The 51,932-nt window shown below is 41.2% G+C and overlaps 2 protein-coding genes across 2 annotated transcripts; both read left to right on the forward strand.

Moving 5' to 3' along the window:
* Positions 1-208: 208 nt before the first annotated feature.
* Positions 209-21,843, forward strand: SLC5A3 (solute carrier family 5 member 3). Its single transcript, XM_084843672.1, has 2 exons — positions 209-350; positions 9,321-21,843. Exon 2 carries the CDS (start codon positions 9,620-9,622, stop codon positions 11,759-11,761), a length of 2,142 nt encoding a protein of 713 aa, XP_084699798.1. The 5' UTR covers positions 209-350; positions 9,321-9,619; the 3' UTR covers positions 11,762-21,843.
* Positions 209-38,894, forward strand: MRPS6 (mitochondrial ribosomal protein S6). Its single transcript, XM_084843674.1, has 3 exons — positions 209-350; positions 26,456-26,595; positions 38,622-38,894. Exons 1-3 carry the CDS (start codon positions 306-308, stop codon positions 38,800-38,802), a joined length of 366 nt encoding a protein of 121 aa, XP_084699800.1. The 5' UTR covers positions 209-305; the 3' UTR covers positions 38,803-38,894.
* The last annotated feature ends 13,038 nt before the right edge of the window (positions 38,895-51,932 follow it).

Consider the following 51,932-nt stretch of genomic DNA (forward strand, 5'->3'; position numbering starts at 1 on the left):
TCCCGGCGTCATTTGGGCTAGTGTGTGTGTGTGTGTGTGTGTGTGTGTGTGCGCGCGCGCGCCCACTTCATTCAGCCCGGGCAGCGCCAGAAAGCTAGCGAGAGGAGGAACGGGACGCGGCGCCTGACGCGAGCAAAGGGGCGTGGGCATCGCCGTGTGCGCGCCGCCACCGACCTCTTTTAAAAGGCGCCGCACGCCCGCCGCCGCTGGTGCAGCCTGGGACCAGGAGCGGGCCTGGCGCTCGTTGCCACGCACGCCTCCCTTCGCCTCACGGGGCCCCCCGAGCCGCTCCTCTTCCTCCAAAGATGCCTCGTTATGAGCTGGCTTTGATCCTCAAAGCCATGCGGAGGGTGAGTGCGTGTGTGTCTGGAGGGGAAATAACCCTTGCCCTGTGCCCGTGCCCTTTCCTGAGCCCTTGCCTCCCCTCCACAGGCCAGCTATCTGTCCCCCCCCACCTTCCTGTTCCCATTTTCAGCCGCTCTGAGCTTCCCGCGCCAGCCCCACTTCCAATTTCTAGCCATGCTTCTCCGCCTCCTGCCTCTTCCCGTCCGGGCCGGCCTTTCTTCCCCTCCGCGGCAGCTTGTGGCGCCGGAAGAACGTGCTCGCTCTTGCCCTTCGCTCTGTTCCTTCCCCCTTTCCGGGCTTTGCTTGCCCGGTAGCTTCGGGGAAAGGGGGGAAAGGAAATGGCTTCCGAAATTAAAAACGGAGGGCCGGCACTCTTGCCGGCTTAAGCTACCTTTTTTCTCCTCCGCAAGCACTTAAAGCGCACGTGGACTTTCTCTTGCAAAAAACAAACCCCAGCACGCTATTAAAAGACTCGTTCTTCCTCGCTTAGAAAAGGTTGACTGACGCTTTGCCCCTTTAATTGAATCGCTTGGGCAGGCGGGTGTCCAGTAGACATGACCAGTCAAGAGTCTAGCGGGAGACTCACGCCCTTCGGCACCCTTGGCCAGGTCTCCTTGCGCCTGCTGGCAGCTCCATCGCACCAGCTCACTTTCTCGCTTGTCTTGGGAGAGACGGTGATTTGTAAGAGGAACTGGGATACTTACTGGCGGATCACCTTTTCGATACTAACCGCCCCCCCCCCCCCCCGGCTTTGATTTCCGGTATATACAGAAGACGCATGAATGACTTTCGTGTATATCTGGGGATCAACTGTTTAGGACTGAATTTTTGAAGAGCTGCCTATTGCAGGGAACTTGTAACAAAACATATTTTCCACCGTTGTTTACATTCACTGAGCTCCCCCGGTGGTAAGGGAAAGGTGGTGTAGAAGGTCTGCTGGGTTTCTTTCTTATTAGTGAGTATAAATGTGGTGTATTGAAACTTGGATCTGGCTGTAAAAGGCGCAGGGGAGGGCCCATAGCTCAGTGATAGAGAGCACCTGTTTTCATACAGAAGGTTCCAGGTTCAATCCCCTGCAACTCCAGGTATGGCTGGAAAAGTTTGCTGCCTGAAACCATAAGGAGCCAGCCACTGTAAGTGGTACTGAGGTGAATGAATCCTTATGTTAATGTTAAGTGTGAAATGCATATATATTTAAATCTAGAATAGTATAGTCTGTACATGATCTTATGGGTGGTTTTTTTTTTTTTTTTTTTGAACACCTTTCATTCCTGGATGTAAAAGGCTGTTGATGGCCACTAGACCTGAGAGCTATGTGCTACCTCCAGTACCAGAGACAGCGAGCCTGTGTATACCAGTTGCTGGGGAACATGGGTGGGAGGATGCTGTTGCGCTCGTGTCCTGCTTGTGGGTTCCTGGTCGACAGCTGGTTGGTCACTGTGTGAACAGAATGCTGGACTAGATGGACCCTTGGTCTGAGCCGGCATGGCTTTTATTATCCTTATGTGACAGAATTACCTGGCAGTGTAATCCTATGCATGTCTACTTGAGTCCCATTGGGTGAGACTTACTCCCACATACATTTGAATAGGATTCTAAGTGGAATGTATGGACCTGTATTTTGCTTATTTTTGCTTAGTAAAGTTTAACTATACACATTAGAAGATGTAGTCTGTGTGTTCTGTGCACACACTTTTGAACATGTATAGTAGCTTTGAGTTAGGTTGTGTTTTGTGAGGTTATTTTCAAGCGGGGGCTGCATATATTCTTAATTTTTGCACTTACTGGATTGTTGTCTCCCACCTGTTCTATATATACCTATGTGTTTTGATTCATTTTATATTTGACTTCTCTCCCTTAATTTTAATACAGAATTTTCACAGATTCCTGACTTATCACCATAAAGTACAAGACAAATAAGCACCTATTTTTCAGGCATGACTTCAAATACTGTGGGTTTCAGGAATCTCTGACTTTCTGAGGGTTACAATACTGCGAACTACAGAGATGCTGAGTTGCTGACTGACTCTTGCTTCTTTCGGGGCTGTTAACCTTAGGTGTTAAAGTAAACATTTAAAATACATTTCAGCAAATGTGAGGACAGAAACTGTCAAAAAAGCATCAGTCAGTCTCCTGTGCAGCACCACATGGGAATTTTTCAATCAGAGTTCATGGTTAGCATTAGGATTCCCCAACTGGAGATTTTCAAAAGTATATTCTAACAACTTCACAGTTGTATGCCTGGGGTTTTGAGCTAGTATAAGGAAACAGGCCTCTCTTCCATAGAGGTCTATTGCACAAAAGAATATGGCTTGGGGAGTGGACTGGTTCTATCCACTTGCCTCCATACATAATATGTGGACTTCAAATCGGTTTGACGATTTGTTAGTCACTTTGGGGTAACTTCCAAGTGTTGGGTTAACTCTGAATTCCAGGTCTAAACAGGATTTTTTTTAATGTTTGCTATGTGAACTTCAGAAAGAAGTAGAAAATGTGGTTTGGCCTTTTAAAGTACAAATGACAGAATGAAATTGTGTTTTTGTATGACCTGCGTTTAAACTTGGAAATCCCAGTTTAAAGCACAGGTATTCTGCTCATGGATTGGAACCTGCAACTAGGTTCTGCTCCAACCTAAGATGGAAATTGCGCCAGCAGCACAACTTTTTCTATTTCTTTATGGGTTTTGGAAAGTGCAATCCTATAGGGATAATTGGCCGCCTCCAAACTTGGAGGTGACCAGCTATCCAATGCAGGGCGGGTAGAGTGCAGAGGAGATCTTCTCCATGCTCCAGCTGCTTTGCATTAACGGCTAGAGAGCTGATTTCAGCCATCTAGCCAGAGCGGGCTGGAGTGGTGGGAGAGGCCAGGACAGTGCATAGGAAGCATCGGAACAACACTTCCGCCCGCCCCTCCCCACCCCCAGGAGCATCCTCTTACCCCCTGCTCTGTGCTGCTCTTATGAGCGTGGAGCTAGGGACAAACCATGCCTCTTATAGGGCGGGGAGGCAGTTCTCTGGGAACCGACCTTGGAGCACTGGTTCCAAGGTCAGTTCCCAAAAAGCGAATAATCCTATGGCCATGTCTAGCGGCCATAGGATTGCACCCTAGAGAGGACAAAAAAGAAGTGGGAGAAGAGTTCTAAGTGGATCCCACAGTTCAGACTGTGAATATGATGGATCCCAAACTGAAGAGACTGAAGCCTACTGGTGTAAAGTATTAATTTTGATTGCTTCTCAATCTAGCTAGCAATAAATGTAATAAACCTGTGTTGCAAATCTAAAATGTTCACAGTATTTGCCAGTTTTGTGGAGTATATTAAAGATCAGGAAATGTAGCTTTGATTCTAACATAAGCCGTAGAGGGTAGCTTGCCCTAAGATCAGAAACTTAGTTGGCAATTATGAATGTATTTGGAAGTTGTAAGTATGCCCTTTGATTTCATTGGAAGTCACTTAAAGTAAAATTTCAGTTTTCAGTCTGCTAGGCTTGAGGTGGTCTTCCTTGCTGTTCTGTTTACTCACCAGGAGAGGGTGATAAGAGCTAAAACTGCCATCCACCCAGAGTACAACAGGGCTCTTCATTTGACCCCATTCATAGTAATCTGGTTCAGTGCTGCTCAGCTTCTTAACCCTTAAACTTGGTGAGCAGTGGAAAAATGTATGTCTAGAATTAAATTGACTTGGATGTGTAATATAAAATTAACTAAAGAAACATGATCTCAAATTATTTTGGGAGTTTGGGAACTATTTTACTATTTAATCAATATTCTTTTTCAATATATGATAGCACAATATAGCAGCTGCCTTATATTTAAATAATCTGAAGAATTGTTGGTTTCTCATTTGGTGGAAGGATGCCTCTAGAGATGCAGTTTACAGTGTGTGAGGCAGGCAGGGTTCATTAAAGAGGTATTTGTTGTTAATACTGGAGGTGCAAAAACAGGCAGAAGCCCCCCTAAATATACGAAGGAAAGAAGCACGAATGAGTAGAAGAACAGTCATTCACTAAACATTTCACTTGATCTCTTAGCACTATGAGTTCATGCTGCAATTTCTTCATTCACCATGTCTAGGAAATGTGGACATTTCTTTACTTATTATGTCCATTTTTTAATAGACAATATACTTCTTAAAGTAAAACATTTTCTTAATTAGATTTGGAGAGGCTAGAGTAGACTTTTCTTTATATTTTAGGGATGCCTGGTATTGTCTGTTGCTTGCATTGAAACTTTCCATTAGTTGTTTGCTTTAAAAATGGACAACTGTCCTTGAGTATTATCTTTTCTGTATAGGTGCCTTAAAGTTGGACTGTCTCAGGCATGTGATAAGCCATGCCTGTTTACCTGTGTCAAAGAAGAGTTGCCTCCAGGGGAGCAGGTGAATGGCCAGCTACATTTCATCTAACCATGTGGTAGTAACTCTTTAAGACAACAATAAGACTTAGGGGCCCAAACTACATGTGATTGGCAGCAGACTGTGTCTTAAATTTGGGTCTCTTCCATTTAGCATAGAGCAGGAAAAGGGGAAAGTAAATGGGGGCAGGATGGGCAGGGGTTGGTTTCAGCAGTTCCCACTCACATACCCCAGTGGCTGTTGCAACCATCATCTGCTTTAAATGTGTGTATTTAAAGACACAGGTGGGATGCATTGTGTTTACTTGGGGTCTCCGAACTGTGTACAGCTGACAAAAATCTTGCTGACTTTCAGGGATGCAGCAGCAGAGACCATTCAAATTGCCATTACCAGGTTTAAACAGCTTAGACAGGCTTCTGAGTGGGATAGATAGCTGTTGGTGGAGCTAAATCAAGTGAACAGATTGAGCAGAGGGCAACTGCTATGTTAATCATGGCTGCATGAGACAGTTATGAACCTCACTAAACTAACAATCTTACAGTACCTTATAGATGAACATATTTATTAAGGCATACGCTTTCATGGACCCATTCCACTGGGTCCATGACAGTTTATGTGATAATAGATTGATTAGTCTATAAATTCCCACAATACTTTGTTTTTGCTGCAACAGACTAACTTGGTTACCTCTCTGGACATTCTCACTAAAATAGGTGATGGGTTGTGAGACCTGATACGGTCAAGTGAAGACTTCTGAGTGAATCGCTATTGGTTTTTTAAAACTGTGGACAGTAGAAAAATAAAGCAAGAAAAGTTCTGGTAGACCGTGATAATATGGGTGTAGGAAAAGGATGGAACACATGATGCTGACATGTCATATATATTCCTAGCTTTAAGATTTCATTTAGGCTGAAAAATAAAAGAATTTGCCTTTTATCCAAAGTTTTACTCTGAAAACTTGTTAATACAATTTAATGCTCTGCTTTTTAATCTTTAGTTCTTAGTTTCTTCATTAAACTATTTTTAGATTATTTAAATGTTTACTGAGTTGTTTGTAAATTGCCTTTCTTATTTTATAGAAAGTTGGTGAGCAGAAATCTTGGACACAAAGAAAATAAAGAGGTCTCAAAGGATCTGATATTGCTGATCAGTCGCTGTGTGGTGTGCTTGCATTTCATTCTAGCTAGTTCTGTAATGGTAGCAATGAAAAATGACTAATTTGCTAGTAGCAGTAATGCTGAAGAGTTATACTTTCTGTTGCTATGGGAAAACATTTGGTAACAACAATTCGCTGCTGGTATTAGGGCTGCATAAAGCTGTGAATTACCTGTCTAGAAAAATTTACTAAAGTAACCCTGTGGTGTAGATGACCCCTTCTTTTGGCTTGTAGAGAGATTTGGTCTCTATACATGAAAACTGGTCATATGTATGTCGCTGTAATGTAACAGTGGCAGCATGTAGGTCATATTGAGTAGTCTACTCAGACCAATTTCTGAGTGGACTACATAGTGCCTGTTGATTGCTGGGACTTTAGTAAAGAATCCTGAACTAGGTTGGTCTTAGACTGATAGAGCAAGGCATACATGTTCTTAAACAGTCCTGAGTATATTCTCTTTAACACAGACGAGCTGTGCTTCTTTGCTGTGTACATTTTTAATCATCTAATGAAAATATGTAACCTGTCCCCAAGATCAGCCTCTGTACCAGAGGGTAGGAAAGTGACCAATGTAACACCAGTTTTTAAGAAGGGACCGGGGGGGGTATGCCTCAATATCATTTGCTGGGGAATGTGAGCAGGAACGTGCTGTTTCATTCATGTCCTCCTTGTGGGCTTCCCGCAGCAGCTGGTTGGCCACTGTGTGAACAGAATGTTGGACTAGATAGATCCAGCATGGCTCTTACTATGTTTTTAAAAGCACACTGGTGCCCGCAAGAATTGTAGTAAAAAAAAATAAGTAGACTGCATGAGCCTGAAACTAGCCTGCCCCTCTGCTGTGACCCGTGTTTGCCTGTCCCTGCCTTAAAGTGCAGAACAGGTTATCTTATTGTTGTGACCTGAATTGGTTTGCTTACAAGTAATGCAATATCATGCTGGATGTAAAAAAATTAAGGACCGGTGTAAAGGTTCAAAATGATCTTGACTTGATGAGTTAGTCGTGAGTAAAATAATATTTGACAACAAACAAATAGAATGTGTTATCACATAGAAGAACCAAATGCACAAATTCAGATGCAGGGTGAGTATTCAGCTAGTATTGTTAGGAACCAGTTCAATATTTTAGTAGATAATAACCTGATTATGAGTCCAAGTATGGTGTGCCACTTTAGGTGTACCATATTGTATCCAAGGCTAATGAAGTAACAGCATTTTTATTTAGCAATATAATACATCACCTTTGAGTAAGTTTGTTGAATGTTGGTGCAAAAAGGGGTTTGAGTTGAGCTGAAAAGGGTTTGAAAAAGATCTCTCTGTGTAACAGGTTACTTGGTGTCATCTCATTATTTGTGCTTTATGAATGTATACCTTCACTTTCTATTCAGCTCTTGCAATAATTTCACCCAGATTCAGATTTAATTGTTGTCAGAGCATTAGGTATGTAGATAAAACAATAGGTGATCTTATAGCCACTCTCCAAAGATGTCATTTAGTTTCTGGTTTTGTTGTATTGGTTTATTTAAAATATTTCTTGGCTGCCTTTCAGGGCAGAATCCTCCCAAGGCGGTATATAATAATAAAACACATAACCTAATTAGAATTGCTGCCTTAGTATATAGTAGAATTGCACTCACTGAAAGGGTGATGGAATGTCTTCCTCTAAGCTGTTCATATTCGCTTCATGAACGTTATGCTATGTCTTCTGTACACCACTTGGGAACATAATAAGCCATACTGAACTTGACACATTAAGCCTGAGTTCCCATCTGCTTTTTTAAAGCATGTTTTATTCTGTCCTCACTACTGCATTTTCCTTGTTTCCTGTGCATGTGCCTGCATTCCGTTTTCCTCTTAACTTCCTATTCTCTGTGCATTCATTGTTCTTGAAATGTGTCAATGAGCTACCTTTTTTGTGAATGTCTGCCTTTTTCCCATTGGTAGTATGATTTCCTGTTACTAGAAAGATAGTGGTCCTCTCAGCTTTAAGGAAGTAAAGGAGAATTACAAAGAGGAAAGAAAGATGAAAGCTATATTATTTAGGAATACTCTAGGTTAATACAGAGTCCCATTCTCCCCAAACATACAAAGTTATAATCCATAAGGGAAAGAGTTAGATGGGTTCCTGGGGGATTGCAGGGGCAGGAGAAGGCAAGAGTTGTATTGTACCCAAATATCATACCATAGAAGATGGGACTAGAGTAGGACAGAACAGTGTGACAAAGTCCAACTTGGGTTTCCATGCTAAAGCTGCAATTTTTGCCAGGCTTTCCTCATTACTGGTGCTGTCCCCCCCACCCCACTGCTCCTTCCAAATTACTTAATAGCAGTTGTGCCAATCCTTTTGGGACATGTTCTACTAGTCAAGGCTGAAGTAGGAGATGGTGTCGTTCCTAGTGTACACTGCAGTATGTATACAGCCCTGTTATGCCTTGGAATGATTTTGCTAAATTAGGGAGCTATGTAGCACTGGAGAGACAGGCAGAGGTATTGACCCAATTATGTGCCATAGTCAGAGCATGAGCCCTGCTCTAGCTCATTTGTACCATAACCCCTGCTGCTTATGGCAGATGACTTATGGCTTCTGATACTTAGGGTGCAATCCTATGCATGTTTGGACAGAAAAACAGTCCTACAACTCCCAGCATTCCCCAACCAGTCAAGTTGGCTGGGGAATGCTGGGAGTTGTAGGACATTTTCCCTGTCTAAACATGCATAAGATTGTGCCCTTAGGGAGTCCTAGGCCCCAGCATGCTGGATTGTCTAGGCTCCTCATCCTTTCTCTCACTTCTCCCACTAACTGCTGGGTTTTCTGTATTGTTGTTGCTGTTCTAGTTGATGAAATGCAGCACAATGTTTTGAGAGGGGTGTGTGTGCGCGTAGTATGCGCATGTATAGGTGGTGTAAGATTACATTCCTCTGTTTGGGGGAAGCATTTTGGAGGTAACAGTTTGGGAAGGCAAATTAATGGGAGAAGAAATGCAGTTGTATAATTTGCCACTTGGTTAAGCTTTTGTGGTAAATGTAACACAGTAGTATGTTCTATACATAATCTACTGATATAGCATTGTATAGTGACATCACAGTTCGGCAGTCATTTGTAAATTTAAATGAATTATAAATTTAATATGTTCATGTGTGGCCAGAATAAAGTTTGATAGTGCCTGTGTGGTGCTGATGTATCATCATTTTGAACATCAGAATTTCTCTGGCCAGGAAGATACATTTTTGTTTACTGTTGCAAGTCTGGCATCTTATTCAATGAAAACAATACACATTCTGTTAGTTTATTGGTGAACTCTGCTTATAGTCTTTGAAAGTTATTTCTTGCATGATACAAAACTCTACATAACATTTCCAAGGGAAGAAAAGCTCTATTCAACTACTTGTTATGACAATTCAAATTTTTCTGGTACTTAGTGAAAGCCTTCTCTAATTCAGTCTTTGTCTTTTGTCTTTGCTGCCTTGCAGGGTTGGTACAGTAGGCCTCACTAGACTTAGCTGCAACTAAGAATTTCTCCTACATCAACAAAGTTAATGGTGATGCTCTTGTGGATTGGCGAATAAAAGTGCGCACTAAGTATTTAAGAAGCGGAGAAAACAGTTTTTGTCTTCTCAAAGTTGTACCACAACCACTACCGTCAAGACAGCAAATCAATGGACAAAGAATTTGAACCACAGTGTTTGTAAAACTGAGCTGATTTGTTTTTACTAAGGCTTGGGGTCTGTGACCTGAACGTCAGCGTTTGGAAGTTACTTTGTTTACAAAAATGAGGGCAGCTTTGGAACCAGCAGACATTGCCATTGTGGCACTGTATTTTGTGCTTGTGCTATGCATAGGCTTTTTTGCCATGTGGAAATACAATCGGAGCACTGTAAGTGGGTACTTCCTGGCAGGGCGATCTATGACATGGGTAGCAATTGGTGCTTCCTTGTTTGTGAGCAACATCGGGAGTGAACACTTCATTGGGCTTGCAGGATCTGGAGCCGCAAGTGGCTTTGCCGTGGGGGCATGGGAATTCAATGCCTTAATGCTTTTGCAGCTCCTAGGATGGATCTTTGTTCCAGTCTACATACGATCTGGAATATACACCATGCCCGGGTACTTATCCAAACGTTTTGGAGGGCATAGAATTCAAGTTTACTTTGCAGTGTTGTCTCTGATTCTATATATCTTCACCAAACTTTCAGTAGACTTGTATTCAGGTGCACTGTTTATTCAAGAATCACTGGGCTGGAATATTTATTTGTCCGTTATACTGTTGATTGGAATGACTGCATTGCTGACAGTAACTGGGGGTCTTGTGGCTGTCATCTACACAGACACGGTTCAAGCTTTGCTTATGATTATTGGTGCCTTCACACTTATGATCATAAGTATTACAGAAGTTGGTGGGTTTGAAGAAGTTAAAAGAAGGTATATGTTGGCAAAACCAAATATTACATCAATCTTGTTGACATATAACCTTTCCAACACTAATTCCTGTCATGTTGACCCAAAGCCTGATTCACTGAGAATGTTGCGTGAACCAACTGATGAAGATGTTCCTTGGCCTGGTTTCCTTTTGGGACAGACTCCAGCTTCTGTATGGTACTGGTGTGCAGACCAAGTCATTGTTCAGAGGGTTTTAGCAGCAAAAAATATCGCTCATGCCAAAGGAGCCACTTTAATGGCAGGTTTCTTAAAGCTTTTGCCTATGTTCCTTATAGTTGTCCCAGGTATGATTTCACGAATACTGTTTGCAGATGATATTGCATGTATCAATCCAGAACATTGTTTGCAAGTTTGTGGAAGCAGAGCTGGATGCTCTAACATTGCCTATCCACGTTTGGTAATGAAGCTTGTTCCTGTTGGCCTGCGGGGCCTTATGATGGCTGTAATGATTGCTGCACTAATGAGTGATTTGGATTCTATATTTAATAGTGCCAGTACTATATTCACACTCGATGTCTACAAGCTCCTCATACGGAAGAACGCATCATCTAGAGAACTGATGATTGTTGGAAGAGTCTTTGTTTTTTTCATGGTGGTAATAAGCATTGCTTGGGTCCCAATAATAGTGGAAATGCAAGGAGGCCAAATGTATCTATATATACAAGAGGTAGCAGACTATTTGACTCCACCAGTGGCTGCTATATTTCTTTTGGGGGTATTTTGGAAGCGTTGCAATGAACAAGGCGCCTTCTTTGGTGGAATGGTTGGATTTGCTTTTGGAGCTATACGACTGATACTGGCATTTATCTATCGTGTCCCTGAATGTAACCAACCAGACACTAGGCCATTCTTTATCAGAAGTATCCATTACATGTATGTTGCTACAGCACTGTTCTGGATCACTGGAATTGTGACTATAATTGTAAGCTTTCTTACACCGCCACCTTCAAAGGAACAAATTCGGACGACAACATTTTGGTCTATGAAGAACAGGGCTATAAAAGAAAGCACATCAGCAGACAATTCGTTCAAAGCACACGAGAAGACCATCTTAAAATACACTGAAACTCCCAACACTATATCTTCAAATGGTGAATCTGGAGAAAATGTTAAAAATGATCAGCCTGAAAATGTCAATCTTCTAATTACTTGCAGAGATGACAGCAATCCAGTGATTTCTATGAGTAACTCTGAAATTGAGACACCAGTTGATTGCTATTCTAATGGACAGGCAGCTCTTATGGGTAAAAAGAAGACTGAGGAAGAGAGTAATGATAAACACTGGAAATTCATAGATTGGTTCTGTGGCTTTAAAAGCAAAAACGTGAACAATAGAGTAACCCAGGATAAGGGAGAAGATGAGACTATTTGTCTACAAATGCTGGATGAGACTCCAAAAGTTAAATTGCTACTAAACAGTGGACTATTCTGTGTGTGTTCACTTGGAATATTCATGTTTGTTTATTTCTCTTTCTGAACAAATCATGAATCTTTAAAGTCTGGTTAAACATATAGAAGTAGAGATGCAGGTCCTTGGAGAAATATTTATATATAAATATGTGTGTGTTTTATGTCTTACATCTCAGGCATACTTTACACTATTATTGTCAGCCAAATTCTTTTTCAACCTGATTTCAAAATCATTAGACTTTTTATATCATAGCGTTTCTACTTTAACGCAGAATGTCTGTGGTATTTCATGTAGTTCTAAAAGTTGGGTTTTAGAATACCAAAGTAAGAAATTAGTATGTTAAAGGTAAAATATTAAAACATTCTGTCAAAGGTTCAGCAAAAGTGAAAATGGTGTTAAACTTAGAATATTAACACTTAAAACCTTTAAAATTATTATATAGAGTGTTCAAGTGTGAGAAGGTTGAATATTCAGAGTTGTCCTAGTAAAATACATTTTCCTGATTCTTCCCCCCCCCCATGTTCTTCAAACACCAGATCAAACTATATTCCCAGCAGAAAACCCAGTATTCTAAATGAGTTTTTACCTTACTCTGTGTATCTCAAATGGCCTGAAATTCTGTACTACTAAGTCTACAGCTGTCTTTTCTCCCTTTTAGATAAAACCAAATATTTTAAAACCGCAATATGTACTCTTGCTATCTATATCAGAAGTCTGCTAATAGCAATGAATAATGTCATCTACAAAAACAAAATAGATGCATTCAAAGCTATGCAGAAAGAATAGTCCTGATGCTAAGGAGTTTGAGCTGTATTCTCTTCATAAATGTGTATCAAAATGTGTTCTCTCCATAAATGTATATTATTGTACATCTGGATATGTTTTTAATTTTGTCCATTAAAATTCTGTAGGATTACAGTGAGCCGGTTCACACATAATGGCAACTGGCAACTTCTAGCTTGTCTCTTTCCTGATGAGAGAGAGAAAGAACCTGTGGTTTGTTCTTGGGTTCTTTCTCTGACTTGTCAGGGGAGAGACAAGCCAGAGGTCCTGGTTTGCATATAACACAAAATAAACCAAGGCCTGTGGATTGTTTTTCTGCTTATAGTAGGAGCGATTGGACAGCATACTGGTGCATTCTCCTTCATTCATAACAACCCAATATATTTTTTAATAAAGTGTGGGTTGTCGTTATGTGTGATCCACGCCAATAACGCCCCATAGTATATCTTATGAGAGGAAAGAACCTAGCATGCTCTTCACAAAACCAGTCTCTGAAGTCTATATTTATAGCGTAACAATTTGTTTGAAACTGTTCCAATGGGGAAGTAACAAATAGCGCAAATCTATTGTATGAGGATGAATCTATACTGGAATTAAGAAAAACAGAAAAGTGTAGGCCTTTTCTGATTGTTTATGTGGGTTTATTTTTGTTGGGTGGGTGGGAACAGAGGGGGAGAATAAAATGTAGCTTTTCCTTTAAAAACAAACACTTTCTCGTTCTAAGACATGTATACTCTTTCATATTGAGGCTACATGTCTCCTATGGATATGATGAAAAGTGTATAATTAAGGCTATGGTTATCAAAACAGAACAGATTTAAATGGTATACAACATGTATATGAATATGAACTTCAGCATCTGTAATGTTTGACTTCATTATGAAGGCAAGCATTGCAGGCATGATTTTTCTCTGGCTTGAGAAAGCCAGAGTAGAATTCCTGCTACCTTGGTGGCCGCAGCTGCTGTTGCAGTGGCAGAAAGAAGCACCGTCTCCCTCCCCCTCAGTGCTCTGAATGCTTACATAGCAGTGTGGAGATCAGCAGATGTACCTCCTTGCCTGAGCATTGGCACCCACAAGGTAGATGGCAGGACCCATGGGGGTGGGAGCTGGCAAGTACAAGCAAATTTAGAACTTTTGGAGGAGAACTCTTCTTTAGCATTCTGCAATGTCATTCCTAATGGCTTGGTTCCATCCCAAGTTGAGCATGGGGGAGTATTCCCTAGTGTTTAGGATTAGACTTAAAACTGCAAATTAACAAGAAGTGCATTAATATAGTTCAGGGAACAGGAACCTGTGGCCCTCCAGATCTTGTGGGACTGCAAATGCTGTATGGGGCTGATAGGAATTCAACAACACCTGGAGTGCTGCAGGTTCCCCACCCCTTCTGTAATTGTTAGGGGTGCAGTACTGAGGGCTGGCATCCCGACTAATAATAAACAAATGCCTTTTCCTATTACTCCTTTTTACACCTAATTTCTTGCAAATGCTGAGACTGCAAGGGCCCATGCAGCAGCTGACAACAGTCTTTAAAAATCAAGTTGGGAAAATATGATCTTTAATCATATTGCTCTGCAGTTTCTCCAATAGTATCAATAAAACAACTTGCTTACTAATGTTACTAAATGGTGGTAGAATATGAATCAAACAGGCATATATTCTACTGAACTGTTGGTTTTAACTTTGTTTAACCGATGTAATTTTAAAAGCAGCATGCTGTGTAATGGACTCGAGAGACTTTGGTTTAGAAGATGGCTTCTGTTCATGATAGGAACATGAATTGAGGGCTTCCTTGTGCACTGGGCCAAGAGCCTCCTCAGACCAGTGGCCTTCCCTGGCCAAAGGGAGTGATTGATGCCAACTTTGAGATCTGGCTAAGTATGATCGCTGCCAAGTCGGGAGAGTGTTGCTTTTCCTGGCACTTGCAGAGATGGCTGTGTTGAATGAATTGCTGCCAGCTGTCATGTACAGGTGGACCAGCTCAGGGATCTGTGTGGCTCCCACCGTTCATTCCTCAGATGCCTTGTATAGACTAAGCCATGTTCCAGGCCTTACTGCCACATTAAAATAACAATGTCTAATGCTCCCTGTGTCCTAATCTCAAGTCACTTAATATTTATGCAGTATTATGAATGTATATGGCAGAGTTTATTTTGGATCTATTTTAAATGGACTCTTAATGTAATATAGCTGGATTCCAAGTAACAATGCAGTGCATAAATTCCTAAATATTGGACCATTTTGCCGTTTAAATAATAATGGAAAACTTTGCGAAAGTCCATAGAAAAACTTTTACCTGCCAGTTTATCCTATATGGGTCTTTAATATTTTTTTTGCTTTCCCTGCTGTCTGTACATGGTTTGTGTAGCCTGCAATATTATCTGTCATTTAGGCAGCTATTTGGTAACTTCTAATGCTTTTCTTGGCATATGCTTACCTCTCTTTGCTTCTGGGCTCTCCTGCTAGGATTGCTATGTTCCAAAACAGAGACTCTGCCTGTCACTTTAAAGATGTCAGAGGCGGTGAGGGCATAGGCAGCAGCGTCATATCCTGCTTTGTTGTTCTGTCTCTGATGGGGGCAACTATTGTCTTGGTTACCACAGCACTTGGGGGGAGTAAGGGTGAGTGAAGAGGCTGTTGGGAACTTTGGGTGAAATGTGCTATTGTTTACCTTTGCTGGAGCTGAACTCTTAAGGCCAAGTTCAGATCTTCTAAATAAAGTTAAAACAAACCAGAATGCCAAGCCATGGTCTAATATCTTGTTTTATTAACTAGCTTTGGTACAGAAGACTGCAGTTTGAATTTGTACCTAACACAGAGATGTGGTTTGTTCTAAAGTTTCCTCTGCTTGCTTGCAGAGGAAAGGAGAAGGTGAGCGTGTGGGTCCTGGGTTGGCCATGGTTTGTTCAATTCTAAACCAAGTTTTGGTTGACTGTCTGAACTGGGCTATTGAGTGACAGGCCATCTCTCTGGGTTGGAATCTGGCAGCCCTATTTCTTCCTGTTTTATCTCTTGAGCAGAAGATATCCTAAGTGTAACTTATATGATGTAACCTCTTCATTCAGTCTGTCTGTGGTTGCAGGAACCATAATTTAGGGTGCAATCCTATGCATATTTAGACAGAAACAAGTCCTGTAACTCCTAGCATCCCCCAGCCAGCATGGCTGGCTGGGGCATGCTGGGAGTTGTAGGACCTTTTTTCTGTCTAAACACGCATAGGATTGCACCCTTAATTGGGCTTTCCATATTCTTTTACTCTTACTACCAAACATTCCTTTTAGAATATTTTGTAATTATGCTGTCAACTTCAAAGTAAGAAAGTAAATGTGTAATAGCTTGTTACAGTGCCTTTAAGTAGCAAAATATAACCTTGTTAGGTTAGTGCATCTCATCTGTGATGAAAATACTTACTACTTGCTGAGTCTTCGCATTTCTACCTATCTCATGAGGGTGCATATATATATTTTTCTAAATCGTTCTCTTATCTGTCTTTCTAGTTTTAAAGACTAGACATTATTTAAACAGCAAGTTGTAGCTTAAGTTAACTGTTAATGGCTGTTGTGTGGTAATTTGGTTTGCTTTCAAAGAAGACATAGCGTATAGAACAATTGATCTCTAAAGAATAAAAAAGTGTGCTATGTATCTCCAGATCACTGCATGTTATATTATGTAGCCCTCTGCTACACAACTATAATTAGCAATGTTAAGGAGACCTAAAGAAAAATCACCCTAAGAGGAATGTTTCAGCACATCACAATTTCCTGGCAGCCTAACTATAGTAGTTAGAAGTGGACCCTGTTGGCAGTTGTACTACATGGAAATTATTTTAATACAATTTTATGTTAATACAAATAAGCATTCTGAAGCTTGTAAACCACTGTAAAAACTTCTGCTCCTTCTAATAAATCTGGTCACTGAGCAAAATTCCAACTTTGATGATCCTATGGACTATGTGCTAGAAATGATTTTTGTGGCTTTCCATGAATATGCCTCTATCAGCCTTGTGGTTTGTAGTGTAGACAAAAGGGATCCTTGTTAGTTGTAGTATTATTTAGCTGGGTGTGAGGCTAACAGAAATGCAAAGGAACTACTTCCCATAGACTGCCATTAGGTCATAGGACCAAAGCTTTTGGCCTCCATCAGTAGCCATAGTCTACATATAGGACCATGCAAACATTCCAATTATGAACCTGGCCAGTTGTGTGGGAAGTCCTTCTGGGTCTCTGTGGCAAATCATTGCCTTGCATGTCAACATACCACTTGATCAAGCCCTACTTCAGGCTTTCATACCTTTTCTTAAAATAATGGTTTAAAATGTATTTGCTTATTTAAGCAAACAAAAACATTATCTAAATAAAGCTGTATTTTTGTACTGTATTCAGAGAAAACATAGCTTCTGTTAAGTTTCTTAGTCCTTTTGTTGCCAAGGGATTTTTCCTCCTTGCTTTGCTATCCAGAAATGTTGAAGGCTAAGGGCGGTTTCCAGTTGGACGTGAGCGCTAACTTGAATTACGTTTTAAGGAACTTTTGTTGCAATGTCAGTAGCATTAGCTGGCATGATGGGTTTTCTGGGGAATCCTGTCACACTAGCTAACACTATTGGCGTTGTGCTAAAGGTCCCTTATGCTAGCGTAACATAATTTATGTTAATGCTCATGTCATCTTGGATAGTGCCCTAAGGCTGCAGTCCTATACACATTTACCTAGGGAGTATGACCCATTGAACTCCATGGAACTTATTTCCCAGTAGACCTGCATAGGATTGTGCTGTTCAGGTCTTTCTCATTCCCTTCTACCACATTTCAAAAATCTCAGCATGCTACTTGTAGTGTGCCTCATAAATCATCTTGCTAGTGTAAAATACCTTCATAAAAGAGGAAAGGGATGAGGTGTAGGCTATCAGTGATTGAAGAAAGTACTTTTAGACAGAAAAATGTGCTTGTGTTAAATTTTACAGCTTTATTTTTAAATCTTTATCCTAGGGTAAATTATGATGTATTAGGGTGTGTGTGTGTGCGTGTGTTTCCTCATAAAGTATACATATTAAACTCACAAATCTAGTTTTTTAAGGACATTTAAAGTATGGTGATGTATTTAAAATGCAGGTATTCATTGTTTGTCCAGTATACTGTGTGTTCTGTGCCCTTCAAAGTAAATGTTTTGAAAATAAACCTAACGTTGTTACATGTGATATTCTAAATCAAAGGTGTGTGAAATACTTAAAGGTTCTTTTTAAATAAATTGTGTATAACTCAATGGTTTTTAATGTGTTTTTAATTAGCTTTAGGGTAAAGAGTAGTTCTAGAATGTAAGTATATATAATTAGGATTTCTAATTTCACTGTGAGACCTTTGGCAAACTTATTGGCAAAATAGCTTTTCTTTCCTACAAAACTGTTTCTGGGGGTGTTGCTTTAAAAGCAAATGCTTTATTTTTGTTCTGATTGTATCTAATATAAAATGTTATGTAGTGACATCTGGTGACACTACTTTTCCATAGCATTTATCAGCTTCACTGGGCAAAGTCAGACACTGAGCAATGATAATGACATATGACAATGCTAAGTGTCTATGAGTACATGCTTTTAAATGAGGTGGATATAAAAATAGTTGCTGTGCAAAAAAAAATTAGTAGTCTTCTTCAAGAAGAAAGCAAATTCTTTTCTAATAATGCTACAGAAATACCTTTTTGTTCATCCTCTTAGTTTTAAGTACAGTGTCAATGTGATGCTGCTTTTAACTTGTACCTTTTTGATATATAAGTATTATACTTTTTAAATTTTAGATTTGTGAAGTGTTTTTTTTACCTCTGGTTTTGCTCCCATTGTAATTCTTGCAGCTTTTATGTAAATTATGGATCACAGAATAGCTTTGTTGTTTTTTAAAGAGACATCAAACTAAAAGATTTTGCAGACCAAAAATAAATGATGTTGTGCAGCATGTCAAGTCTTTAAACTCCACCCAAATTTGTGAGGGGGAAAAAATTTAAACAAGCATACAGATATAATGAACCTACTTGCTTTCAGGGTTTTTATTTTTTTTAAATGTCCATGATCTGACAAGAAAGGACATTTGATTTTAAACTTCTTATAGTAGTAATACAGATCTAGAAGTGTTAAGAAAATGAATATTCATTTTACATTGCTACTATCGGTAACTACCAATTTGGCATGTTTTGATTGTATAGAATATTGCTAATATGATGTTGAAGTAAATTCTGATGCAAAACTCAGTTCTCATTGCTAGCCCTGTGTATATTGTTTGTTGTATACCGTATGCATATTTTTTTTGCCTCTTGAATTAGTCTTCAAAATAAAACTCTTATTAGAGTATTTGGATAATTAAAACTGTATTTCTTGCAGTTTACATTCCTTTTGAATATGGAATTTTGTTCTGTCAGAGTTATTGTATGGAAATGTTTAACTTCTGTACAAAGTTTAAATAAAAGTACAAAAAATCACACAAGTATTTCTGAAACTATTTTGGAAATGTCACCTGTTTTAGCACTTTTTGTTGTGAAGGATTTGGTGGGTTATCTTAATTTCGGTGCTTCATAAATACTCTTATATAGTATATTTCAGACAAGTTTAACTTTAAGGGGCAGTTCGCACTTCAATCCCTTTGTGAGGCAACACATGGACGTGACTTGTTACTGTTCTCTAGACTATTACTGGTCCACTAATATTTAGTAGTGGTAAATAAGCAGCCAAGCCTTGAGTGTGCTTAGCATCCTTAACCATTTGCTATGTCCCAAAGAGATATCCACTGCTGCCATCACGTTTACTCCTGGCAGCTGCTCTAGCCTTTTCCTTTTCCTCCCCCACTGCCCCAAAACAATAAATTATTCACTCTAGTGGTGTCCCATTTTGGAGCATGTGTGGCAGTGGCTAATCCTCTTTGCAAGAGTGTGGCAAGCTGTCAAGTCTTGGTGGCTGCTTGTTTACTGGAAGGGAGCCCCCTGTCTTCTCATAGAGACAAGTAGTGTGAATAGTTTAAGGAGGGTGAAATGTGAAGGAAAGGAAAGGTTCCTCCTGTGCAAGCACCGAGTCATTACTGACCCCTAGAGGGACGCCGTTTTTCCTTGGCATTTTCCTGGCAGACTGTATAGCAGGGTGGTTTGCATTGCCTTCCCCAGTCCTAACTACCTTTCCCCCAGCAAGCTGGGTACTCATTTTACCAACCTCGTAAGGATGGAGGGCTGAGTTGACCTGAGCCTGTTACCTGAAAACCAGCTTCCACTGGGATTGAACTCGGGTTGTGGGGAGAGTTTCAGTTGCATTACTGCTGCCTGCCACTCTGCGCCACACGAGGCTCTGTGAAATGTGAACCAGCCTTTAAAGTGGATGAAATTGCAAGGGTTATTGTGGCAGACAAAAGAATGATGAAAATTGGGCTTTTAAAAAAAAGAATTTAAAACCCAAACATGCATGTAGTCTGGCAAAATACAAGATTTTGATTTGATAATATTGAGACAAAGCAGGAATAAAATACTTCCTCTGCATTCTGAGTGGGCCATTTCAGGAAAGTAGAGCAGTTTAAACCAGTGAAATTGCAGGAGCAACTATAGCTCCAACAATTGACACCATGTGTTGAAGCCTGTAATCCGCTAGGTATGTGGTGATTATGCCACGATTGTGGTGTGTCAAATTGTGTTGGTTCTTCAGAAGCTTGGGTTGAAGCTGTGGATTTGGGCACCTAACTGTTCAACGTATTGAGCCGATAGTTATTCCTTGCAACTGTCCAAATATACACTTCAGTGCTATCTGGCAACGACCGGGGGCGCGGGGGCGGGTGACCACAGAGGTGAAGGGTATTACTTGATGCATAGAACAGATTGCTGCTATGTTAGTGCACTTGGGAAAAACCTTAAGCAACAGCCTGCACAACTTACTGTGAAACCTTCTCTTAAGATATTGTGATCCTGTTCCAGCAGCTGAACATGGAACTAACAATCCATTTGGCTGAGAGCATGTGAGTGTAACATCTGTAGCTGCTCTGTGTTTTGGAGAATTCCCAAGCCCACCCACATACCTACAACAAAGGCACTGTTATTGAAATGGATACTTATTGTACAATGGGGAGAAAAGAACCAATTTACGATCAAATACTTGATCTCTCTCTCTCTCTCTCTCTCAATAAAATGAGCAATGTGGCTTGTGAACCACAAGCAATTTGGAGTACAGTGCTGGGACAGTTGACAATAAGCAACAGTTAATGAAGCCATTTGCATGCATGCATGTAGAAGCAACTTTGAAATATATGACAGTGACCTCCTGCTATCACATCTCCCTCTAAGGATTAGTCAATTCCAGAATGGATCCATTAAGCTTCACCAAAATTACAGCATCAGGCACTTCCAAAACGTGTGCTAGGTCTAACCAAAAAAGACATGATAGTGGCTGTGGTGATGGCAGCTGCATGGTGTATGGCAGCTGCATGGTGCCTTCTCCAAGGGGCATGGTGGTAATTGTAGTCTAACACATTCGGAGGGCAACAGGTTGCAGCAGGCTGGTCTATGACATTTTAAGATTGGGAGCCCACAGCTTGTGGGCCAGAATGGGAAGAAATTGCAAGCTGGGGATGGGGGGAAGAAAAGGTATGTGTGAAGCTGACTGGGGAACAGGATAAGAGAAGCTCAAGGAGGGTAAAGCATTGGCAAGTAATAAGGAAAAAGGGAAACTGACCATCATAGAGGCTATTATAGGATGACTGTGAGCGGGATTGTTGTGGAGAAATAGAGATGGAAGTGTATGGAGTGATCTTTTGTCTGATATCTATCTTTCCATAAGAGGTGTCTTTAGCTCTGCTTGAGAACCTTGGCTGCACTGTTTTATAAAGTTTAGCAGGGAAGCTAGAAAGCTGCAAGGCCATGATTACCGTATTAGTTCCTTAATGTGGCTTTCCATTAAAAACATGCTGCATCCCTCAGAATCCCGAGTACTTCATTTTTATTCATTAAAAGCAAGTTTCCATTTCTTGGGTTGAAGAGAATAACTGAAGAGGCAGCATTATCTTGCTATAGGCTTTTAATGCAGGAGCCTAGTGCAACTCCTTTTCATTTTTGTGACCAACTCACTGCATATTGCTGGGAAACACACTCTCTAGCAACATAGATGAATCAGGTAACACCACTAAAATAAAATAGGTCTACTTATGAGTAAATTGCATAGTTTCATCTTAAGATAGCAGAGAATAACTGAAGAAGGGGCTGATGGAAGTTGAGGCCCAAAGCATCAAGGGGGCCAGGTTGGGGCGGGTGTTGTAGATATTCCCTTAACATGGGTGGACAACATGTGGCCCTTGCCAGCCCCCATTGCCTCCTGCACCCTGGAAAAAAAGTAAGATTTTCTTTTACAACAACAAAAAAGGTGCCTGGAGCACTATGGAATGCCAAAAAGTCAAATCTATCTTGTTTGCAAGCTAAATTTGACCCTTTTAGGGCTCCATAACTCCTGTGGAGCCCTAAAAGGGTCAAATTTAGCTTTCAGCAATCTGTAATGCTTTGGACACCTTCCTTGGTTGTTTTTTTTTTAAACAAATCACCTTTGGAAGACTGCAGCCCATGGGGGGCAGGGGATGGCTCCCAGTTATCCTGAGGTTGCCTATCCTTGCATTAAGATGTGAGCACAACCTCCCAAGCAACTGTATCCTCACAAAGTCCTGGCATGAATGCAAAAAGGTGTTCTTTGCAACTGGCTCTATTGATGTCCCTAAATCCATCCTTCTGTGTGGTGGGCCAATACATATGGCCAACCCACATGTATTAGACCAACACACACACACACACACACACACCCGTAAACAGTCTCTTGAAGATGAGACTCTTCATACCAAACTACTTTACAGATCTGGTTGTCTTAAAAGCAAAACATCACTTATAGAATTCCTAGCATAAATGAGAAATGCAAACAGCAAAACCAAATATGGAAACAATTCTCTAACTGTAGTGGATGGGTCCGTTCTCGGTGAGCTGGTAGTCTGTATGTACATATGCAGCCCCACAAGATTATAACACCATGTTCATGATCAAGAGGTTGGATTTGGCGATACCAACAAAATGTGTCTGAGGGCCAAGCTGCACTTAGCTTGCAGCTACATCTCTTGCTTTACTTTAATTACAGCTATGTGAGGATGAGGAAGTATTATTGGGATAACGACACATGCCTTGCCTTATGATGCATCAGGGGATTTAAGAGTTCTCACTTGTGACCTGGCAACCTTAATTGTTCTAGGTACTTAGGACATCCGGCCAAGTGGTTGGAATAGGATTTGTGTCATAATTGATATTTCATGTAATATTTATGATTTAAGTGCAGAACCTAGTTTTAGAGCTTTTGTTTTTATTTTTGAATTCCAGTGTTTGGGAGGTACACAAGCAACCAAGTTCTTAATATTTGCTGGGAACTGTGCCTGGTTGCAGCAAAGAAACCTGAGCGTGCAGGAGAGTGCTGTGTTGTCTGCTGCTGTCATGTGCCAATCAAGAAATGGGAGATCACCACAGAGACCCCATGCTGGGGTCTTTGCTGTGATGTCCATTTCCCAGTCAGATGAATGTCTGAAGCAGAGGGGAACTCCTTTGGGTTCCTTGTAACCCACATGACAGGGTTGTGCTCTGTGGCAGTCATGTATCATTCCCACCAGGAAATGGGAAAAATCTCAAAGGACATTTGAGGCCTCAGACCCTTCTGCATGAGGTCCTAATTTCTGATGAGCAAGGCACTGGAGGGGTTCCTTTCAGCCCTCACCAGTATGGCGCTTGTTGGTACAGGCAGAAGACAGTTCATCACAAAAGGAACTTACGATGGGAGAGGTGCTAGGAAGGGGACTCAAAACACCCAAGTTCCACACAAACCTTGAGTTGGCCTGTAGGGAATACATTCAAATAAGCAGTTAAAGCGGAAGCACTAGTGACTTCCATCTTTTTCCACATCCAGTGTGCCATGTAGGATTTAGATTAGGTATGGGGGTAGGCAACTTGTAGCCCTTCAGCTGTTTTAGCCTACTGCTCCCATTAGCCCAACCATTGGCTATGCTGGCTAGGGCTGATGGGAGTTGTAGGCCAAAACATCTGGGGGGCCACAAGTTGCCCACCCCTGGAGTAGGAGATCTGCTTTGAGGTGAGATCCATGAATACGAACAGCCTTCTGATCTTACAGATCATTCTGACCATGGGGGAGATCCTTGACTTTCACCTCTAGAGTTGCATAAAGAGAAGAAAAGCCCATGTTCATCTTGCTTCCCTTACTAGTGGCTCCTGTGTAAACTTGGTAGTAATGGCTTAAGAGGCTGTGTCCTCTTATTGCTAACTATCTAACAAAAAGCAGGCAGTAGATATAAAGAGGCAGCTCTTCTAGTGGAGGAAAATAGGAAGTGGTCCCTCAAAAACCAGTATTGGGACTGATGCTCTTTAACTTGTTCATAAATAATCTGGAACTAGGGATGAGCAGTGAAGTGGGTAAGTTTGCATATTGACATCAAATGACTCAGGATACTAAAACCACAAGCAGACTACAAAGAGTTCCACATAGATTTTTCCATTAAGCAAATAGGCAACAAAATGGCAAATGAGTATGTGTAAAGTGATGCGCATTGGGACAAAACATCCTAACTTCACATATACACTGATGAGGTCTGAAGAACTGACAATGACTAACTAGAAAAGAGAACTTGGGGGTGTGGTAGATAGGTTAAGGAAAATGTCAACTCAGTGTGCAACAGCTGTAAAAAAATAAATAAATTACATGCTAGATGATTACTAAGGGGATCGAAAGCAAAACTGCCGGCATCATAGGCCTCTTATATAAATGTATATTGCAGTCACATTTAGAATACAACGTACAATTCCAGTTATCCCATCACAAAAAAGATTTTGTAGAGGTGGAAATTGACTTTGGGAGCACCTTCCCAAAGAAGAAAGGAATGAAGCATTTGGGGCTTTTAAGTTTAGACATAAGATGGGTAAGGGAAGACATAGCTGAGATTTGTAAAACTATGTTTTCATAAGTTCAAAAAGTAACAATGAATGGATGCAAAATAAAATATTAGGTAACCATGGCAGTTTGAAAGTTGTAGATGAATGTCATGCACATTTCTTTGGGTTGCTAAAATGTATTGTTGTGTCAACAGTTTTTAGTACCTTTGTTTTTTTTCTTGTAAACAATGTAAGGGAAGAACATGCCATTGGCTTTACATTTTTACAAGCATTCCAATAAAAAGTCTACACAATATAACACATAAAGTGTGCTTTAATTTTTTTCTTCTAATATTTCAAGTCAAATACATGTGTATTGGGACACAAAATTAACACAGGGCACTTTTTAAAGCTTTGCTTTATATTAAACACAAGTAAAATACACATGCTAAATTAGCTCACTCTCTAAGGAATAAAAATTTTTTCTCGGGCAAACTAAACATTTTCTGATGTAAATTACCATATGTAATGTCATTTCCTTGGGAAAATTTTCTGGAAAACCCACATCACTAGCTATGAACTGTTGGCACCTGCCGGTTCAATGCTACTGTATACCAGTTTCTGGGAAGCAGAAGTTGGAGAGGGCTGTTGCCATTGTGTCGTCCTTATGGGCTTCCTGTAGGCATATGGTTGACCACTGTGGGAAGCAAGATCTTTGGTAAATGGACCTTTGGTCTGATCCAGTCGGGTTCTCTCTTATATCTTTTGTTTTGAAAACAAAAAACAAAAATAACATATACTTGCAAATAGATGGAGATTGAACGCAAGCCCTAGATGATACTCATATTGATAATCAAAACATATTCTTGTTTCTCCATAGATTCTTCTTTGAGTGTGCTTACTCCCTGGTCCCAGATCCATATAACTTGTTTTTCAGTTGCATTTGCTTAAAGACATTTAAATGGAATTAGGACTAAATTATTGTCAGCACATGTGGTATAATAAGTTAGTCTTAACTTCATTAGTTACAGTGATGGGTGTAGCTAAAACAACTGGGAGCTGGGAGATCCGGGTTCTAGTCTCCATTCGGCCATGGAAGCTCACTGGGTGGCTCTGGCCAAGTCACAGACTCTCAGCCCAACCTACCTCACAGGGTTATTGTTGTGAGGATAAAATGGAGAGGAGGATAACGTAAGCCGCCTTGGGTTCCTTGCAAGAGGAAAAAAGGTGGGATATAAATGCAATAAATAAAAATAAAATAAATAAATTCCTTTCAAATTGGTTGTATTCCATCTTTCTTTCCAAAAAGAAAAGTCATAGTGCCTGGGAGTAGGGAGGTTGGAGAAATCCACAGTGGAGCCAAATGAGTTCAGATTTGCATGACTCCAACCCATGGATTCTGCAGTGGACCAGCTTTTCCCTTGTCAGGCAGATTCTGTGGACTTGTGGACCAGTTTTCTAACATTCCTGAATTTTGCGCAAATTTTGTTGTTGAAAAATACGCAAAATACAAAAATCTGGCCAAAAATGCACATTTCCTCCATAGGCTTAAGTGTGAAAATGAGTTGCATGTGCGCATGGGTTGCATGTGCGCATTTTTGCAAATGCGAATTTGCACAAATTCGGGAAAACTGATTCTGTTAGCGGCTGAACAACGGAATGAAAGCCCTCTGACAATTCGTAAAACACAGATGGAACGGATTTTAGAAATCCATACATCCCTAGCTGGGAGTGCTAATCTGTGGTGTAACGGGTTCAGTGGCTATATTTTTAATGCAGCTAAAAATGCACAGTTACTCCCAAGTAAGTCCCATTGAACTCAGCGAGGCTTAGTTTTGAGGAAAGATTCATAGGATTGTGCTGTTAATGATTGAGGTAGTCTAACATTGCACCCTTGCAGATGAAAAAGAAGAATCAAGGCTTCAGGATTTTTTCCTCTCTTTTGACATTTGTTGGCAAGTTTCTTCTTTAGTCAGCATGATTCTTTTCTAGCCAGGTAAGTATAAAAAGTAATTGTCATTAATTGCACCATATAAACACATTTGTGTGTTCTCCCTTCTGTTTAAAGCCTGAGACAGCTGCAACACTGAAACGCACAGTGGAAGCATTGATGGAGAGAGGAGCAGTGGTGAGGAATTTGGAAAACCTTGGGGAAAGAGCACTGCCATATAGAATCTCAAAGAACAATGAAGATCACACCAGAGGAGGGTATGAGCCACATAAGCCATGATTCTCATTTTTATAGACTTTTGTTAAACGAATGCTCAAGGTATGAGTCAAAGACGTGATAGGACCGTATGGGAAAACAGTGTGTGCAGCTGAGGCTTGGATGTTGTCTCAGGCACTGTTCCCACTGCTTAGGAGCCAAGCTGGTCATCAGTAAAAGCTATGCACACAGCTCTTCATTGCATGCACATACCACTTCTTTGGATTGCAGCCCTGGTCCAAAAATTAGCATTAAAGGGCTTCTAATTTCCATTGACAAATCAGTGTAATTTTGATACCCGTGCGTTTTTATGTTTAAGAATTTAACGATTTCTATCATGCATTCTTATGCATATGAATCAGGTGTTTTAATAATTGCAAAATGAGATACACACGATTTTTTTTAGACAACTGCATTGTTCATATTGATCTGCTAGTTATAAAGCAATACAAGCATTGACTCTTCATTACTTGTTACCACCACCCCTGCCAGTGCTATAAATTTACAGTGCAGTCCTGTGCATGTCTTCTCAGAAGTGAGCCCCATTGAGTTCACTGAGGCTTACTTTTGGGTGAAGTGTGTATAGGATTGCAGCCCTAGAAGTTAAACTGGATTTTGTATTTCCTTTGTTCAGAAATATGTTTTCCTTATGTACACTTTTCCATGCCATACTAATCTTTTACTTTCATAAAAGCCAGCTATTGGTTCAGGTCTGATTTATTCCCTCTGCTTTATCTGAACCAAAGTATAATTTTGAGCCTGTTCATAGTGGTGCAATACAATTTAAAGATAATTATGCATGATTAAAAGAACAAAATAATTCCTATTGTTTTAAGTTAAATGTCTTGTCCAAAAGAAAATATGGTGTCATGTTGAGATTTAAGATACTCTTCTCGTATGGTGAGAATGGACTGCAGAATTCATCCTTTAATTGCATAACATTGGGTTTTTGTTGTTGTTCCTGTTAAACTCCCTGAGAACACCTTTTGAAAGAGAACTGCTGCTCAGCAAGGATGGAGAAATGTTGCTAGGCAACTAGGATTGCATAGAGACTGCATTCAATAATCAAAATAACAATTTGCGATCTTTCTCCCTGGCATTTTAAGATACAAATGTGCATAACGTGATGGGCAGTCTGTGCATCTTATCCTTTTTCACTTGTGGATATGTCAAGTGGTACTATTGCACAAACTGCAGAGATGCATCTCTAAAATAGTAGCCACTCAACATCGATTTGCATTTTAAGAATTTTTTTTTTTTTACTGAAACTTCTGAAATCTCAACTGTGTTGTTCGCACCTGGCATGGCTTAGTTCCAAAAGACAAGACATTGCAAGAAAGTAAAATAGCTCCGCTCTTACACTGCATATACCTTAGATAGGAAGTACTCTTGTGCAAGGCGGAAAACCCCCCATGATAATTTGCCTGTTGGTTAGGTACATCTGAGATCGGAACAGAGGAGGAAGCTGCCTTATATCAACTCAGACCATTGGTCCATCTAGCTCAATATTCACTAACCTTTTAGAGTACTTTGAGAGTGTCAATAATCTTGTGGACAAGGGTTATCCAGTAGACATTCTTTACTTGGACTTCCAAAAGTCTTTTGACAAAGTCGCTCACCAAAGACACCTGAGCAAAATTAGCAATCTTGAGGAGAGGAGAGGTCCTCCTGTGCATCGCAACCCCCCCTAACTTCATGTATATGAAGATGGGATCTGAGCTGCTGGTGACTGACCAAGAGAGAGATCTTGGGGTTGTGGTGCACAGCTCGATGAAAATGTCAACCAAGTGTGTGGCTGCTGCGAAAAAGGCAAATTCCATGTTAGGCATAAGTAGGAAAGGAATCAAAAATAAAATGGCCAAGATCATACTCACCCTTATACAAATCTATGGTGCAACCACACTTGGAACACTATGTATAGTTCTGGTCACCGCCATCTAAAAAAGGACATTGTAGAGTCGGAAGAAGCGCTTCAGGATTTCTCTTACATTCTTATGCAAATGGTTTCCGTAGTTGTGTGTTAGAGAAGATGGTTGTGTTTGGAAGGCGGGTGGGGGGGAAGCTTACAAACAAAGCTAGTGATGATGCAACTGCCTGAGCATTTGTTCTATGCTATTCAAAAGCCACATAAAGAAAATATGAATCTTTTATCAAAGAAGAGTTGAAACAAATTTGTCCTTGGTATTCAACAAACCCTTTCATATAAGATGTTGTTGTACTTGTTTTCTCCCCTCTGGAACACTGCAATGTTTTTTTTTGTTTAAGCTCACATGTGGACATTAATGTGTGGCTTATGGCAAGTTTCCTAGCAGATTGAATCGTGAAACCTTATTGCTTGGCACAAGGAGTGTTTCTTCTGGATGCCATGCCACATAAATAGACTTTTGTTTAGCTGGGTACTAGAAATTGTCATGTGTTGATATTGGCTGGTAGATGGGACAGTCCATTTCAAACTTCAGCTTCTTATGAGCTGAAGTAGCCTTTTAAAAGCAACAACAACAAATGTACTTTAGTACAGTGGATTGGAATACATCTTGTATTTCCAAATGTGGACTTGTATGTTGCCAAGTGTGTAAATACTTAAGCTGCAGTTGCTACATAAAACTCAACTAAAGCAGCAATCCTAAACTCACTTACCTGGGAGTAAGCCACAGTAACATATATAGGATTGCCTTGTAAAAGCCTCATTATATGGATCTGATGTGCTGTGCCAGGACAAAGATCCCTTGCCTCATCGTTGAAGTGCTGGAATCTAGCCTTGCTTCTTGCTCCTTGTTCCAGGTGGTGCTGACCTGCAGAGCTCTAGCCTACTTGTCTTGCATAGAAGTCCAGAAAGTATGGAGTTGGCCTGTAAATAAAAGCTAACTGTGTTTAAGAGGTTAAAGTGGGTCATTTGAGCTTTTCCAGAAGTTTACTAGAAGTGTCCAGCACCTCTGAGATTCCCCATTTGGCTCTTGCCTGGTAGTAGACAAGAAGTTACTCTTGTCTCCTTCCCAACCTCACAGTCAGTGATATTCATCTTGACTTAATAAAGCTTCTGTAGTGGAGTCTAAAAATTATGATGGCATATTGAATCACTGAAGAAATGTGGAATTTTGAGGGGCACTGTCTTAACCATGTTTTCCCTTGAGCACTCAGTCACACTAGATCAGCTGAGAACTGTTTTCCCAATAGGATTCCAAAGCAAGCTTTGATCCAGGTGCTTCTCTGGTGCTGATTAACCTTTTTTTAAACAAAATCCCATTTGGGAATACAGTTGTTTAGTATATTTAAAATCCAGAGTTGTTAATCCTGGTCTGTGCATAATTAAAAACCCACCCCTCCCTTCTTCTACCGCTACTTTTCTCTAAATATATATTCAATAGGCTTTTCATTTAACTCTTTGTAGTGCTGATATTTTGGTAGGGGAAAATATTCTTATGTTATATTTTATTTGCCATTCTATTTACAAAGTGCCAAAATTATCACAGTAACTGTGTTTTTTCCCTGTGGAATTTTGCTGATTTTTTTTTTTGGCACTGGTGACGCTGCTGACTTCTTCTAGAGCAGCCTTTCCCAGCCTGGGCACCCCCCAGATGTGTTAGACTGCAGTTCCCATCATCCCCACCCAGCACAGTCTGCTGGCTGGGCTGATGGGGGTTGTCATCTAAGTTAAAGAGTCTAACGCATCTAGGACATCTAGGACACTAGCCTGGGACAGGCTGCTCTAGAGAGCTGAAGCTGTATTTCATCAATTTGCTTGCATCTCTGTAAATATCTTTTGGCTGCCCCCCCCCCCCCCCCGCCGTGCTTCAGCATTTGCATATTGAAGGCAAATGTAATGCTGCTTTGCACATTGTAGAGCTGCTGGGTTGCGCAAAATACAGTTGTTGTTGTTGGCTTGATAACCTCTTTTCTGTTAATAGGCAGAGCCCCAGCTCAGCAACTAAACTGCCGTTGTTGTTTTCTTCTTGGTTTCAAGCATACCTAAACTATAATTACAAAATAAAAAGGAGGGCCGTTCTGAATCAGGCCGTCTTGTTCACATCTATGGATCAGATCCATGGCCTGGCTCCAATGTTGAAAGAAGGGATGCTTTTGATACTGTTAATATTCTGTCTTGTCGCAACTGCTGCATTTTTGTATCTTCAGATAAAATTTCTGGCTGGTGAAAAGGCACCACAAAGACAATGTAGCAACAGCCCATCTGTCCCCTCCCCCAACACTGCCATCCGATATCAACAGCACTGCAGTGGAAATTTCCACTGCTTGCCTCTATGAGCAGGAGAAAACATGAGGTTCCAAACCACTCCGTTTGGAGACAGAATCTGTTTCCGTTTTAAAGGCACAACATGACAGAAAGCAGCTCACTATTCTAGTTCAGTGAGGTAATTGAGAATTTAATGAAATATAGAAAGGGGTTATGTTGGGAGTGAGCATATGATCTTTATTGCCAGGAATGGAAAGATTGTACATTCATTTAGAGCATTCATTTGACATCATTTTGTTTTGGCAGGAATAGGTGAACACAACCTCCAAGAAAATGTTAAGTTTTTAAAAATATATCTTGAATTCCTGTCTCGCTCAGTTTGCAGAAAGACTTCATTAAGACTGAATTATGCAAGCTCCACATGAAAGGCAATGGAACAGATCTCCTTTGTCAGAGTCAACTAAGACCTGATCCCTAAACAGGCATTTTTTTGTTTTGCCTTTCAGACCACAGTAGGGATCTCTGTACTTGCCAGATCACTGTGATTCATATATAAATCTGTTGTATATGGGTGCGTATATGTGTTTGGTATGTGTATCCTCTTATTTTATTCCTATAGAAGAAATTTCCCATGGAAAACACAAAAGGAAATAAAGTCCAACAACAAAAAATGAACAATCAAATTCGGGTGTATGATATCAAATGAACTCCACAAACACTTTACAAATACATGTAACAAATTCTATAGCAACCAAATCAAAAGCAAGCAACTTAGTACATCTCTAGAGTAAATAAACATGAAAATACTCATAAATAACAAACAACAAACATGTTTGGACTATAAATTGGTCGTCAGTGTTCTAGTAATATCACAATCAACTTCTCACATACATATATTGGGGTGGAGGGTGGGGAATAGAACTCTGCCTCTCAGCCAAATCTGCCAAACATAGTGAAACAATAATGTACTAGTGGTGTCACCAATAAATAAAATGTAAAGTGATTGTTACAAATAATAGGAGACTGAAGATTAGCATATCTAAATTTGAAATTTTATTCTTTCTGCAATTCTAACATGTTTTGGACCCTAATGATGAAGGATCTTTAGGGTCCAAAACATGTTAGACTACAATAAATATGTTTGTCTCTTTTGATTTTTACCCCTTTGCAAACTCTTGTCTGGAATGCTACTGGAGGAAAGTTACAGTAGAAAAGTGGTGGGAGGTTACATAACCCCTCCTATCCCACTTTCTCTGCTCCAAATAGTCTGTTCACAAAGCTGCTTGCTCCTAATGGAAGTGGACAGCAGGCTTTTGTCTTTCATTTCAAAGTCAGCAATTCCTTCCTCAAAGTGAAGCTACTATGACTTGTAAAAAAATTATTAGGTGTTCATTGTCACAATGATGTTCTGAAACAAATTTCCATTCTTTCTGATTGCATGTGAGTGATCTAGAAGATCTGAAATATTCTCCTTACCCAGGGTAAACACTATATTTGTCAAAGTAGTGGTGGCAGATGGAAAACACTTGCCTCCACGTTGAGAATTTCAGGCAGTGCTAGAAGTGTATGAAAATTAAATCTCTAAAGTGTTGCCAAAGGCTAGGAGGTCTACGATAAGGTATGCTGAGCTGTTGAGTGAATGCCAAGCTGCTTAAGTTGGAGCTACCTGTCTTTAGTTGTGTTTGCCCTCAGTAATCTGAAATCCTAAAGCAAAGAGGCATTAACTACTTGCAGCCGTGAACCGTTCCTATTGCTACCAGTGTTTTATGGAAAAATATAGTTCCTAGCCAGAGCAAAATTTTGATGAGATGTACAATATCTTACACTGTATAGTTATAGATATCCAATATTGTTCATAGTCGAGAATGCAACATGACAGTGCTCCCCCAAGACTGGGGGGAAATGCACAGAATACAAATATTTCCTCATGATCTCTGTGGAGTCTTGCAAACTAGTTCTATATCTGTGCAGAACAATAAATAGCACTCTGAGAACTAGAAAGTATTTTTTAAAGCAGGTGGCCTCCTTTGTGGTGACTGCACAAGAGCATGACTCCAACCCACACTCCAGTTCAGTACATTTGACTCTGGAATGTATTTCTGCATCTAAAACATTCAGGATTATTTTTTCCTTTACATGTCCAGATGACAGCATTCCCTGCTTTTTTCCTGCTTGTAGAATGCTGCCTGCTCACAGCACCACCACTTGGTGTGAAATGTTTCATTAAAGGTCTCCAAAACTTGCACTCATCTGTTAAAGGTTCCATGCGAGTGTGGTGCCTTCTCTAGAAAAAGCCCGTGGAGCCTATGACGCCCTGTGATTTGACCTTGAAGCACGTTTTTCTGATAGCTGCTGGGCATGCAAGTGGGTTTTGGTGCCTCATGATTGAGTTAGGTGCCACATAAAATAAAGCACACATTTTTCCACATACACAAATGTACCAGTGGGGCCCAGTTGTGCCAGACACATTGGGGTGGTGTGTGCAATGGGAGGATGGGAATATCCTGCTATACTGTGACCAGGCAGTGGTCTGCCTAGGCTGCCATCTGGTTGCACTATAGCCCAGTGTCACATTGCAAGGAGCCCATCAGCTGTGCCAGCTGGTCTCTTGTGTATATGGCCTTGGGGTAGACCAGAGAAGGAACCTCTCCCTTCTGGTCTGCCCCTGGGGTGTACATAAGGGGTCTGGCCGAGGCTACAGCATTGCCATCACCAATTTCCATTCCACTCGCCCTTATCTTGCAGCCAACATTTCCTTACTATGGGCAGAAGTAAGCTGCTGATTGATAGGTCTAGGAAGGAAGGAATTTTACCTGCATTAGCAATTAACTTAAGCTAATTTATTTTCCCCATAGCAACATTCTTTGTTGTGTGTTCAGTTACATCTTGCTCACAATTTTATGGCAGGTGCTGGAGGAATTGGACAGGAACCCCTAGCAAGGGTAACTAGGGGTGGGCTCCTTAGTGGGGGATCTCCTTAAGGGATCTTGAAGGTGTCACTCCTGGCCCAACTCTCACTCCTTGTTACACACTCTGGCTGGTGGTGTTGGCCCAGGGTATCAGCCCTTGCAGTAGTGGGCCTGAACTTCTCCATCTGCTAACATCCCCAGCATGCATGCTGGATGGTTGTATCGGTCAGCACTCAGACAGTCCAATGTCTGGATCCTTTCCCTATGCTAAGCTGTGTAAGCTACAAATAAAGTTATGATGATTTTTAACCAATTTCCTATTGTAGCATAATTCTTGCTCTCCCACTCTGCCCCTGCTTCATGCCACATGCACAAATGGTTGTACTGCACATGGATATGACCTTTCATTCAAAAACCATCTCTGATTTCTACCTTACTTAGGCTGCCATCTTTCTGTCTTTCTCAAATCTGTAAGATGATAGGGCATGGTCATTGTTGTTCAGTCGTTCAGTCATGTCCAACTCTTCATGACCCCATGGACCATAGCACGCCAGGCCTTCCTGTCCTGCGCTCCCTCCCAGAGTGTGCTCAAGTCCATATTCATTGCATCAGTGATGCTATCTAGCCATCTCATCCTCTGCCGTTCCCTTCTCCTTTTGCCTTCAGTCTTTCCCAGCATCAGGGTCTTTTCCAGAGAGTTTTCTCTTCGCATTAGGTGGCCAAAATATTTGATCTTCAGCTTCAGTATCTGTCCTTCCAATGAGCACTCAGGGTTGATTTCCTTTAGGATTGACTGATTTGACCTCCTTGCAGTCCAGGGGACTCGTAAGAGTCTTCTCTAGCACCACAGTTCGAAAGCATCGATTCTTCGGCACTCAGGCTTCCTTATAGTCCAGCTGTCACAGCCATACATTACTACTGGGAAAACCATAGCTTTGATTAGACGGACGTTTGTCAGCAAGGTAATGTCTCTGCTTCTTACTATGCTGTCTACGTTTGCCATAGCTTTCCTCCCAAGCAGGAAGCGTCTTTTAATTTCATGGCTACAGTCACCGTCTGCGGTGATCTTGGAGCCCAAGAAAATAAAATCTGTCACAGCTTCCATTTCTTCCCCTTCTAAATGCCAGGAAGTGATGGGGCCAGATGCCATGATCTTCGTTTTTTTAATGTTGAGTTTCAAACGAGCTTTGGCACTCTCCCCTTTCACCCTCAACAAGAGGCTCTTTAGATCCTCTTCGCTTTCTGCCATTAGGGTGGTATCGTCTGCGTATCTGAGGTGATTGATGATTCTCCTGGCAATCTTAATTCTGACCTGTGATTCATCCAACCCGGCGTTTCTCATGATATACTCTGCATATAAGTTAAATAAGCAGGGGGACAATATGCAGCCTTGTCGTACTCGTTACCCAATTTTGAACCAATCGGTTGTTCCATGTCTGGTTCTTACTGTTGCTTCTTGGCCCTCGTACACGTTTCTCAGGAAGACAGGTAAGATGGCTTTAAGAATTTAACTCCCATCTCTTTAAGAATTTGCCACAGTTTGTTGTGATCCACACAATCAAAGGCTTTAGCGTAGTCAATGAAACAGAAATAGACGTTTTTCTGGAATTCTCTTGCTTTCTCCATGATTCAGCAAATGTTGGCGATTTGATCTCTAGTTCCTCTGCCTCTTCGAAACCCAGCTTGTACTTCTGGTAGTTCTTGGTTCGCCTACTGCTGAAGCCTAGCTTGTAGGATTTTGAGCATCACCTTGCTGGCATGTGAAATGAGCGCAATTGTACGGTAGTTTGAACACTCTTTGGCATTGCCCTTCTTTGGAATTGGAATGTAAACTGATCTTTTCCAGTCTTGTGGCCACTGTTGAGTGTTCCAGATTTGTTGGCATATTGAGTGCAGCACTTTAACAGCATCATCTTTGAGGATTTTAAATAGCTCAGCTGGAATACTGTCATTTCCGCTAGCTTTGTTGTTAGTAATGCTTCGTAAGGCCCACTTGACTTCACTCTCGAGGATGTCCGGCTCAAGTTCAGTGACTGCACTATCATGGCTATCAGGGACATTCAGATCTTTCTTGTATAGTTCTTCTGTGTATTCTTTTCAGCTCTTCTTAATCTCATCTGATTCTGTTAGGTCCCTGCCTTCTTTGTCCTTTACCATGCCCGTCTTTGCACAAAACGTTCCCTTGAGATCTCCGATTTTCTTGAAGAGATCTCTAGTCTTTCCCATTCTGTTGTTTTCCTCGATTTCTTTGCATTGTTCATTTAAGAAGGCCTTCTTGTCTCTCCTTGCTATTCTCTGGAACTCTGCATTCAGTTGGCTATATCTTCCCCTTTCTCCCTTGCTTTTCGCTTCCCTTCTTTCCTCAGCTACTTGTAAAGCCTCATCAGACAGCCACTTGGCTTTCTTGCATTTCTTTTTCTTTGGGATGGATTGAGTTGCTGCCTCCTGAACTATGTTACAGACCTCCATCCATAGTTCCTCAGGCACTCTGTCTTTCAGGTCTAATCCCTGAAATCTATTCCTCACCTCCACTGTATATTCATAAGGGATATGATTGAGGTCATACCTGAATGGTTTAGTGGTTTTCCCTACGTTCTTCAATTTAAGCCAAAATTTTGCAACAAGAAGCTCATGATCTGAGCCAGTCAGCTCCAGGTCTAGTTTTTACTGACTGTATGGAGCTTCTCCATCTTTGGCTGCAAAGGGCATAATCTGATTTCGATATTGACCATCTGGTGATGTCCATGTGTAGAGTCGCCTCTTGTGCTGTTGGAAAAGAGTTTGCTATGATCAGCGTGTTCTCTTGGCAAAACTCTATTAGCCTTTGTCCTGCTTCTTTTTGTACACCAAGGCCATGCTTGCCTGTTATCCCGGTGATTTCTTGACTTCCTCCTTTAGCATTCCAATCCCCTATGATGAAGAGGACATCTTTTTTTGCTGTTAGTTCTAGAAGGTGTTGTAGGTCTTCATAGAACCCATCAACCTCAGCTTCTTCGACCTCAGTGGTTGGGGCATAGACTTGAATTACTGTGATGTTGAATGGTTTGCCTTGGATTCGTACTGAGATCATTCTATCGTTTTTAAGATTGTACCCCAGTACTGCTTTTCCTACCCTTTTGTTGACTATGAGTGCTGCTCCATTTCTTCTCAGGGATTCTTGCCCACAGTAGTCATATGATGGTCACCTGAATTAAATTCGCCCATGCTTGTCCATTTTAGTTCGCTGATTCCCAAGATGTTGATGTTCAATCTTGCCATCTCATGCTTGACCACCTCCAGCTTACCTTGATTCATTGATCTTACATTCCAGGTTCCTAAACAATATTCTTCTTTACAGCATCGGATTTTCTTTTCACCACAACACATCCACAGCTGAGTGTCCTTTCGGGTTTGGCCCAGCCGCTTCACTCTTTCTGGCGCTACTTGGAAATTCCCTCTGCTCTTCCCCAGTAGTATATTGGACATCTTCCGACCTGAGGGGCTCATCTTCCGGTGTCATCTCTTTTAGCCTTGTGATACGTTCCATGGGGTTTTCTTGGCAAGAATGCTGGAGTGGGTTGCCATTTCCTTCTCCAATGGACCACATTTTGTCAGAACTCTGCCATGACCTGTCCATCTTGGGTGGCCCTACACGGCATAGCTTATGGCTTCACGGAGTTATGCAAGCCCCTTCGCCACAACAAGGCAGTGATCCATGAAGGGGAGGGCATGCTCATTACATAAATTAAAATAAATTTATTTTTTATTAATCACACTAAAATGGGTAGCATGGAAATACTGTGGAAACTAGACCGCGAGAATGTCTACAAGGGGACAGCTGTAATCTCTTCCTGGAATCAGTCTAGCCAATGGAGTGATTTGTAGCCTCTGGGAATGGTGCATTTCATGCAAATGGAAAGCTAGGACAACATTTAAATTTATTTAAGGGCATGCTCATTACATAAATTTAAATGTTGCCCTAGCTTTCCATTTGCATAAAATGCACCATTCCCAGAGGCTACAAATCACTCCACTGGCTAGACTGATTCCAGGAAGAGATTACAGTTGTGCCCTTGTAGACATTCTTGCAGTCTAGTTTCCACAGTATTTCCATGCTACCCATTTTAGTGGGATTAAGAGCCAATCAAGCAAGAAATGTAGCCACCATTTCTGACTTCTGGAGGGGTTCATGTAAAGCTCCTGCTTGCGAAACATTGTGCACCAGATGTTCACACAAGAGCAGAGTAATGTGGTAGAGCGGTCACACACACTTTATTTTCCTGAGGACACCCTCTGGATATGCTAGCAAAGCAATCCCCCGTATGTGGAATTGAACAGAGAGCATAAAGCAGACGATTTGCCTACCTGTAATGGATGGTTTTCAAGCTGCATAGATGACCACAGATAAACAACTTGTTACCGATGATAATTTGTGCTGTTTTATATGCACAGTGTGAAAGCTGAGCATAACCATGATTGCAGCTGTAGTGTGAACTGCAACAACTTTATTGCCTTTTAGGCTCCATGCAAACATGTCTTTTTTTAATTCAACAAGGCATTTTAAATGTCTTGATTGTCTTAAACTCTGCTGCTTAATAGTGTTTTTTTTAATTTGCTGCTTTTGCACTGGTTTTGTTTTTAATTTTGTTTAACTTTTTAAAACCACCTTAAAATCCTTGGATATATGATGATATCAAAACATTTTAAGTAAATAGTTTTTTGTTTTGTTTTTTATAAAGAATGTGTTCATGTGTATTTGTTGGTTCTGTAGTTTTCAGTCAATTAAAACCTGTAAAATGGTTTTCTTTCTTTGAATTTTTGTCTCTGAAAGTCCAAACAACCTCAATTTGTTTTAGAAACTGTAGTAATTTTTTTGAAAGTGTAACTTTTTTTTTTGCAGGGGTGTGTGCCTTTGGCTTTATTTGTTACAGTGATTTTCTTTTATTTCCAGGTATTTTTTGGTAGACTTCAATTCTCCACCAACAATTATTTCAGCCATGCTAGAGCATTTAGGACGTGACATCGATGTAGTGAGATCTTCTATTGTGAAGCAACATGTGGTGAAGACAGAAGAATGTATGGGTATAATCGCAGACAACAATGAAGATATACTAAGTAAGAAGAAGAAATAAATGACTGGAAGCCATGGAGACATTGTTGCTACTAATTTGAATCAAGTTGTAAGCATCTACAGTTCACAGAGAGTAAATATGTACTAATCACAGCATGTGTGGAATATGGCATGCTGTTTCAACATATCTTATACACACTTGTTTGCAAATAAGTCCCATTGAACAAAGTGGGACTTACCCTGAAGTAAAAATGCTTAGGATCAGTCAGGACCTTTCAGACATTGTACACATAGACAGTAGTAATGCTCCTCTGCAGTGTAAATACTCCATAATGGTATGTGGACATATGTTAACGAATGTAATAAAATTACAAAAATAACACTTAGAGACTGGTTTATAAGGAATATAACAGGAACAAAAATGGCATACGAGTTATATTCTCTAGCATACTGTTCCTCAGTTTCAGTGCAAATAAACTTCATTGGTTACTATTTCATGGAAGTTCAAGAAAATGATATGGTTGTATAAAAACGTACATTATGATTTTGTTTTTATTTTACTTTTTTCAAAACAGCCAGATAAGACCTTGCCATTTTTTCTAATATATTTCTAAATCTAACTTCTACTGGCTTCTCCTTTTCATCCTACTACAGTGGAAATATAAGCTTGATAGTTCTGATTCTCCCCTATCCCCTCACTTAAAAGGCATATTCTGTGGATGGACAGATTCAATAGAGCCCTGGCAATGTCCTCATTTTATTTTCATTACATATTCTGCTTTGTTTTTTCTCCAGCATGTCAATAAGATGTCCACTGTTCCATTTTTAAGTTAGAGAAGTATCCTAATCAGATTCCTCCTTGTATGTGAAGTAGATTTTGTACTTGAAAGAGGAAGAAAAAGGACTGAGGCTGCAATCCTGTACTCCCTTACTTGGGAGTAAGCCCCATTGGTCTCAATAGGACTGACTTCTGGATAGACATGTATAAGGTTGCACTATAAATGCGTTTATTTGAGTCACTGTAATGTGGCTGCTTTTTATTATTGCGCTGCATCCATTACAGCATAATTACATACCTTAATACTAGTTTTGATCCCTATAACTTAACAGATTCATGTCTCTCCTCCACCCCTGCCCCAATATGCACTTTCTTTTTCTGTTCCAAAGTTAAATTAACAAGTCTTCTACCAAGATCAATAATTCACTATTTTAAGCTACTGGCTTGTAATAACTTTTAAAGCACCCATATAATTGAAGTTCTGTTTGGAGTATACATTGACTTAATGCCAAAGTGTTTGTGTGTTCTTGGGTAAATCACATTTTTAGTAAGCTGAGCAAAGGGCCTGCTGTACAAGTAAGCCGCAATATGTTCTTTATTGTAAGGTGAGTAGAAAGTCCCAATAGAAGCACGTGGAAAATTATAATTCGCCAGCAATACTCTTCATGTGATGGGTTTTCAGTGTTACTTGTTTTTACTAAGTGTGCTTGTATCAGTAACCTTACTGAGGTTCAAAAGTGTTGGAGGTCTGAAGAGCTGGCATCACTCAGTTCACATTTTCAAAACATCTGAGCATTTGTCAATATCCTTCAAATAAGCAGAGGTACAATGATTTTTGCAAAAGGTAGGAGCCAGTGACAAGTGAACATTTGGTTAGTATCCAAATGACTAACTTAAGTCCCATTCATTTCAATAGGTCTACTCTATGTAGGACTAATATCGGATACAACCCATAGAGCCCTCCCAGAGCAGACTGGGACTATTTTAATGTGTTTTTAAATTATTTTGAACCAAATAGAGCCAGGTTTGGCACCAAGACGGCACCAAGCCATTTGGTAAAATCCTAAATAGACTTGTGAAGAACTCCAAAATAAACTTTCAAAACTGGGGTGACTGGACAAAGGAACTGCTAATTAAAGTTTAGAGTGCTTCCAGGCAATCAAAAGGCATTGTGCAGATATTGCATCTCTCCCTCCTTAATGGAATTTTGTGGTAAGAAGCGAGAGGAAAACATGTGAGGGTTACAAACGGAAGACAATGTCATCTGAGCCACTTGTAATATACCATGTTTCCAGCAGGACAATTGCAGAATAAAAGCCTTATCTGGAAGCACCCTCAGTGTAAGTAAATATAAAGTGGTGCATGGTGCAATGAAAAAATTCTGAACTTCACTCATGCACTAATGGAACCTAAAATGGTTGTAACTACACAGGAGTGGATACAGACTACATTAGTTGAACTCCAGTCCCATTCAAATCTATGTGAAAATTTAGTCCTAACTAAATCAGGCCCCCCCTTCATGGATCACTGCCTTGTTGTGGCGAAGGGGCTTGCATAACTCCGTGAAGCCATAAGCTATGCCGTGCAGGGCCACCCAAGACGGACAGGTCATGGCAGAGAGTTCTGACAAAATGTGGTCCTAGAGAAGGAAATGGCAACCCACTCCAGTATTCTTGCCAAGAAAACCCCATGGAACGTATCACAAGGCAAAAAGATATGACACCGGAAGATGAGTCCCTCGGGTCGGAAGGTGTCCAATATACTACTGGGGAAGAGCAGAGGGTATTTCCAAGTAGTGCCAGAAAGAGTGAAGCAGCTGGGCCAAAGCCGAAAGGACACTAAGCTGTGGATGTGTCTGGTGGTGAGAAGAAAGTCTGATGCTGTAAAGAACAATATTGTTTAGGAACCTGGAATGTAAGATCAATAAATCAAGGTAAGCCGGAGGTGGTCAAACATGAGATGGCAAGATTGAACATCGACATCTTGGGAATCGGCGAACTAAAATGGACAAGCATGGGCGAATTTAATTCAGGTGACCATCATATCTACTACCGTGGGCAAGAATCCCTTAGAAGAAATGGAGTAGCACTCATAGTCAACAAAAGGGTGGGAAAAGCAGTACTGGGGTACAATCTCAAAAACGATAGAATGATCTCAGTACGAATCCAAGGCAAACCAACATAACAGTAATTCAAGTCTACTCCCCAACTACTGATGCCGAAGAAGCTGAGGTTGATGGGTTCTATGAAGACCTACAACACCTTCTAGAACTAACAGCAAAAAAAGATGTCCTCTTCATCATAGGGGATTGGAATGCTAAAGGAGGAAGTCAAGAAATCACCGGGATAACAGGCAAGCATGGCCTTGGTGTACAAAATGAAGCAGGACAAAGGCTAATAGAGTTTTGCCAAGAGAACTCGCTGATCATAGCAAACACTCTTTTCCAACAGCACAAGGGGCGACTCTACACATGGACATCACCAGATGGTCAATATTGAAATCAGATTGATTATGTCCTTTGCAGCCAAAGATGGAGAAGCTCTATACAGTCAGTAAAAACAAGACCTGGAGCTGACTGTGGCTCAGATCATGAACTGCTTCTTGCAAAATTTCAGCTTAAATTGAAGAACGTCGGGAAAACCACTAAACTATTCAGGTATGACCTCAATCATATCCCTTATGAATATACAGTGGAGGTGAATAGATTTAAGGGATTAGACCTGAAAGACAGAGTGCTTGAGGAACTATGGACGGAAGTCTGTAACATTGTTCAGGAGGCAGCAACGAAATCCATCCCAAAGAAAAAGAAGTGCAAGAAAGCAAAGTGGCTGTCTGATGAGGCTTTACAAGTAGCTGAGGAAAGAAGGGAAGCGGGAAAAAAGGGAGAAAGGGGAAGATATACCCAACTGAATGCAGAGTTCCAGAGAATAGCAAGGAGAGACAAGAAGGCCTTAAATGAACAATGCAAAGAAATCGAAAAAGACGATAGAATGGGAAAGACTAGAGATCTCTTCAAGAAAATCTGAGATCTCAAGGGAATGTTTTGTGCAAAGAAACAAATAAAGGACAAAGAAGGCAGGGACCTAACAGAAGCAGATGAGATTAAGAAGAGCTGGAAAGAATACACAGAAGAACTATACAGGAAAGATCTGAATGTTCCTGATAGCTATGATAGTGTGGTTACTGAACTTGAGCCGGACATCCTCGAGAGTGAAGTCAAGTGGGCCTTAGGAAGCATTAGTAACAACAAAGCTAGCAGAGATGACAGTATTCCAGCTGAGCTATTTAAGATCCTGAAAGATGATGCTGTTAAAGTGCTGCATTCAGTATGCCAACAAATTTGCATACAAAGTATGTGAACCGAGAACTACTGGAAGTACAAGCTGGGTTTCGAAGAGGCAGAGGAACTAGAGATCAAATCGCCAACATTCACTGGATCATGGAGAAAGCAAGAGAATTCCAGAAAAGTGTCTATTTCTGCTTCATTGACTATGCTAAAGCCTTTGTTTGTGTGGATCACAACAAACTGTGGCAAATTCTTAAAGAGATAGGGGTACCAGACCACCTTACCTGTCTCCTGAGAAACCTGTACGAGGGTCAAAAAGCAACAGTAAGAACCAGACATGGAACAACCGATTGGTTCAAAATTGGGAAAGGAGTATGACAAGGCTGCATATTGTCGCCCTGCTTATTTAACTTATATGCAGAGTATATCATGAGAAACGCCGGGTTGGATGAATTACAGGTCGGAATTAAGATTGCCGGGAGAATTATCAACCACCTCAGATACGCAGACGATACTACCCTAATGGCAAAAAGTGAAGAGGATCTAAAGAGCCTCTTGTTGAGGGTGAAAGTGGAGAGTGCAACAGCTGGTTTGAAACTCTACATTAAAAAGACTAAAATCATGGCATCTGGCCCCATCACTTCCTGGCATATAGAAGGGGAAGAAATGGAAGCAGTGACAGATTTTATTTTCTTGGGCTCCAAGATCACTGCAGACAGTGACTGTAGCCATGAAATTAAAAGATGCTTGCTCCTTGAGAGGAAAGCTATGGCAAACCTAGATGGCGTAGTAAGAAGCAGAGACATCACCTTGCCGACAAAGGTTTGTATAATCAAAGCTATGGTTTTCCCAGTAGCAACATATGGCTTTGAGAGCTGGACTATAAGGAAGGCTGAGCACTGAAGAATCGATGCTTTCGAACTGTGGTGCTGGAGAAGACTCTTAGAAGTCCCCTGGACTGCAAGGAGGTCAAATCAGTCCATCCTAAAGGAAATCAACCCTGAGTGCCCATTGGAAGGACAGATACTGAAGCTGAAGCTCAAATATTTTGGCCACCTAATGTGAAGAGAAAATTCTCTGGAAAAGACCCTGATACTGGGAAAGATTGAAGGCAAAAGGAGAAGGGGACGGCAGAGGATGAGATGGCTAGATAGCATCACGGATGCAATGAATATGGACTTGAGCACACTCCAGGAGAGAGCGCAGGACAGGAAGGCCTGGCGTGCTATGGTCCATGGGGTCATGAAGAGTCGGACACGACTGAACAACAACAACAAAATCAATCCCCATTTATTTCAATGGGAGCTAACCTCCCTGGGTTCATATAACTAGAATGTTATCTAAAAATATCAGCAAAGCGTGCTATAGTGGTGAAAAAGGCAAATTCAGTGTTGGGAATCCTTAAAAAAGACTAAAAATAAATTGGCAATTATTGTAATGCCACTTCTATGAACCTATAATATGCCCACTTTGAAAATGCTGTGATTCTGGTTGTCCCCATCGCACAATGTATATCGCATACTACTTCACATGTAAATTACAGTAGGTACAAAAAATAGCAGTTAAAATTATCAGAAGCTGCAGCACTTCTAATAATGCTGCATTATTATTATTATTATTATTATTATTATTACTACTACTGCATTATTATTATTGACCAGGGGATCAAAGAGATTGGGACATAAATGGAAGGAGCTTGTAGAGGTTTGCTTTCTTCTGTAGTTTGACTAACTGAAAAAAGTCCCTTCCAAGTGGAAAGATTAATTTAGGGCCCAATCCTGTGGTTTGCACCCTGGGGACATGTAAGCCTCTGGACTTGGAGGCTTATGTGTATCCAATGCAGAGGAGGACGCGCCTTGTGCCTCTTGTGCTACATTTCAGCTGGATGGGTGATTTCGTCTGTCCAGCAGAGGCTTCAAGGAGGGGGAGGGAAGGATGCTGGGGTGGTGATAGGAAAGGGCATAAGTCAGCTGCCCCGGTCTCCTCCCCTCCCTGCCCCCAGGAATGTCCCCCTCCCCATCTCTGTGCTCCGTTTACTGAGTGTGGAGAGGTAGATGGCACGGTTTTCTCCATGCCGGGTTCTAGGGGGTGGGCGAGCGTGCTTTCCTGGCTCTGAGCTCAGATCCAGGAAACTGAACAATCCTATGTCCCCCAGATACTGTCTAGGGCACATAGGATTGCTCTCTTATTTGTTTATTATTTATATAACACCTTTCAGGCAAACCTCACAAAGCAATTTGCCTAAAAACATTTAAAGTCTAAAACAGTAAAGAGCTTCAGCTATTCTATACTGCCCAATAGCTGAAGCTCTTTACTATTTTATTATTTGTGTGTGTGTGCGCGTGCAGCACAAGAGGAAAACGCTTTTTGAAAACAAGACCTCTTCTGTCCTTGGAGCTAATGGTTGTTGAGTAGCCCTGTGGTGGCTAGAAATAGATTATACTGCTGAGATTTCGTCTAAACATTCACAGGTTATTAACACTTCCTGGGAGTGAGGGAGAGAAGGGGAGAGGCATCTTGCCTTTTTGAAGAAGGAAATGTAGGAGATAAGGAATAGTTTTTCTTTGGAATAAATAGCTTTTTAAAATAAAGGGGGAATGTGCACATCTTGTTAGTCCCCTACTTAAATAATGTAGGTTACATTTAAAAGGCTGGACCCATCTATGTAAATAGTTGGCTTCTTTAGAAATGTTATTCTGTAACCCGCCCAGAGAGCTTTGGCTATGGGGCAGGATAGAAATGTTAATACAACTATTACTACTACTACTACTACTACTACTACTACTAATAATAATAATTTGAACTAAAACCAAAGGTAGCTGGGTTGGCTATAAGAAAAAAATCAGAATCCATATTCGTGTAATGCCTTTATTAGGCCAACCAAACACTAAAAAATGTGCAAGTTTCCAAGACTTCCAGATCACTTTTATCAAGCAAGAAGTTACAAAAAGTAACTAAAGGAGGAGGGGGCAAGCAGCTAGGGCGGTGCAGAAGGGGGAGGAGGATAAATTACTTGATGGTGAAGTCACAGTTTTGGACTAATAAAGACATCTGAGGTGGAAGAGATAACTCACTGTTAAGGTCATGGGTGTTGAATCTCAGCCCAAGGGATGAAATCAATTTAGGAGGAGCTCTGCTGGGGAGGGGGGTGCGCAGTGACACATTCCACTAGTGGGTGGGGCTAAAGGCAAAGGGGCAGGCCAAAAACCCTAAAATAGTTTAGAGCTCTCACTGCTAGTAACTAAGCCTTAGGAGAAGCATTTCAACCTTTGGGGATGGGGAACAAACTACACAAATGATAAGAGGTCAGGGGAAAGGGGACCAGAAGAGGGGTATGGACTGGGAGCCCTGGAGGGCCAGATTGGGAACCCAGACAGGCCAGATATGGCCCACAGGCCTGAGGTTCTGTACTCCTGCATTAGGTTAACGCAGTTCAATATCAGAAGTTCAGAGATATGCTTCCCTCTCAAGTTCTTGTTACCAGATGGGGAAGTAATATCATTATGAGCATCAACCCACCCACCCCTTAAGCTTAAGTGCTGCTCCACTAAGGCCAATGGGAGTTTTGTTATAGACTTCAACAGGAGTAGGATTGTGTCTGTACTATGTAAGCCAGAAGGGAGACTTCTCTTGATCATTTTTTTTAAAGGATCCAGGAAATTACAGGCTGGTTAACTTAATGTTTGCTCTGGGTAAATTGGTGGAAAGCATTATTAAAGATAAAATTATTAAGTGTATACAAGGACAGGTCTTGCTGAAGAAGAATCAACGTAGCCTCTGTAAAGGTAAGTCTGCCTTACTAACCTTTTCGAGTTCCTTGAGAGTGTCAACAAGCATGTGGCTAGGGGTGACCTGGTAAACATTGTTAACTTGGACTTTCAAAAGTCTTTCAACAGTCCCTCACCAAAAATTCCTGAGCAAATTTAACAGTCATGGGTTAAGAGGAGAGGTCCTCTTATGGATCGGTAGCTGGTTAAAGAATTGAAATCAGAGAGTAGGAATAAATGGACAGTTCTGGCAATGGAGGGATGTAAACAGTGGGGTCCCACAGAGATCTGTATTGGGACTGGCACTTTTTAATTGTTCATGAACAGTCTGGAGTTTAGCAGTGAGTTGTCCAATTTTGCTGATGACACAAAAGTATTCAGGGAGTAAAAACAGAAGGGGACAGTGAAGCGCTCCAAAAGAATATATCCAAACTGGGGAAATGGGCATTAAAATGGCAAGTGTAGTTCAATGCAAGCAAGTGTAAACTGATGCACAAGTGTATTGGGGCAAAGTATCTTAACTTCACATATGTGCTGAAGAGGTCTGAGCTAATGGTGACTGACCAGGAAAGGAATCTTGGGGTTGTGGTGGATAGCTGAATGAAAATGTCAACCCAGTGTGTGGCTGCTGTTGGGATCATTCCACGTTGGGGAACATTCGGAAAGGAATAAAAAAAAAAAGTGACAGAATCATAATGGCTTTATACAAATGTATGGTGTGACCACACTTGAAATACTGTGTACAGTTCTGGTCACTGCACCTCAAAAAGGGTATGATAAACCCGGAAAAGGTGCAGAAAAGAACAACTAAAGAGCAAGGGACTGGAGTATGCCTTATGAGGAAAGGTTACATTTAGGGCTCTTCAGCTTAGAAAAAAGTGCAAGTAAGGAGGAACATCATAGAGGTGTATAAAATTACGTGTGGCGTGGAGAAAGTGGATATGGATAAGTTTTTCTTCTGTTGTAGCGATACTGGAATGCAGGCTGATCCAAAGCAACTGAATGGTGCTTTGCTAAACTATGGAATTTGCTACCACAAGATATAGTGATGGGTTAACACAGGGCTTTAAAGGGGATTTATTTACTTATTTATTGCATTTCTATACCGTCCAATAGCCAAAGCTCTGTTAACAGAAATTCATGGAGGATAATGCTATCAATGGCTACTAGAGATGATGGCTGTAAATTACATCCAGTATCAAAGACGGTATGCCTCTGTGTGCCAGTTGCTGGGGAACTCAAGCAGGAGGGTGCTGTCGTGCTCATTTTTTTTTTTTTTTTTTTTTTGTGGACTTCCCATAGGCTGCTGAGTGAACAGATTGCTGGACTAGACAAGCCTTTGGTTTGATCCAACATGGATCTTCTTATGTTCTTAATCTAAGATCTCAAATTGTCAGAAATGAATTGTCCTTCCCTCTTTGCAATCAACACCACAAGTAGACAAAGCTTCAGGCTAATACTTTATTTTGCTAGAAACTAGCCTCTTTACAAATGCAGATTCCAGGAAACTCTCAGACTGCCTCAGGTGCCTAAACAACTAATTTGTGATCCCTAATTAGAGTAGACAAACTGGAGGGTAATGAAATTGCCAACAGTTTGGGCATGAACCTCATGGCCAGACTTGCTTCGCAGTGATGCCCCTCCCTTAGGGTGGCTCCCTCCTACGTTGGCTTCCAAGAGTGGCTATCCTGGCTGAGCTTCTGAGTCTTGCCCCTAACTTTTCTCGATTTGCTTTGCAATGTGCCCTAGTGTCACTCAAGTGATGCCCCTCCTCCTCGTAAACTTGAGTTCTCACAGGGGAGGGAGGGGGGAGGGACTCAGCCTGGACCATCTGTTTGTCAAGATCCTCGGAGGAATCTTTCCTAGTGTCTTGGCTCACTAGGAAGGGTCCCTCCCCCAGCCTCTGATCCAGCTGCTCCAGCTCTGATTCAGAATCAGAGCTGTCAGACATCTCAAGGCACTTGGACTCATCCCTGACACAAATGGAAGTATTTGAGAAGGGAGCATCATTAGCATATTCAAGGAATCTTGGAGTGGAAAGGGACAAAAGGATCTCTAATTCTAGGAAAAACAAGTTTATCTCTCCCCCCATTGGTCAACTTACAGAACCTATTCTTTGTGTGCATGGATTGGCTCCTGTTGGAAATAAATGGCACTCACAGATACAGAAGAGTTCTGTCTACTCCCAGGACAAAACTAGATGGGCAATTAAAATCAGACAAATGGCATGATGAGAAAGGGTTAACCCCTTCCCTCTGGGGCCATGAGCCTATTCTGACCCCACCCTTGCTGCTTTGAAGCAAAGAACAAGATGTCATAAGATCCAGTTATGTTTTTCATGTCACATTTAGTTTTGCACTGAGTGTAAATAATTATCTTGTGTGTCTGTGGGTTCCTGTTTATTTCTGATAAAGGATCCTCTTACAACACATAAATGCATTTGTACAGCTCAGTCTTCCTATACCTAGAATAAGTAGCTGTATCAGACAAACAAAAGATACAGAAGATCCACTTTTTGAAGAGAACATGTTTAATGAATGGGATTATTCTGGAATTAAATAGCCAGAGATTTGCAGTGTAATCTTAATCCTAAAGATGGCTCTACACTTTACATGATAAAATGGTTGCTGCATGTACATCAGTGGTTCCTGAAGCAAAAATGTAAATTTTGGATAATATTCATGTATCTTTAAATTCTGATGTACAGGCAACTGCAGACTCTGGTGACTGGACACCTATTCAAGTGTTTGCCTGAACATGTGAGGAAAATCATGTGCATGTTTCTAACCACAGGTGAAGTGCTGAAGAGAAGGTGTTGTGCACAGGTATGTTTGGGCAGGGCCCACCGCCTACTCAGTTGTAGCCCCTGTGTCTTCAGGCAAATGCCTGAACAGGGCTTGGGAGTCCTGATTATGCAAGAAATCCTAGTCTAGATGTGTATACAGGAGCGTTTCAAGTTTGGGGTATTGTCCACACTTAATGTGTTTGCTGCAGGATATACCAGTGTAGATGCAGCAAACACATTTGTTGCCTAAAGTGTGGCGCTACACTAAGACTTAACTGTACTCCATGTATTGTTACAGGTTTTCTCTCAGATTTTTCTGGGGCTATCAGTGTGGATTGCCCTTAGGCAAGCCTCTCTTTGACAAAAGAGTGTTAATAGTTCCGCAATGTGTTCCCATGGGAACTAATCATTAGATCATTTTCCTGAATAGCTAGGATGTGGGTGGGGGGGATCTCAGGACCAAGGTCCAAATCCAACATTCCTGGCCCTTCCTGCTTCCCCTGGCCCTATCCCCTTTCCCACAACCGCCAATAGTTTGGTGGTTTCCTGGCTTTTGTGCAGTTTTTCTGCATTTTAACAGGTTGGAATGCTCCTCCTTATTGGTGATAATTTGAGCTACACAATGCTGGGGGGTGGGTATATTTTTGGTCCCGACCCTTTTGCCTTTGGCCCTGCCCACCATTGGAATACAGCCCCTGAGAGCTTCTCTGAAATGGAATGCGGCCCTTGGGCTGAAAGGTTCTGCACCCCTGAGCTAGCAAATATCTGAAAGGGGGCAAAAGGCAGACCTCCCCGCAGCCCAGACTAAGGATGTATTCCAGGTGTCTCTGTGTGAAGAGCGACTGCAGTTTGAGTCCGACAGGCAAAGAGAGCTGAAGTTTGGCTCTATAAACACCTGAGGGTGCTGGCTGTCTCCTGGAGATCTGATATGGGAGCAGTGGACTCCGGCTGTCTGTTTGAGCATTTAAGCCATGTCTCCAACTATGTACAATCTGTAGATTTTTTAAATAAATACAAATATAAACTGCCAATAAGCCCCCAGTGATCTCCCAAAGGGAAACAAACCTCAGTAAGTGCTTCACCCCTGGAACTTCTCGCCACATGGAGAAACAGCTGAGCTTAACAATAGGAAGGTTCATACAACACCCCGTCCCCCTCACACTGAAAGAATGCAGTCCATGAGTTAAGGCATATTTTTTTGATAAATTCTACCCTATAGTGTCATCAGGGGAGAGTATTTAGTCTGGTGGGTAAAGCTTAGAGCGCAGTGGTGGAGCTCATGCTTTATGTCCAGAAGGTCCCAGACTCAATTGGCAGCATTTCCACTTATAAGACATTTGGCATCAAGACAGGGAAAAGAACACAGTGTAGCAGGAGTGGGCAACTTGTGGCCCTCCAGATGTTTTGGCCTACAACTCCCATCAGTCCTAGCTAGCAGAGCCAGTGGTGAGGGATGAAGGGAGTTGTAGGCCAAAACATCTGGAGGGCCACAAGTTGCCCACCCCTGATCTAAAGGTTAAACTAGATGTTACATTAAATACATAGCATACAGCTGATCCTCACCATTTTTTTTACCTTGAAGTAAGCACTTGGGGCCCTGATCCAGATCAGGACCATCATGCATGGGTTGGGAACCTTGCATCCCAGCCACTCCCCAACCCCCAATTACCCTCCTCTGTGGGCACCAATGGAAAGTTTTTTTCTTTTTTAATCCCTTGCACGGCGGGAGCAAATTTAAGAAAGAAAGTGGCTGGGTGGGAAAGTTTAAACCTTCCCAACCCATGTGCGGTGGTCCCGATCTGGATCGGGCACCCATGTACTTACTTCAAGTTTTTAAAAACAGTGAGGATCATCCGCATGCTATGCATTTAATGTAGCATCTAGTTTAGCCCTAAGACCGTGGAGAACTACCACCCATCAGAGGAGATCACACTGGGCTTGTCAGCGGTCTGATACACTATAAGGAAGCTTCTTACATACACACCACAGTACAAGAGATCTGGTTTTACCTGGATGTTATCTTTTCATGTCCTTTCTGAAGCATCAAAGGAGATGTGCATGTGAAGGAGATATGCATGTGCAAAGGCTTAGCCACAAGTCTAATTATGCAATAACCTTGTTTTATTTTGAAAGCTGACTGACAAAATAAAAACAATGAATTCACTTTTAATTGATCCAGAGAACTGTGTTTTAGCAAAAGGGCAGCTGATCCACAAACACATTCCCATCACCTATCCTGGGGAGGAGAACCTATGGTACTCCGAATTGTCAGACTACAATTTGCATCATATTTGACCATTGGCCATGCTTGCTGGGGCTGACTAGAGTTGGAGTACAACAACATCTGGGGGGCACAGATTCTGCATGGCTCACCTATCCCTTCCTGAAAAGCTTCAGCTAAAACAAGTATTTAGTCTGCTCAGAAGTTTAGCAGTAGTGAGTATTGGCAAAGCATGAGAGCAGAATATGTAGTGTGTTTACATGGAGTGGAACATTCAAAGTTCCTGATGAATATGTGACCATGCGCAGCAGGCTCAGAGTTTAAACACAAGAACTGAGGCCATGTCAGCATTCT

This window comes from Heloderma suspectum, chromosome 3 (assembly GCF_057233095.1).
Source record: "Heloderma suspectum isolate Gila_16-S chromosome 3, 16-S_ref, whole genome shotgun sequence".
NCBI classification, from domain to species: domain Eukaryota; kingdom Metazoa; phylum Chordata; class Lepidosauria; order Squamata; family Helodermatidae; genus Heloderma; species Heloderma suspectum.

Coding starts and splice junctions, on each gene's coding strand:
- MRPS6 (XM_084843674.1), top strand. CDS start 306: ATGCCTCGTTATGAGCTGGCTTTGATCCTCAAAGCCATGCGGAGG. Junction 351..26,455: donor TCCTCAAAGCCATGCGGAGG/GTGAGTGCGTGT, acceptor TTCTGTTTAAAG/CCTGAGACAGCTGCAACACT. Junction 26,596..38,621: donor GAAGATCACACCAGAGGAGG/GTATGAGCCACA, acceptor TTTTATTTCCAG/GTATTTTTTGGTAGACTTCA.
- SLC5A3 (XM_084843672.1), top strand. CDS start 9,620: ATGAGGGCAGCTTTGGAACCAGCAGACATTGCCATTGTGGCACTGTAT.